Source organism: Acomys russatus, chromosome 32 (genome assembly GCF_903995435.1).
Source record: "Acomys russatus chromosome 32, mAcoRus1.1, whole genome shotgun sequence".
Lineage (NCBI taxonomy): Eukaryota > Metazoa > Chordata > Mammalia > Rodentia > Muridae > Acomys > Acomys russatus.
In genome coordinates, this window is record NC_067168.1 from 44640619 (window position 1) to 44710929 (window position 70311).

The following is a 70311-nucleotide window of genomic DNA, read 5'->3' on the forward strand; positions in this document are numbered from 1 at the left end:
CACACCGCTCACGTCTCATCTAATGTCCCTCTTTTCATGAAGTTCAGGGCCAACTCAAGGACCAGTGCCATATACAGCCAGCGAGTTTTCCCACCTCAGCTAGCCTGATGGAGATAATGCCCTTTAGGCATGCCCAGAGACCTATTCCCACATGAGTCTAGATGATGTCAAGCTGGCAATTAAAACTAAACATCGCAAGGGCTTTTTCTTGTGGTGGTGGTGGTGGTGGTGGTGATGGTGGTGGTGGTGGTGGTGGTGGAGGTGGTGGAGGTGGTGGAGGTGGAAGTCAGAAGTCAACTTTATTGGAGCTATCAGGAGAGCATCTCTCAGGATAAAGCCTGGGATGGGTAACATTTAAAGCCATGCTTATGTGGACTCTCAAGAGGAAGAGTAAGACTGCCCCCAGACAATGAGAGAAATTCTCACTAATCTTCCACATTCCATCTAAACCTTGATAAATTCTGTCCTTGGTCCGGGCTTGAGCTGATGGCTGGGCTAGAAGGGTCCATCACGGGACCACAGAGATATTTCCCATCCCACACCCACTCCATCCAGAGAGCTGTTTTCTGTCCCCAAGGATTTAACCAAAGATCCTGAAAAGCCTTGGTTGCCTGTCTGACCACCACCCCACACCTGTCTAGCCACAGCCTCTGGATTGTCGTGACACAGCCAACCTTGACCTAACCATATCAAGACCAACATGACTGTTTTATTAGAATGAATCACAAGTTAGATCCTCCTTCAGGAGGGACTAGTTTTGGATCCTGAGGGCTAGCCTTAGAGGAGGACAGACTCTTCCCAGATGCCAGACTGGGCCTTAAATCCATGGTCCCACACCCAGCCACTAGACTCCAATCCAAATGCTCCAGGGAACCTGGTCTTTAGGGAGCTGGACTGACCAATTCTTTGTTCTTGGGTTTCTCCAAGTCCATGCTGAAGAAACTTCCTGCTTCTGGTTTTAGAGGCATGGCATTGAGCATGGTGTTCTTTGTCACTTCGTCAGTGCTGTCAACATCAGACATTGACTCCTCAGGCAACACAACTGTGGAAATGTCTATGCTTCTATCCTTGAAGTCAGAAGACTCTCTGTGGATGCTGAGAAAAATCAGGAGACATCTTCAATCATGACTTCTTCTGTGAGAAATGGGGCTTTCTCATTCATCTCGGTCCCTAGCCGAGCTTGGTCATGGGTCCAGGAGGAGCCCTCTATTCAGTATCATGCTGGATCCATCTCCCAAGCCCAACTAGATCTTTCCAGTAACTTCGGAGTATGTCTCACCATCGTTGTCACTAGCTTTCACCAAGTACCTGCCACATGCTGGACCCTGTACAATGTGGGTTTAATTTTCTCAAAAACCCTTTAGGGGAAGACAGTCTGATACCGCATGAATTTATGTCACCTCAGTTTCCTCATCTCCAAGGACAATGCCCTAGTCCAGATAAGCATAAAAGGCAGGGCAATGAGAGGACCTATGGCAAGGAAAGCCAAGCAGAGGGAGAAAGCCAGCAGCCTGAACTGAACCCAGGCAAGTGGCCACATCCAGAAGCTCTGGGGAGATGGCTTTGGACAGGAAAACCCTGGTGCCACCGGCCCTCTTGTCATTGGGATGGATAGTGCCCAGAGCATGAGAAAAGAAGTCACTGCATACCTACCTTGAATAGTCTATGCTATCACGAAGAGTATGGCTTCCTGATTCTGGCATCAGGGAGGAGAAACACAGGGTCAAGATGCAGGAAAGGCAGCAGATGATGATTGGTAGCTGTGACTTGATCTGACTGAACATGGTCAGAGAGGAGATGGCCCCAGCTGCCCAGGCTAGAGACACCATCCCCAGACCTGTCGACCTGGAAGTGAGGTTGAGACTGGTTTAGCAGACTTCTTAGGCTCGGGAGGCTGGGCACAGTGGGAGGGAGAAGCTGCTTAAAACTCACATCCTCTGTGCTTCACCCTGTCTCAGCCCAGAGTGACCTGGGAGAGCCAAGTTCATCATTGACTCGGCAGTTATTTCTCCTGGAGAGTCACAGTATATGCTCCTGTGAGCAAGGGTGGGCCCACACCAGATGCCTAGAGTGTATTTGGGTTGCCCTAAGGTTCTGCCTCTTCCGCCACAGAGATGCTGGTGACAGCAGCCTTATCGATCTGACCCCGGGGCTGCACCTGACACAGCTAGAGTAATTTGAGAAGAGAGAACCCCAATTTAGAAAATGTCTCCCATCAGTTTGGCCTGTGGGGAAGTCTTGGGGCACTGCCTTGATTGATAATGATTGATGTGTGAGGGCCTAACTTGCTGAGCAGTACCACCCCTGGGAAAGCTGTCCTGGGGTGTATAAGAAAGCAAACTGAACAATCCACGAGGGACAGGCCAGTCAGCAGCATTCCACGATGGCTTATCACTTAATTCCTTCGCCCGTGTTCATATCCTGGCTTCCCTTCATGAAGGTAAACTGCAAGGCAAAACAAACCCTCTCCTCCCCAAGCTGCTTTTCGGTCGTGGTGTTTGCTGCAGTGGGGCAGAAAGCAAGCCAGGAGATAGTGCAAGGCAGAGAGACTCGAGTCAGACCCCGTGAGGGTGGCTAATATTTTTGTCAACCTGACGAAATCTAGAATCACCTGGGAGACTGGCCTCTCAGCGTGGTTTTAGGGGGGTCAGGGTAGTCAAGATGGGAAGACTCGCCCACTGTGGGTGGCACCATTCCCTAGGCTAGAGTCCTGGATTGTGCAAGCGGGAAAGGGGAGTGAGAGGCATGTGCATGCATCACCGCGTCCTTACTGTGGGTAATGTGGTCAGCTGCTTCAAGCTCCTTCTACTTGGGCTGCCCCATCACAATGATCTGTGTCCCCCCCCCCCCACACCACCTTGAACTTCGGCAGGCCAGAATAAACTCCTTGTCATCACAATGATGGAAAAAGAAACTAAGACAGCCCTTAGTCCAAACTCCAGCTCTGCTCCTTGCTGTGTGTGACCTAGAACAAGAGCCTTTCATGTCTTTGGTTTTTGTCAACTGAAAGGTCAATGGTGGCATTTCGAGTTGTGTTTTTGTTTGTTTTGTCTTTTGGGTTGGCAATCCATGCAAACCATGTTTAACACAGTAATTAGTCCCCGGCCAATGCTCAGCCTTGTCTGCTACATCAATCTTGTCACTGTCCCATCCTCCCCTGTGCTCCCCACCCCACAACACACCAGACTCCATACCTGAGGACAGTGGGGAGGAGCTCAGCAGTGTAGATGAAGAATATAGTGACAGTGGCAGCCAGGCTAAACTCTCCAAGCATGAGCATCAAGATTATTGTCGACTTCAGCTCTGAGTGAAGACAGCATGGCCTTGAGTCTTGGACCACTCTACCTTTAGGGCCCTACAGCTTTCTCTCAGCCCCTTGTCAAAGGTAGCCAGGTGGTCCACCCCTCCACTTGGATACCTGGCCAGCAGACTCAAACATTCAGCCACAGGAGAGCTGGTCTGCATGGGGCCAGCCAGTCCTGAATGCGGACAAGGCTTGGGGCAGGCCAAACACTTTTTTTTAAGGGTTTCTCACTGATCCAAGAACTCACTGATTCAGCAACACTGACCAGGCAGCAAAACCCAGAGATCCTCCTGTCGCTTTCTCCCCAAGACCCAGATTATGGCATGTGCTGTCCCACTGAGATTGTTAACACGAGCCCAGGATATTCAGAGTCAATATTTTCATGCTTATGTGACAGGCAGTTCACCAGATGAGCCGTGTCACCAACCCTCAGGTTTCTTAGCTCCAGAATTCTAGTCCTAGTGTCTTGCCTACATATGAGATCTGTAAACGTGTCTACTTGATTCAGTGTTCTGCTTAACAGAAGTGATAATGTCAATAATAATAGGAAGAAGAAGAAGAAGAAGAAGAAGAAGAAGAAGAAGAAGAAGAAGAAGAAGAAGAAGAAGAAGAAGAAAAAGAAAGCCGTGGACAGCAATCAGTATCTGCTAGCATCTGGGAGGGCGCTGAGAGGTGCTTCAAGAAAAAGGAAGAGGCTTCTTAGGGAAGACATGCACTGTGGCCACGGGTGGGGCATCACAGCTCTGTGCACTCCAGCCCTACAGACTGACCCATGTTCATTGCCCAGGGGCCTTTGAGATGTTGGAAATAATACTGAATGCCAGGATCCAGACAGTGAGGCCCTGGGAAAGGCCTCTGAGCCTTTTGTCATGGGACCCGGTCACTACTATACCAATTTTCAATGAACAGATTAACACAGATGGCACAGATAACAGTAGGTACTTGCTAACCAAAGGCTGTTGGTACAAGGCAAGGCCTGGGGAGCATCAAAAAAAAAAAAAAAAAAAAAAAAAAAAAGCCTTTTGCCACTGTTTATTCTCATTTGCCCACTCGATCTGCTTCTGGTGAGGGTTGGAATGGGGTCACAGAGGTTGTCTCATCTCACACTCAAGGAAAACCCACTCTGCATGTGGGTACATGGTGTCTTGGGGGCTGGGCTTCCTCAGGGAGAACAGACGAGACAAGCAAGAAGCCAGCTTCTACATGCTTAGCTTAGGAAAAGCTGGAAGAGGTGAGAGGTCTGGAGGCTGCCTTCCTTAAATATTGTACCTTGATGGAGGAAAAGGAGAAACAAACACACGATGGTAATTAGGATGAGACCCAGGTATAGGCTCCACTTCCTCCCAAAATTCTCCAGGAGAAATATGCAACACAGCCGGGCTGGCACCTCCAATATGCTGGGGACCACTTGTCTGAAGTAGATGTCTGCCCCAGAGTCTTTTATCTTGAGGCTCAGTGTAAAATAGATGTAACTGATAGTAAACCTGAAACAAAACCAGAAGTGAGCAAGGAAGAGAGAGAGACAGGGGAAGAGAGACAAAATAAGAGGAAGGAAAAGTGAAGAGGGGGAAGGGAGGGAGGAGGAAGAGGAAGAGGGAGGATTGAGTGCCGGGGATAAGGGCACAGGCAAAGAAAAGAGATGTGGCAATGTAGGAATGACCCAAAGACTGGAAGTCACAGCCCTAGGCCTGGCCAGCCTCCACGCACCCCAGATGCTCACCACGCACAGGACATGGCCAGGACCACCTTGAAGAGATGCTGCTTGGTGTAGAAGTCCAGGATGGAGCCCTTAGTCACCTTTTTTCCCCTCACTTTCAGCTATAAGACAGCAAGACCAGCCAGAGGCAGAGGAGAGGAGACCCAGCTTGCTCTCCACCCCTACACACACACACACACACACACACACACACACACACACACACACACACACACATACACACACACACACAGAGCAGGGCCCTCCCTCTGCCCCTGCCCCAGTGCCAGCTGCTTTCTGGCCTTGCTGGGCTTTGTTGTCATCACTCTGAAGCAGTAGACTGAGGTCCCACCGAAAGGCGAGGGAGGGCAGAGCTCTCCACCATCTCCATCCCTAGCCTCACCCTGGCCCGATGCCTCTTACCTCGTTCAGGAGATTTAAAGGGATGGTTTTCTTGTTCACAGCCGCTGCATAGCACAGCACCTTCCGGGCCTCCTCCACCTTCCCTTTCACCATCAGCCACCGCGGGGATTCTCGGAGAACCCTGTGTGACCCACCTCTGCCTTACCTCAGCATCCCAGGATGCACCCAAGGCCAGTGGCTCTCCAGCTGAGATGCCTCAGCTGTGGCCATCCGCATCAGCACGTGACCAAGGGGCCCTGAAGGCCACCACCAACCTCCATATCTTCTTCTCTGCTGCATGGTGATCAGCCCCTCTCACCTAAGCCCCCAGAGCCCCCACTGCTGCTCAGAGGTAGCACTCGGCTACTTGATCCTTTGCCCTGTAGTCTCTTCAGCTACCCCCAATCAATCACCTCTAAGCTCTCCTTTCCTAAAAGCACAAGAGCATGTCTGAGTATCATCGCTCAAGCCCACTCTCTGAGAACCATAGTGCGGCTGTCTCCTTCAGGCTTGTTGCGGCCATCGCCACCACGAAGCAAGAAAGGCTATGGTGCCCTGTAGCCAATGTTCCTTGGCCCACGGTTGTAGCAACAAAACAAAGAGACTGGTTAGTAGGTTAGTATCTACAGCAGCTGACTCTGCCAGTGGTAATGAGGCTGCTAACACCTCACTCCCTTCTGCCTGTTGCTGTGTGGTAAGCAGGCTCTGACTAAGGGGCTGGGCACCGGGTGAAGCACCTGTCTGTGTGCAGTCTATGAGCGTGTAGAAAACATCAATGAGCTCATACATTCGCCAAACTGGACTTGATAAATCTTTCTCTGGCTTTGCTGGCCTTGTCATTACTCGGGGGTGAATAAATGTGTCTCTTACATCTCTCTAGGAAAAGTATACACTTTAAACCACTGAACCATCTCTGTAGCCCTCTACTGGTTTTGTTGTTGTTATATTGAAGATTGATTTGGAGCAGGGTCTCGAGACAGGGTTTCTCTATGATAGCCTTGGCTGTCCTGGACTTGCTTTGTAGACCAGGCTGGCCTCGAACTCACAGCGATCCACCTGCCTCTACCTCCCGAGTGCTGGGATTAAAGGCGTGCATACTGCTTTTACAGAGGGCTTACTCAGATTCCAGCATCTACATCAGGGAACTCACGATCACTTGCAGCTCCAGCTCCAGAGTATCTGATACACACACACACACACACACACACAATTTATATGAAAAGCATCAGAGATGACTCGGGGTAGAACATTCTTGGAAGAAATGCTGGGATAGCTATCTTGCTCTTTGTCTCCCAAAAAGCTAATGGACTGGAAAACATTGCAGTCCCTGAGAGTAACCGAGTGCCGGAACACTGAGGCACAAGACTAAGCTGCCTGCCTAAAGAAAACTTGCTTATAACAAATGGAGAAGTTACAAAGATGAGAAGGCGTGTGAGCAGTGTCCTCTGTAAAAGACTGTGATTTGGGAGGTAAACAAGAGGGAAGACAGGTGGAAATACTGGCGTGGCATTTTTGTTCTTGCTGTCTTATGTCTTGAGATAGAATAAAAGGATTGCAAATTAGATCTTTACTGAAAAGCCCATTCTGGGATTCAAAGCCTTGAAACTCAAGGGAAGGGTTGGATACTGAAGAGAGAGAACACAGGCAGAAGTGAGATTTTTTTTGTTTTGTTTTGTTTTTTGAGACAGGGTTTCTCTGTGTAGCTTTGGCTGTCCTAGACTTGCTTTGTAGACCAGGCTGGCCTTGAACTCACAGCGATCCGCCTGCCTCTGTCTCCTGAGTGCTGGGATTAAAGGCGTGCGCCACCACTGCCTGGCTAGAAGTGAGATTGTTCCAACCTTGAATACAGAGGGGTGGGCCACTGCTGTGTCCAGGGAGGTCTGTGAAGCCTCATAAACCATAAATGCTTTTACCATTGCCATATGCTTTCCAAAACAAGATGATTAGCCCCTAATGCTGAAGATACCACATAGTTGCAGAAAACAAATTGAGCTAAGTCTGAGTCGTGAGCATTCTCCTTATTGGTGAGTGGTCATAGCATTTGAAGGGGTTGTATAGACTCCTGCAAGAGAATTCTCATCATTAACAGTCTTGCTCTGTTCTGGGCCCTATGTATCAGCATGGCCACTGGTGTAACAGCGGCATAGCAGTTGAAGATGCAACCAGCTACCTCCAGCTTGGACCTGATGTTCACTCCACAGGAAGGAACCCATGTTTCGTACAATAATCAGACAAAAACTGTAGCGTGGGGTGTTGTAAGTCCCAGTAGAGAAGTTAACTACTACTGCTTCATCAAGCCATCTTGCCTGTCAATTTGTTCTGCAGACTTTTGTGACTATCCTGCTGCGGGATGCTACAGTGGAAGGAAAAATTACTTGTACATTAGGTCGTGCTTACTGCAGAGACTCATAAGCAATCAAACTGCTGTAGAGGAATTTTAACCCGGTAACATGGCTGCTCTGACAAGGGATCATATCCAAAGCCCTCCTAGGTCTATGTGATCCAGCTGGGATGTAGAAACACTCTGGATTACAGCACGATCTGGCTGGAATACAGACACACCCTTAGTATACACTTTTAATCCCAAACAATGAAGGGAAAGTTAGCTTATAGAAGGAAGCACCCACGGTTGGAAGTGACATCTAATTGAGGGACAAAGGGATAAATTAGAGAAAGTTGGACAGAATCAGTCAGAGATAGGACACACCCAACCCACAGGAGAACAGACAGGAAAGAGAAGCTACTTAAGAGCAGTACAGTTCAGTTGTCAATATAATAGAGTACAATAAGAGTTCAGGGACTGGAGAGATGGCTCGGTGGTTAAGAGCACTGTCTGTTCTTCCAGAGGTCCTGAGTTCAATTCCCAGCAACTGCATGGTGGCTCACAACATCTATAATGTGATCTAATGTGCACTGTATACATAATAAATAAATCTTTTCCTTTAAAAAATCACATTTTTAAAAAGAGTTCAGTAGAGCCAGGTGGTGGTGGCACATGCCTTTAATCCCAGCACTTGAGAGGCAGAGGAAGGTGGATGGATGTGAGTTCGAGGCCAGCCTGGACTACAAAGTGAGTCCAGGACAGCCAGGGCTACAGAGAAACTCTGTCTCGGAAAAAACAAAACAAACAAATAAACAAAAAAGAGTTCAGTAGATAAGACAGTATAGTGTAGTAGAGTTGAATTTGTTCATGAATTCATGCAGTACAGTGTAGGTCAGTGGGGGGTAAAGCCAAAGAATAAGAAGGATTCAGAACAAATTGCCACACTTAGTTTGAGGCCAAGCAGAGAAGTTCAGGCAGAAGCTGAGAGAAGCCAAATTTAATCAGTCAGCTTGGAGAGGAGTTTGAGCCAGAACAGCTGGGTTGAACCAGTCAGCTAGAGTTCAAAAGGGGCTAGAAAGGGTGAGCTTCTTCAGCAGGAGGCCTCCGAGATGACAATTGCATCAGGTGAGTAAAGGCAACTTTTACAAACTGCTGAGAATATGTCCGCTGCTACAGTCTGTACTGCGGTTGTGGCATATGTGGGCCAATCCTCGGGTTTAAGTGAAGGAAAATATACACACGTCATCTTCTCCAAGGCTCTTGGAACACTGCAGAAGAATGTACAAGCTGGAGAGCATTCAGTGCTATACAGCTAGTTTCTTTGGGCGTGGCATGACCATCGTTATCATAAAGCATAGTGACCTACAGCAGACCATGGCCCACAGTCATGGCAACTAAATCAACAGAGTCTATAGCAGATAGCTAGGTTAATAGCCAAGGGGTGGCCAACATTTTCTCTTAGAGAAAGGGTGGGAGGGTCACAAGATCTTCCCCTAACCTTGACCCGAAACTCTAACATCTGCTCTTTCCCAATTCTGCTATATAATCTTGGGATATTAAAATGTGTAAGCTGTTAGAGGTGAGCAGCAACTTGGAGAGGGACTTCTTAGTGATGCAGCTGCCTCTGAGTTTCCCACATGCTTAGACTTCTTCCTTTTCACACAATCCAGGATTCCAGCCCAGAGAACGATGCTACCCACAGTAGGCTGTCTTTCTATCTTAATAATCAAGGTAATCCTTCAGAAGCATGTCTCCCGGGTGATTCCTGATCTCATCATTGACAGTCTAATCACCACAGCACCCCACAAAGCCACTGGTGTACAATGTATTTAGGGGAATATGGGAGACCAGTTCTCACAGGTGGGGCTGCCACAGCCTGTTGGTAGTTTATACCAGAGCATAAGGAAGCTTAAAGAAGTATGTTGAAGGTTGGTCTTGAGCTCTGTCTGTTCAGATGCTGATGTGTGTCCCCTGAGATCAGGCTTCAGTCAGGATACGGGCACTGTCATGATTGTTGAAGAATCTCCTGTATCAATGTGATGTAAAGAATATGCCCCAGTTATCTCTGATTGGTTAATAAAGAAGTTGAAGAGCCAATGACTGGGCAGAGGAGACCGGAAAGTTTGACTTCCAAGCCAGCCAGGGGTTCAAAAGGAAGGAGAGAAAAAAGAAGGGGACCATGAGGCAGGAGAGGGAGCGCGAGGACACAAAGACAGCCGACTATAGAGAGCGAGCCAATAGGGGAATGAGCACAGCAAGTAATCAGGGTGTGTGGCTGAGAAACAGCCAGATCAGCACAGAATGCTGGACTAGAGGAATACCTGCTTAGTTACTGTGTTTAAGGCTGCTTGAATCAGCAGGCCTCTGTCTCAATTGTTTGGGAGCTAGCTAGATTAGAAAATCTAGCCACTTCTAGAAAAAGGTTTTTCTAAGGAAATGGACCCAAGAAGCAATCTGGAGTAGGCATTTCAGCTTTTCTACTGAAATGAAAGTTTATTTCAACCAAAACTAATCAAAAGAGATGGGGAAGGACACTTCATACTCATCAAAGGAAAAATACACCAGAATGATGCCACAATTCTAAACTTCTACGCCCCAAATGCAAGGACATTTGTAAAAGAAACATTAGTAAAGCTTAAATCACACATCAAACACCACACATTAATAGCAGGAGACTTCAACACCCCACTCTCACCAATGAGACAGAAACTAAACAGAGAAATAATGAAATTAACAGACATTATGAATCAAATGGACCTAACAGAACATTTCACCCAAACACACAAGAATATACCATCTTCTCAGCACCTCACAGAACTTTCTCCAAAATTGACCATACAATTGGACACAAAGAAAATCTCAACAGATAACAAGAAAACTGAAGTAACTCCTTGTATCTTCTCAGACCACCATGGACTAAAGCTGGACTTCAACAACAGAAAGACTACAAACTCATGGAAATTGAACAACCCTCTACACAATGACCGCTGGTTGAGGAACGGAATAAAGAAAAAATTAAAGACTTTCTAGAAGTCAATGAATATGAAGGCACAACATACCAAACTCATGGGACACAATGAAGGCAGTGCCAAGAGGAATGTTTACAGCACTAAGGAAATTGGAGCGATCCCATACTAGCAACTTAACAGCACACCTGAAAGCTCTAGAACAAAAAGAGGCAAACACACCCAAGAGGAGTAGACAGCTGAAAATAATCAAACTTAGGCCTGAAATCAATAAAATAAAAACAAAGAGAACAATACAAAAAGAATCAATAGAACAAAAAGCTGGTTCTTTGAGAAGATAAGCATCTTCAATTGATGGTGCTGGTCTCACTGTCTGTCGGCATGTAGAAGAATGCAAACGAATCCATATTTATCTCCCTGAACAAAACTCGTCTAAGTGGATCAAAGACCTCAACATAAAACCAGATACACTAAATCTACTAGAAGAGAAACTGGGGAATAGCCTTGAACTCATTGGCACAAGAGGCAACTTCCTGAACAGAACACCAACAGCTCAGACACTAAGATCAACAATTAATAAATGGGACCACATGAAACTGAAAACACAAAGGACATCATCAGTAGGACAAAATGGCAGCCTACAGAATAAGAAAAGATCTTCACCAACCCTGCATCTGACTAATATCCAAAATACATAAAGAACTCAAGAAAGTAAACAGCAACAAACCAAATAACTCAATTTAAAAATGGGGTACAGAGCTAAACAGAGAATTCTCAACTGAGCAATCTTTAATGGCTGAGAAGGACTTAAAGAAATGTTCAATGTCCTTAGTCATCAGGGAAATGCAAATCAAATTGACTTTGAAATTTCATCTTACACTTATCAGAATGGCTAAGATTAAAAAAAACTCAATAGATGGTGCACATGATGGCAAAGATGTGGAGCAAGGGGAACACTCTTCAATCTGGTGGTTTTTCAGAAAATTGGGAATAATTCTACTTCAAGGCCCAGCTATACCCCTCCTGGGCATATACCCAAAAGATGCTCCACCAAACAATAAAGACACTTGCTCACCTATGTTCATAGCAGCTTTATTCATAATAGCCAGAATCTGGAAACAACCTAGATGTCCCTCAACCAAAGAATGGATAAAGAAAATGTGGCTCACAATGGAATACTACTTAGCTATTAAAAACCAAGGACATCATGAAATTCTCAGGCAAATGGATGGAACTAGAAAATATCATTCTGAGTGAGGTAACCTAGACCTGGACAGACACATGTGGTATGTACTCACGTATAAGCAGCTATTAGTCACCTAGTACAGGATAACCATACTACAATTCACAGATCCAAAGAAGCTAAGTAACAAGCAGGGCCCAAGGGAGGATGTTTGAATCTCATTCAGAAGGGAAAATAAAATTGACATCTGATGTAGATGGAGGGAGGGAAGTGGGTGGGAGAGGGGGTGCGGGAGGGGAACAGGGGTGCGGATCAAGTGTGAGAGAGTGAGGGCTCAGGAGAGGATTGGAAGAGAGAATGAAAATTGGTGGAGGTATCTCTGGAATGGGGGAGACTCCTGGAAGTCTATGGGGGTGACCCAAACTGAGACTCCTACCAGAGGTAGATATGGAGCCTGAAGTGGGCACCTCCTGTAACCAGGTGGGACTTCCAATGGAGGGAGGGGGACACCAACCTACCCACAAAACCTTCACAATTTGTCCTGTCATCTTCATTTAAGAAACCTACATTTTTATATTTTTGAAACTTAATGTTTTTATTGATAGTTATATTTATTGATGGGTTCAATGTGGTACTCTTTATATATTGTGAAAAGAGCAAATAAGCAATAAATATATGAGCAAATAAAAAATTTGTCCTATCTACAAGAAGTGTAGGCATAAAGATAAAGCAAAGATTGAGGGAAAGCCCAACCAATGACTGGCCAAACTTGAGACCAATCCTATGGGAGAACACCAACAACCCCTGACCCTATTAATGATACTCTGCTATGCTTGCAGACAGGTGCCTAGCTTAACTGAGAGTCTTCTGAGAGGCTTCATCAAGCAGCTGATAGAAACAGATGCCGGGACCCATAGCCAAACAACAGGCAGAGCTCAGGGAGTCTTGTGGGGGCAAAGACTGAGGGAACCAGAGGGGTCAAGTACACAACAGGATAAACTAACACAGGCCCACGGGGGCTCACAGAGACTGAACCACTGACCAAAGAGCTTGCATGGGCTGGACCTACATCCCCTACACATATGTAGCAGATGTGCAGCTTGGTCAACATGTGGGTGCCCTAACAATGGGAGCAGGGACCGTCTCTGACTCTGTTGCCTGCCTTTGGATCCCTTTCCCCTGGCTGGGCTGCCTTCTTTGGCCTCAGTGGGAGAGGATGTGTTTAATCTTGCTGTAACTTGAGGTGCCAGGGTAGGCTGGTACCCATGGTGGTACCTCAGAGAAGAGGACTGGGGAATGAGAGGAGGGGGTGTGAGTGTGTGATTGGGAAGAGAGGCAGGAGGGGGCTGCGATCAATGAAAAAAAAAAAAGTAACACCAGCCACTTACAAATTTCCCTAGGTGATGGGGGGTGGGGGGACACCACCAAACAGAGTTGGTCCCACAGTGTGGCCAGTGATCCAGAATCACCATTGAAAATGTTAGGGGTGCAGATTCTTAGACCCCACCAAGTGCTGCTGATGTAGACAGTTGTTCTCGCGGTGCAGTGATGGAGCTTGGGGTCTTACATGTTCCCAGGCAGAAACTCTCTATGACTGATCTACCTGCTCAGCTCCTAGTCTCAGTTTTTGAAATGAGAGACTGGCTGAAAAGAGATGGAATCTTTACAAGATGTTGTCAGGTATCAGGGAAGGATTAGCTGAGAGGACACATCAGAAGGCAGTGACTGAAGACAGCACAGACTCCCCTCATGCACAAAGGAGCTCCACGAGGAATTCTGGGGAAGGAACCAGAGGCTAAAAGAGATTAAATGCGTGCGGTCCTACACTTGGCTTTTTACAAGGATGCTCAGGGGCCAAATCAGCTCCTCACATCTGTATGGCAGGCAAGTTACCCGGGATCCATCTTCCCAGTCCTATATTAATAACATTTTTTAAAAATCCCTTAAATGCTGGGAGGTGCTGGACCTGGTGACGCATGCCTTTAATCCCAGCACTCAGGAGGCAGAGGCAGGTGGATTGCTGTGAGTTCAAGGCCAGCCTGGTCTACAAAGCCAGTTTAGGACTGCCAAGTCTATACAGAGAAACCTTGTCTCGGGGAAAAATAATGCTGGGAGGTGGCGGTGCACACCTTTATTCCTAGCAGTCAGGGAGGCAGAGGCAGGTGGATCGCTGTGAGTTCCAGGCCAGCCTGGTCTACAAAGTGACTCCAGGACAGCCAAGGCTACACAGAGAAACCTTGTCTCAAAAAACAAAACAAAACAAAACAAAACAAAAACAAAAAGCAAAATAAAATAATAATAAAAATAAAACAGTCCTTAAAGTCAAGCTGTCCTAGACACTTGTCAGACACATGCCACCTGGTATCATCTGCCACCCACACTCACTGGTATCTGGAGGTTGTCAAGGCTGGTCCCTAGCTCCTACAGAAATGGAAAGGTCACCATACCTCCTATGCTTACCCTATGTATGGTAAAGGCGTTGTTATGATCAGGGACTCTGAAGCCAGGCAGGCTGGGATACTGAGCCCAGGTCCCCAGCTTTTTACCAGTGTTCCCTGCGTCTGTTAACTCCACCCTCTGACACCTCATTCCTGCTTCCTGAGGCCCATCAGAGTTGTAAAAGTGAAATGTGACCATGGTGAGATTTTTTTTTTTTTAGTTATGTTTCCCTAGTGCTTCCTCAGCCTTGACTTTTCTCTCCTCAGACACAGCCAGCACATGGCTGTTCCCTCCTTGTCCATCCGAGCCTCGCTGCATGAGTCGCAGTGCCAAAGCTCACACCTTAGCTCCCTACATTAAAAATACCAACTAGCTTGACCATGTCCCAGCTGACCACAAAAGCCCCTTCCTCTTGTTCCTTAAACAGTCGTTTCGGGGGGGGAACCCCATTTGCTCAGCTTCAACTCATGTGTCATGCTTCTGGAGTCTCCTCCAGTGAAGTCACCTCAAGAAGGTGACCAAGGGGACATCCCAAATCTTTAGTCTCACCTCTTCAAGCCTGACCTGTGCCTGTCTTTGGACCTGGGGCACTCCTACCGAAAGCCTTTGGCTCCTTCTCGGGCCATACATCACCCGCCCCGCTTCTGCGCCCCCCCCCCCACCCACCTCACCCCCTCCCACCTGTGAGACCCACCCTGTGCCCGCCCTAAACTGGCTTGCTCACCATACAGTGCACAAGAGGGGGAACATAGGCACGCTGCCCACGAGGAACAGCAGCCTCCAGTGGGAAATCTTGTAAGTTAATCCCGACAGGAGCAGGATGCCCACGGCAAAGAAGCAATGCTGAAGTAGGACGGCTTGGGCTCGGTGCTCACCCACCAGCCACTCCATGACTGCACAAAGAACATGTGAACAAAGCCATGGTCAGTTCACAGTCCCCAGGCTGGCCCTCCATGCAGCCGACTGTCCTCCCCTGCCATCGGCACTGCCGAGTTTCGTCTGCCTGTTCTTCAGATACCTCTCACAGCTAGAATGTCCCCTTGTCCCCAGTGTGCTCCCTACATCCTCATATCCCCAGCCCCCACACACCCTACCTGCTGCTCTACCCTCAGCCACTGCCTCCAAAACTTTGGCCTAACCAGTGCAACTCATAGGAGGGGCCTGGTGCAGGGCATCCTGTATGGTCTGGTGTGTGCCGAGACAAGGAGCCTTGGAGTACATTAGTGCTTTGAGTTCCGTGGCTTGAGGCTGTGCTCTGACAGGTTCTCACTGAGAAGAGGTCCCAGGGAGCTCCGAGAAAATAAGAGATTGCAGGCACTTGGCTCTAGGTATGAGTGTCTGCGGGTTGAAGTGTTAGCACCACACAGGCCTGAGCAGAGCCCCCGACTCCTCCCTGGTGCGTGGCTCTGGACAAGTTGGCTGACTCCTCTGAGGCACAGGATGAAATGAACAAAGCACGGATAGGGATCAAGGCTACACAACGATCATAAAGGGGACTATGCAGGGCCCCCCGAGGAGGCTACAGCGGAGGCTGAGGGTTGCGGCACTGCCTGCTGATTCCGTCACAACTCCAGGCCGCCTCTTACTCCTTCCCCTCTGTGGTCTGTTGCCTCCCCTTGGATAGTGTGAGTCTGTCCATGCCATGTAGATCTGCCTCCTGGTCCACCTTGAACTGTATCTGTTTCCACCCCCCACCTTGCCCCTTGAGATCCAGTTACCTAAAGATACACTGCATATGGTAAAGCCCACAGACACCTGCGCCACAGCAAAGCGGAAGAACAGATACTGGTAAAAGCTGTTCACAAAGGCTGTTCCAAAGCCAAAGACGAGGAGCCCCAGCAGCGAAATCAGGATGGTTGGATAGCGGCCCAACCTGTGGGTGTGAGGAAGAGATGCCACCAAGGGCCACAACCTCCCTGGCCAGCCGTGGTTGTGCACCCAGGCCAGGCTCTGTGTTATCCCGAGGCTTTGGAGCACCCCTATATTTTCTCCCCCAGCCTGGGGAGAAGGGGAGGCAAGGGGTTCCCAGGGATCCGTGGGAACTCTAGGAGACTCACTTGTCACTTAAGATCCCGAAGAGGAGAGACCCCGTCAAGATGCCTGCCAGGAAGATGGTCTGCATGTTTTCCATGTTTGGCTCGTTGCCACACACCAGGTCAAACTGCGGGTCAGACAATGGCTCTGGCTGTAGCCTCCGCACAGAACAGAGACTGAGCTTGTCCCAGAGGGGAACCCTTACACCAGCAGCTGCCAACCTTCCAAATGCTGCGGCCCTGTAATGTAGTTTCCCGTGCAATGGTGACCCCCTCAAGCATGAAATTATTTTGTTATTACTTCATAACAGTAATTTCACTACTGTTATGCCTTGTAACATACATCTTTGATTTGCACGATATCTGACGTGCAACACCTGGGAAAGGGGAGTGACCCACAGGCTGAGAACCCCCGCCTTTAAGCAGACAGCACCTGGGGAAAAGGGAAGGTAGTTCTGGGTCAAGTGTTGCACTCTGTTACCCCAGGACCCTGTCCAACACCTGGTAGACCTTGTAGCAAAACCTGGAGAGAAGAAGTGGAGGTGTCAGGCAGGACAGAGACTGGTAGAGAGGGCTTAATAAGCACAGGCACACACACTGGTCCAGGTATCCATCCTGCACAGATCTGTGCTGAAAAAGGCCCAGGCCTCAACTCAGCCCATGAAGCCCTTGGGAGTGGCCACCACAAGCTCTCTCTTTTCCATCTCTGGCTTCTATGCACTCTGCGTAGCTGCCTTCTGACCCGTTTCCCATGCCCCATGCCTCTGCTGCCTCAGTCCAGGCTTAGATCCAAGGTCTGTAAGATGCCGGACAGAAGACAAGGGTTATGGAGCAGAGACACCCTGCATACAGCTGCCTGTGGGCCCATCCTTAGGTGCCCTCAGCTTAAGGGTCTTCCTCCCTCGATCAGAAGAGCCACAACCTGAGACGCACTTGTCTGGACAGGTGGCAAGCCTGGCCCTAAGCCGAAAGGCACTCCAGCTTCATGACTAAGAAAGGCAGGGTCCTCAGCACTCGGGAGGCAGAAGCAGGCAGATCGCTGTGAGTTCGAGGACAGCCTGGTCTACAAAGCGAGTCTAGGACAGCCAAGGCTACCCAGAGAAGCCCTGTTTCGAAAAACCAAAAAAGAAAGAAAGAAAGAAAGAAGGAAGGAAAATAAAGAAAGGCAGGGCCCAAGGATGGGGAACACAGACCCTAATTTTATCTCCTGGTGCACCTCCACAGAGTGTGCTAAAGGCCAACTGCCACCTGCCTCTGCGACCTCTTCAGGGCAGCTATAGTCCACACACACAAAACAGTAGCATACCTCATTGATCAGAGAGCGCTTCTCAGCATAAGGGTAGATCCACCCGTATTTACATGTCTCTGTATAATTGAGGCCAAAATTAATGATAGAATCTAGATCCCACGGCACAGGTATGTACATGAGGCATGTCAGGAAACTGCCATTCGATGCTCGGGGCAGGGTCAGGTTCAGCTGCTCAGCTTCGGAGAGGTTGGGGCCCACGGCCAGGATCCAGCTGGTGTTACAATAGGGCCGCTGGGCTGTCACCATGAAGAAGTCAGAGAGCATAAAATAGGTTGACAGCATGCTGGGGATGAAGGTGAGGGCCACCAGCCTCCATTGGAATGTGCCAAACTCCCCTATGGCATCCAGAATGCTGGCCAACTTGTCGTCCCTCTTGGCGTCTATGGCGTTCAGTCTGCGTAACAGCATCTCCAAGGACCAGGCATGGGAGTGGAGGGAGGTCTCACGCTGGTGTGAGCTCCTGGGGTTCTGGGATGCGGATGCTGGCCTGGAATCCTGTTCCTGCTCCATCTGTTCAGAGAAAGGACGCAATTCAGTCTTCAGTCACCATTTGCCATCATCAGATCCCAATACGGAGCCAACGGGTCAGTGTGGACTTCATGGGCCCTTCCTTTCCTTCTAAACCGCATTAGTTTGTACAACTCGTTCTTCCTGGCCCAGCCATCCTATTTTCACTGCAGTGGACATTTTGAATGTTTTGGAGATGCCCCCGCCCCCCCCCCCCCCGCCATGAGCGTCAGCGGCTCTCTCTGGCAGCTCCCTTATACACTGAGTCATCCCTGGGATTTCGAAGGGAGCAGAGGACTCCAGGGGACCCCCCCCTCCTTCAAGTAAGTAAGCAAACAATGAAGTGAAACAAACATCTGATTCAGGGGTGGCAAAGGCGTGGGACCGATGGGAGGCTTGAAGCTTCAGCCATAAAGCTTAGAAGCCAGGGCTGGATGTGGAGTCAGTACAGAGCCAAAGTGGTATGTCAGGTGAGGGCAGGAAGCTGTGAGCAGTATCAAGGACATCAGCAGGGACCAGAAACAGCCTAAGGTTGCGTTTTGAGTGGAAACCCCCCTCAGTGGCACTTTAAGGAGGCCACGGGCTGGGAACTCTTTGGGCTACCTTTTCTGTGGAAAGTCTGCAAGCTGAACCTGTGAGATTCACAAAGACCAAACCTCGGTTGTGGTCTGAGCCAACCAGAGAACTTACAGACGTGGGTAGTAAGCTCCTCAGCATAAGAAGGGGTAAAATGTTGTTTGAAATAAAAAAAATGTGAAGAGAAAAATTAAACAAACAGATCCAATAGAGAGAGGTAGTGAGCGGGGCATGGAGCTGCGGCTTGGTAGGTGGGAGGGAGGACAAGTCTGAACAGAAACTCTAAAGAGAAACAGAAAAAGCAACACATATAGAGAAACAACACATTTTCTCAAACTCCAAAACCAAAAATCAATATATCCAAGAAACCCAACACTTCTCTCAAACACGACGGGAGGGACTTGTGGGTGGGCTACACAGAGAACTCCTAACTCCAAAAGCAAAACAAAATCTCTCAGCCTACTAAAAGCCTTCAAATACCAAACACTAACAAGTGGACAGAAGAAAGTAACAGCTCATATACATAATAAAATCTAACTCTTCCGGTCAATGTTTTAATTTTGTTTTGTTTTGGGTTTTTGGTTTTTCGAGACAGGGTTTCTCTGTGTAGCCTTGGATGTCCTGGACTAACTTTGTAGACCAGGCTGGTCTCGAACTCACAGCAATCTGCCTGCCTCTGCCTCTCGAGTGCTGAGATTAAAGGCGTGCGCCACCACTGCCCGGCGATCCGATCAATTTTTAATTCTGTATATGTGCATGCATTTGTGTGGAGATATGTGTCTATGTGTGAGCGCAGGCTCCCTCAGAGGCCAGAGCAGGCGTGAGATGCCCTGAGGTAGACTGTAGGCCTCTCAGTGTAGTGCCAGGAGCAGAACTTGGATCCTCTACCAGCAGCACACACCCTTAGCCATCGAGCTACTGCCACAGGCCCTGTGCAAGCCCTCTACGAGGGAAAACAGACACATACTTAGCAGTGATGTAGACTGACACCACTGGGAGGCTGAGGTGGTCTATGCCTGTCACCCCAAAACTTGGAAGTGGGGAGATCCAAGTTTGAGGCTAACCTTGGCTATACAACAAGAGTCTACCTCAAAACGTGGGGGTGAGGAGGGCAGCACTGGAAAAGCAAGGACTGGCGTTCAGAGCCTGGCACCACATGCCAGGTCAGCAGGAAGGCATGCTTGCACCTCAGGACAAGATAGGAAGATTGCTGGGATTTGCTGCTTTCCAGTCTAGAAAAAAAATGAGAGCCCTAGATGCAGACAGACTCTGACTTAATAATAATAATAATAATAATAATAATAATAATAATAATAATAACAACAACAACAACAGCACTGAGGAGAACATCTGACATCCTCCAGCCTTCACACACACACACACACACACACATGAACACACACCCACTTATGTCACCCGCACACTCACACACACATATGAACACACTTGTACACATACACATACACTCACACGCACACACCTGTACACACACACACATGTGCACACATTTCAAAAGTGTTTTTGTTTTTCAAGACAGGGTTTCTCTATGTTATCTTGGCTATCCTGGACAAGCTTTGTAGACCAGGCTGGCCTTGAACTCACAACGATCCACCTGCCTCTGCACCACCACGCCCAGCTCCTCAAAAGTGTTTTAAAGCTAAGGATCTTTTTATTTTCTTTTTTCTTTTTTGAGACAGCGTCTCTCTATGTAGCCCTACCTGTCCTGGAAGTTACTATGTAGATTATGTAGACCAGGCTAGCCTAGAACTCACAGATCTGCCTTCCAAGTGCTCGGATTAAAGGCATGTGCCACCACATCGGGCTCATGAAGGATCTTTTATCTATTGTCATTTATAAAATTCTGCAACCAGCAACTAGAGAGCATATCTTTTCCTCTTACCTGCTTAGAGGACTGCAAAACATAATCATGTACCAGACCATAAGTGAAGCTTCAGAAAATTTCAAGATATAGACATATAGATTCTTTTTCCTTTTTAAGATGACTGTGTTTAGGGCCTAGAAAGATGGCTCAACAGGTAAGACTATATAGTGCTCTTGTAGAAGACCCAATCTTACGACTCACATCAGGCACTCATAACTGCCAATAATTCCAAATCCAAGGGGTCTCATGCCCTATTCCACCTCCATAGGACCCACTTATATTGTCCATCCATCCATATATAATACTATATTTATTACACAAAATGACAGGTCTCCTTATGACATTTTCACACATTATAATATATATGTGAATATACCTATATATGTATATACGTGTGTGTGTGTATACACACACACACACACACACACACATATATATTATACTTTGCTCAGTCATCATTACCCTCTATCCTTTCTCCCTTGTCTTCTTCTTGTGCCCCCTCCCAGGGGCCCTTCCTCTTCCCCAAATAGTCCCTTATTTTCATTTTACACACACACACACACACACACACACACACACACACACACACACACACAGTCCACATTCAAGAGAAAGCATGCAGTATATACTTTCTAATACTGTGGAAATAAATTAAGAACAATTTAATAGCAGAATTTAAATGCTGACTGTGTATTCATACTGTTTCATTATAAAAAGCAAAAGAAAAATGAAAGAATAAATTCAAAGAAGATAATAAAAATTAAAGCCAAAGTAAGGAAAGGAAGCTGGGCCTGACACTATAGGCCTGTAAGTCCATCTACTTGAGAGGCTGAGGCAGGAGCATCACAAGTTCAAAGCCTGCCTAGGGTACAAGATGATTTCAAGGTCAGCCTGGTTAATTTGGCAGTACTTAAATACCCACAGGGACCGGCAGTCAGCAAGACCCCTGAGCACCCCTCCCTCTGCCGAACTGCAGCACTCCACCTGCATGCAGGAAATCAGCAGCTGCCTCACCGGAGAGCCCACACTTCCTGTGAGGACAGCCAGCTCTTTCCACAGAGTTCTCACAGCTAAACAGGCCCAAGTATGTTCCTGTCCACCTTTGCGCTGAGCATGCAGCTCCGTAATTACCACCTTCTACACACACACACCCAGTCCCTCCTACCTGGGGACAGGACCACAAGCCAAAGGCAGGGCTCACCCGACTGTGGTCCAGACCCAACCATATCCTTGGAAGCAGAACCCTGGGGTTCCATTGGTAGCTGGGGAGATGGTGTCACAATGGGATAGAGAGGATGGGAATGGTAAGGGCCATAAGCCACTCCAGGCACACAAGTGGCCAAAGTCTTAGGGACAGAACTGGTTAAGGCACATATGCAAACCGCCACATGAGGCAACCTTGTACCTTTATACAAAGTGTCTTCAGCTGGGTGTGGTGGTGCTCACCTTTAATCCCAGCACCTGGGAGGCAGAGGCAGGCAGATCGCTGTGAGTTCAAGGCCAGCCTGGTCTACAAAGTGAGTCCAGGACAGCGAAGGCTACACAGAAAAACCCTGTCTCGGAAAACAAAACAAAACTCTCTTCTATCCTGAGAACACATCACTCTGGATGAATCCGCATTCTTTATCAGCTGCCCTTCCAGCCTTCCTGATCCCATACCTGGGATCTGCACTGCACCCTCTTCTGCCTCAGGGATGCTTCCTTGATAGAACAGCCTTGGTCTGACCCACCTTCCTAGGAGCCAGAGCCCTCCCCTGCTAGTGGAAACAGGACCCCAGTGTTTTTGCTTGGAGTAGAGATGGGGGGAATCAACAGGGAACCAGGAGCCAGGCTGACCTGGTTGTGGGGAAGCAGGGGGCTTGAAGGACCCTGACTCTACCCAAAAGACATGCTCAGAGATATCCAGGAAGAAGCCTAATTTCTCCATCAGCAAACAATACTGCTCAGAACATTGGCAAAACTGACTGAGGAAAAATCGGAGGCAGGACTTAGAAGACAACACAGCCGGCCAAGGGCACATGAAAAGCTAGGAGTGATAGCTTGTTTTTGTAATCCCAGCACTGGGGAGCAGAGACAGGTGGACTCCTGAAGCCAGCTGGCCAACCCGCCTCATCTAATTATTATATCTTAGGTCTCAGTGACAGGCCCTATCTCATAAGACAAGATGGAGGGGGTGGAGAGATGGCTCAGTCGGGAACGTGCTTGTCACAGAAGCACGAGGACCTGAGTTCAAATCTAAAAAGCCAGGCACAGCTGCCTGCACCTGCATTCCTGGTGCTGCGTGGGTGGGAGGGAGGCTGCGATGAGGCCAGGTGGGTCCTGATTCCTGGCGCTGCGTGGGTGGGAGGGAGGCTGCGATGAGGCCAGGTGGGTCCTGATTCCTGGTCTGCGTGGGTGGGAGGGAGGCTGCGATGAGGCCAGGTGGGTCCTGATTCCTGGCGCTGCGTGGGTGGGAGGGAGGCTGCGATGAGGCCAGGTGGGTCCTGATTCCTGGTGCTGCGTGGGTGGGAGGGAGGCTGCGATGAGGCCAGGTGGTCCTGGAGTTCCAGTCTGACTCTCTGAAGTGTAAGCACTTCCGACTCAGTGATAGACCACATCTCAAGAAATAAAGTGGAAACAGATTGAGAAAGACATGGGGTGATGACCTCTGGCTCCCACATGTACAGAGAGAGAGAGAGAGTGAGAGAGTGAGAGAGAGATACAAAAGGAGACAGACAGAGAGAGAGATGAAGTGAGAAGGTGCACAGCTCCCAATGACACCCAGGGTTGACCTCTGCCTTTCATGTGCATGCGTGTGCACCTACACATGCGCGCATGTGTGCACACACACACAGAGCGAGAGCAAGAGTGAGCTCATGCACGGGGAGAGAGAGAGAGGAGAGAGAGAGAGAGAGAGAGAGAGAGAGAGAGAGAGAGAGAGAGAGAGAGAGAGAATGTGAATATGCAATGTTAGCTAAAAGCTACCATCTTCTGTTCATGGTAGCTTCAAGTCTCCACTTATGGGGAAGGCACAGCAGTCCTCTTGATGTCTGGTGTCTGGGATACAGACCCTTTCTTCTCCATCAGGCCTCTCGGGTGTTCACAGCTCACCTGTGCAGCTGGTCCAAGGACCCTCAGGCTCCTTTGGGTTCCCAAATCTTAAGAGCAGAAGTGCTAGGGCTGACGGCCTGAGCAAGTGGCACAGTGGGGAGCTCAGCAGTTGGTAAGGACAGTGACGTGGTGAAGAGAATGCTCTGGTCCTGTGTGCCCTGAAGTCTCTAGCCTCATCTCTAGGCACCAGAGATGTCTAGACAGCACATGACAGAGGGATGCTTAACAGAAAGAGAGTAAAGAGGCAACTATACATGTTAATCACACACATGCACACGCACACACACACATACACGATGGGGTGGGAGGTGGTTTAGTGAGTAAAGCATTTGCCATGCGATCATGGGGGCCTGCGTTTGCTATGTAAAGCAAGGACTGGTAGCATACATTTGAAACCCGTCAGTGCTACTGTGAGGTGGGAGCCAGAGCTGGGAATCCCCAGAAGCTTACTCTGGAATACACAGCAAAGAGTCTCTGTCTCAGGCAAGATGGAAGTCAAGGGACAAGATCCAAAGCTGTCTGCTGACCCCACATGCCTCACATCTGCACACATATAATTACACATATGCACCTATATAATTACACACATGCACACATATAATTACACACATGCACACATAGTTACACACATGCACACATATAGTTACACACATGCACACATACAGTTACACATGTGCACACAAAACCATAGAATGCCTAGAGTGTCATCTCTGTCTCCCTTGCAGTATGAAGAAACTAGCAAATAATTAGGGTTTTTCAACTCCAGGGCTGATGGTCACCTTGGCCCTAGTTTATGAGGAACAAAAGCCAGGAGATGGCAACTAGAGAGCAGTGAAGCCATGAGCCTTTCTTGCTCCCTCCCAATACAACGACTGTCAAGTTCTGTCCAAGACTCCTCTGGATTCAAGTGACCTGGGCTGACCACTGGCACAGTGGATGGCCATTGGCTCTCTAGAGAGCTCTGAGGGCAGCAGATGCTCTCTTGATACCATGGAAACATGGAGGCAAATGTGACTTAGAGCCTTCACTGACCTGTCTGATGCCAAAAATCTTTGATCTATGGAAACGGAGGCCGACAGCAGCAGTTAGGTGTGGGGCAAAGGTCATGCAATCACCTCTAGGTCAACATATTTGCTAGTCAGCAGGCTGGAGAGCTGAGCATGGTGGCCTCTGTTTCCCAAGCAAGGGGAAGGGCTGCTGGTTAGGATGTGAGGGTGGGAGGCACGCAGAGTGGAGAGGACAAATGGCCACCAATGGAGATGGAAAAGAAGCCCATTAGAAGCTGGGCTGCTAAGCAACCAGTGAAGGCTGGTCCCTGGATTCGCAGAAAAATGAAATTGTACAGAGACAGCACACACAAAGAGGTGCCTGAGCTTACTCACTACTGTGGCTTTTCTAGTTGGACACAACCAAACAGAACAAGAATTAAAGCGTGAGGTGCCAGTGACAGGGACAGGGCCGATCTGTCTCAGTAGCAGTTGGAAGGACGGCTTCGTCCTCTGACTTGAATAGAGAGATGAGAGAGACTTGGGAAAGAGTCAACAGATCAGAAGGTCCCAGGGGAACAAAGAGCGTTACCCTAGAATGTTTGCATTTCCTCCAATTCATATATTATACCCTTTACCGCCAGTGTCACGGTATGTGGAGGTGAGGTCATGACCATAGTTAGATCATATCTCAGTATGACCATCAGATGGGATTCTCCAGATGGAATTAGTGACCTTGTAGGAAGATGGAGAGAAAAATTTGTCTCCATGTACATGCACCAAGGAAGACCATGCAAGGACCAAGAGAGGTGGCCTTTCATGTTGAGGACGACATACAGAGATGTAAATAGGTATATGGATAGGCTCCTCATTGGAAGCTAGCCACACTGGCATCCTGAACCCAGACTATCTGCCTGCTGTTGTGGCAGACCAAGCCAGATGCAAAGAATGGACAACTGACCTAGAGTGTTAGCACACCGTTAGCATGTGGCTATGAAGTGGTCCCAAGAGTCTCATGGGTTGAATATTTGATACTGAACCTGATGGCCCTGTTTTAGAAGGTTCTAGAAGCTGCAGGAGGTGGGGCTTAGAGAAAGCAGATCACTGGAGGCATGCCTTTGTAAGTTGTACGTGATCCCCAGTCTATTCCTCACTTTCTTTCATAATCATCAGGAGGTGGAGAATCTGCCCTGCCACACACCCCCACCATCAATATGTGAGCTGAGCAGCCATGGATGCAACATTTTGAAACCTTGAGCAGAAATCCTTCCTCCTTGCAAGTTGTTTGTCAGGCTGGAGAGATGACTCAACTGTCAGGAGGTCTTGCTGCTCTTCTGCAGTGCCCCAGTTCCCATCCAGTACCTACTTTGGGCAGCTTACATATTCCGGTAACTCTAGCTCAGGAGATCTGGTGCCCTCTTCAGGCCTATGCAGGTACGGCATCCACATGGCAGATAATACACACACACAAATGAAGTTGTACTCTCATGTTGGTCACAGTTACACAGCATTAACTAGAATAGATGCCGTAGTAAGTGAGCTGTCTGGATGAGACTCGCTCATCTGTTCACTTATATGCCAGATGTTTTTTGAGATTTGGATGACAGTAACTGGAATAGGAGTGACCACGAGGCACATAGAAAAGTCATGGAAGAATGGGGCATGTGATCTGGGGGTGTAGAAGTAGAACAGGGGAAAGAGAGAACACACACACACACACACACAGAGAGAGAGAGAGAGAGAGAGAGAGAGAGAGAGAGCACTTTCCACAGATATGAAGTCCACAAAGGACCACTGAGGAAGACAGCGACCCTTTACCCAGCTCCCCTGCTCTGAGAGCGTTCTTTCACAACCATGTGCCGAGGCAGGGGACAGAGTCCTTGAAAGAAGGGCTGAGAACATGGGCTGTCGACTGGCTTTGGTCAACAGTTCCAAGAACACAGGTTTACCTGTGAGAAGAATCGGATGAGAAAAGGGACATGGGGACCATGTCACAGAAAAGATACAGTAATCTGGGGAGCGTGGGAGCATCTTAGAGCTTCGACATAGAAAAGCTAAGAGTTCAAGGTGTGCAGTATAGGGGTCTTAATCTCAGAAGTCGACTGAGGACAGCAGACTGCCAGACCTCTTCCGCTGTGCATGCCTAGGCAACTTCTGAGGCTTAGTATAAAGTAAAGTACAAAACCACTCATTTTGTGCAAGTATGTAGGTAGGCGAGAGTAATGTGAATTAAACTCATGGCCTCCCTATGCTGGGAAAACCCACTCACTATGGAATGGGAAGTCTGAGGTCCAGATTTGCAAGACCCCTGTCCCCCCCCATTGCTTGAGATCCCAATGCTGAACCAGCCTAACAAAGACAGCCACTGAGTAGCAGGTCCCCGTGTGCCGGCTATTCGCTATTCAACAGCGCCCTCTAGAGGACAGGTGTGGATTGGCACGTGCTAGCCTCTGTTGCCCATAAGATTCCTCCCTTCTAATGAGAAGACAGAGAAGAAGAGATCGGACCTGGGCTCCCAGAACTCTTAGCTTTTGAACTGCTGGTGAGCAACCACTAGCGATAACCTGATTAACAGGCCATAGGACATTTGTAAATACACACACTAGCTTGTCCCCAGACACTCTAACATACTAGCAGACAACACAGAGAACCTCTAAACAACCCGTGAATGCTCCATGGTAGCAGAGCCACTTCTACCAGCCGTCAAGTGCAGACTGCTGATGAACCAGGGCATGCTGGGAATAACAAGCAACAGCTGCTAAGCGAAAGGAGCTCAGCTTCCTTCCTCCGCCTACTTGGGCAGCAGAGCACAGTGGGGTTGAGGAAGAGCTGATCAGTCTCCTCCCCTTACCAGCCTCACACAGGTGAGGCACAGACTGGCCGCTGGCCTGAAAGAAGAAATCTTCAAAGTAAATATGGAATAAAAATTGTCTCTGCTAGCCTGCTCCCACAGTTGCCCTACCTGGCGACCTGCCCTGGGTTTGAGCTGAAGTTGTTTGGGACGGTGTTGATTTTGTTTTGTAGTTGTGAGGGTAGAGTATTCCATGTTGAGGAGAACAGGGAGGCCATAACCTCAGAAGCTGTCAGGGAAGACCAAGAAAGACTCAAGCCCTAACTCAGTCATGGTATTAGGGTGCAGTTTGTGTGCGAGATGTAGAGGGCAGAGGGCAGGGGGACTGTCCCTGATGCATCCACTCAGCTCTGCAGTGTGGAGCTGGGGCCAGGGCCAAGGCTGGCCTGATCTCATGTGCTATGCATCCCAATCAAACAAGAAAATGATGTGGGCAGTTCTGTTTCTGATTGGCTGGTGCTTAGCGACTGTAGTCAGAAGTATGAGCTGCTCACAACAGCCACCCTCACGTTGGAAGTCCGTTCTGTTTTGTTTTTCTGGGGTGCTGTTTTGTGGGACCTGCAGGGAACAGAAGACAATCAGTGGCTGCTCAACAGCCCCGCCCCATGACAGTCCTCCTATCATTCCCTGCTTAGTGTAAGGGAAATGCGCTCTTAAACCAGTCAGATCTGTGGACCCAAGTGGCCACCATGATGCCCAGTAAGCAACGATGGAGTAACAGTGACAGGGAGAGCTGGCCCGAGGGACAGTCAATGCTCACCATGCAGGGGAGCCCAGCTCCAGGTCCTGGAGGGTGTCCTTCAGGGTCTGGCCCCGTGTCTCAGGCAGCAGAGCACACAGTAGGCCTGCTCCGATGGGGAGGCTGCCGAAGATGATCATGGGCAGTGCCCTGTGGTACTGCTCCAGCAACATCAGGAGTGGTGTGAGGATGCCACTGATCCTGGAGAAAATGCTCACCAGCCCCATGCCTGTTTGCCTGGGGAGAGCAGCACAGGTGAGGCTCTGGCCACTGATGAAGCTGCACTCACTCCAGAGATGTGAGGACCCAGGTCTCAGACACCTTTGGCCTGCCTAGGGGGCCTGCTTCCTGGACCAACAAGCCTTCTCTTTTACTCTCTCGTCACCTCTAAAACCCGAACACCTTGACCACTTCTCAGTGCTCTTCTCTTGGGCCATACTTTGCTCTTACTTACATCCATCCCACATGCTGGCCATGACAGGCCAGGGCATGCCTATGTCCACATCTGTCCTCCAACAGCCTGTGGCAGCTTTGTGAGTGGCACTAAACTTCCAGTGGCCTGAGCCCCATAGGCAGCTCAATGGCTGCCTGGGGACTGGTGGCAGAGGAGAAGAGGGGCAGAGGGATTGGGTGATGGAGATCCCGGGCCAAAAATCAAAAGCACGTCAGGCTCTCACCTGATGATGGTGGGGAAGAGCTCAGCAGTGTACACGTAAGAAATGGTGAAGGCAGCAGACGAGGCAAACTTCCCCACCACGGCCAGCACGGTGACCACCGTGGGAAGATCTGGAAGGAAACGCAGGTCAGCCCCACAGAGGGAGGACACACATCACCCCAGCCTGCACACCTCCCTGTCCATTCCAACGCCCCACTCACCCTCAGAACCATGTGCTGGGCAAGCCCTCACTCCTGAAGGTGAGTGGGAGCAATGGGTCAAGCCCTAGCAGGGAGAAAGAGGGCTGGAAACAGCCTGGTACCTCCTGGGATGAAGATAATGATGATGCACATGACACCAGCCAGCATCAGAGCACCTAACAGGCTCCACTTCCGACCCAGCTTCTCCATTATGAGGATGCTAGAAAGGCGGGCAGGCACTTCCACTACTCCAAATATTAGCTGTGTCAGGTAGATGTCCAGGCCAAAGTCCCCCACTTGGAAACTGAGGCCATAATACACCATACTGTCCACAAACCTACAAAGTACCCAAGTATCCTCGTCACTACTGGGTGTACATCAAGTCACACACCAGGAGACACAGGCTCACCTGGAGAGAGACCATCAAAGTCACAGAGCCTCTGTCCACCCCTCCAATGACACAGAGAACACGAGTGGCCCTCTGGCTCTGTCCTCATGGAGGGACAAGGCCCTGACTTACCAGACAGCAATGAGAATCAGGGTCATCTTCCTGAGATGAGGGTGTTTGAAAAGATCCAAAGCATTCCCCGAGGGGCCTGCCTTCTCAGAGACCAGCTAGAAGAAGGGCAGAGTGAGGGGCAGGACACACGCATGAAGGTTGGCCTGAGGCAGGGGTGGGACTGAGCCCACCCACGGGTACCTTGTTCAGGAGTTCTGGAGGAATTGGCCGCCTGTTCACCAAGGCTGCCTTCTGCACCAGTTGTTTGGCTTCCTCTGTCCTTCCTTGGGAGAGGAGCCACCTCGGGGATTCTGGCAGAACCCTGTCAACCAACCAACGCGGCTGTGATGCTGGGGCCTTGAGCTCTGTGTAGCCACCCAGATTTCCAGTGCGCATTGAGCTTCCTGCCCAAGCTCCACAGGCTCTCCTCTGTGCCCTGCTCCTGCCACAGCACCCCCAGCTAGGGTGGCCTGTCACTGGCAGGGGTCTCCTCACCAGAAGTAGAAGACGAGCAGGAATACTGGTGTGGTGCCTATTATCTGAAGGAGTCTCCAGTTGCGGACACCATAGGCCAGTCCTGCTAGCACCATCAGCCCAAGGGCAAAGTTGCTCTGGGCCAGGACCATGGCTTGTGTTCTCCTGGATGGCCCCACCCACTCGGAAACTGAAAACAAAGGCTGAGGTTATCTCTTCCCTCTCTGTTGACATCCAGATGGTATCATGTCAGTGTTGTGCCTCACTCCCAGCACAGGAAGCTCTGCTCTGACCCTCGTAGGTACAGTTGGCTTTCACCACCCCCATCAGCAAGTTCCAGGCTCTGCCCCTGAGGATGAAGGCTCCCAGGCCCAGATACTCACGCAGGACATTGGTGCTTAGTAAATACCCAGCAACAGCAACAGCCAGTACAAAGCGTAGGGTCAGATAGAGCTCAAAAGTGGACACAAAGGCTGTGGCAAGACCTGTGACGCCTGACAGAAGCAGCTGCACTAGAAGAGAGGGTCTGCGACCAATCCTGAGGTAACAGGGAGACAGATCTGTGAAGAGAAGAGCCTTCCCGGGACTGAATCAAAAGATACCCAGGCAAGCCTGTCCCGGGCTCCCTGTCAGAGCCAAGAAAGCTGTGCAGGTCGGGTCTTCCCTGGGAGTCTCATTGGAAGGTAGGCATGAGGACTCATCTTGACGGCCACTAGGAAGACTCCAGCTGGGTTACCGAGCCAGCACCAGGAGCCTAAAAGGAAGATGGACCAGCAGTGCACATACCAGTCACAGATGGGTCCGAAGACGAGGGCCCCAACCAAGAGCCCAGCCATGAACACTGACTGGGAGGTCCTCTTCAGGGTCTTCCGTTCACACACCAGGTCAAACTGAGGCAGAAACATATTCACGTAAGACAAGGTACAGCATCCAGGGAAACCTTCGCTATCTTGGGCCCCACACTTCACACACTGTGTGCCAAGGCACCTCATAGCAGCACAGTGTGCACGTGATAGTTAAAATCTAAACAGAGGGTGTGGTGGCGCATGACTTTAATCCCAGCACTCGGGAGGCAGGCAGAGGCAGGTGGGTTGCTGTGAGTTCGAGGCTAGCCTGGTCTACAAAGTGAATCTAGGAGCGCCAAGGCTACACAGAGAGGCCCTCTCTTGAAAAACAAAATAACAAAAAAAAAAAAAAAAAAAAAAAAAAAAAAAGAAAGAAAGAAAAAAAGAAAAGAAAAAATTTTGAGGGCTGGAGAGATGGCTCAGAGTTTAAGAGCACTACTTGCTCTTCTAAAGGTCCTGAGTTCAATTCCCAGCAACCACATGGTGGCTCACAACCGTCTATAATGAAATCTGGTGCCCTCTTCTGGCTTGCAGGTATACATGCAGACAAAACATTGTATACATAATAAATAAATAAAATCTTTTTTGAAAAAATCTAAACAGAAATATCACAGCAATCTTTAAATTTGGTCTGATATCATGTCTTGCCTAAGGATTAACAATTCAACACCGGGTACATTCTTTTCCCTCCAGCGACATTAAATGTACACACAGTTGCTTTTATAAAAAGCAAATAACATGTACGACTCTACAGAAAGCAAAAGAGAGGACAGCGGCGTGGGAGGACCGTAAAGCTGTCACTTCACAGACACCCTGTTAGTACGGCTCAGTCTAAGGAGAGTGATTTTTTTCTTTCTGTTTGTTCTTATTGCTCTGTTGCTATGATTAAAAACCGAAAAGGGGCCGGGCGGTGGTGGCGCATGCCTTTACTCCCAGCACTCTGGAGGCAGAGGCAGGTCGATCCCTGTGAGTTCGAGGCCAGCCTGGTCTACAAAGCAAGTCCAGGACAGCCAAGGCTACACAGAGAAGCTCTGTCTCGAAAGAAAAAACAAACAAACAAACAAGCAAGCAAACAAAAGAGGGTTCATTTGGTTTACATTTCCAAGTCATAGTCCATCATGGAGGGACAGTGTTACAACTGGGCACTGTGTACCAGAAAAGAGTGGGAGGAGCTGGGATAAAAGTGTGCACCACCATGCCCTGCTATCATTTCCCCTGTAATTAGATTCACAAGAGTGAACTTTGTAGACAATAATGCTTGCATCACAATGACAAAAAGCGAGACGTGCCGGCTAGGTATTTCTTAAGCCCGTCAAATTGGCAATCAAAATTAACCACGTTTGAGCCTGAAGATGCTGAAATGAGCGGCCCTTGGCCTTTTCATTATTGATATCACAAATTATCTAAAAGCACTCTGGCCGGCTGAAAACACATGGTTTAAATGGTAGTAGTAAGGTGTGTCTATTGAGGGCATGGTGGCTCACATCTTTAATTCCAGCACTTGGGAGGCAGAGGCAGGTGGATCTCTGTGAGTTCGAGGCCAGCCTGGTCTACAAAGCAAGGCCAGGAAAGCCAAGGCTACACAGAGAAACTCTATCTTGAAAAAAAATTGTTTTTAAATTTTTTTGAATGTGTCTATTGCCGTATGCATGAAATTAAAGCAAGCGGAGGCTAGGGCAATGTTTACTGAAATGGGTTAATGAGTATGTGAACTAATGCATACACCTAGCCAGTTGGTCAGCATCAGTTAAATAACTTAGCAAGAAATTAACCAATAACAGGAACTGCTGCACACACACTTCTCAAGGACAATAGTTCATTCTGAAGGACTTGCAGGGTGTGTGGGAGGGTGAGCTGACGGCCTCTGCATGAAGCATGGCCAGACAGAGAGCCTCACTCTTGGGCCTCCCCATTCTCCACAACTGGAGGTTGCTGCGAAAGAAGACAGATGGGCCTGCTGCCGCCAGGCTCCACAGTCAGAGCTGAATAGCTTTGTGGGTCCTTAAGCCTCTTAGCCAGTCACCCAAAAATGGGAATAAAGTCAGCCACTCTGTGACCGGATCTGATCGGGCCATCTATGATACTTGTAGACCAGTGGGTGTTACACAGGGCGCTCCCTGTCCGGGTTAGCCAGGGTTACTGTGTGCTGTGCTTATGGCTACAAAGCTTCCAGGGGGCGGCGGGGGCAGGAGGGGGGAGGGGTACAGAGGTTCACACACACTCTTCCAAGTCTGGCAGCCCTGGTCCACAGCGCCATTTGCCACACCCTTTGGTTAGGAACCCTTGCAGCTTCTGTCCTGGGGAAAGCTTACCCCCTGCACTCTCCAGAAGCAGCGCCTAAGACATGCAGGGAGGCCCAGGCACGCTCAGCCTCAGGGGCAGGTCATGGGGCAGACAGCAACGGGTGGTGGGTTTCAACTCGGCATGCCCGTCATCACTCTCTTTGGCTTTTAACAGGAACAGTTCTGCCCTAGATCCGCTGTGGTGGCCGAGAGAATTCCACTCTCATTTCTTGTTTGTTTGGGTTTTGTTTTTGTTTTTTTGTTGGTTGGTTGGTTTTGGTTTTTCGAGACAGGGTTTCTCTCTGTAGCCTTGGCTGTCCTGGACTCACTTTGTAGACCAGGCTGGCCTCGAACTCACAGCACTCCGCCTGCCTCTGCCTCCCGAGTGCTGGGATTAAAGGTGTGCGCCACCACCACCCGGCTCCTCTACGCTCATTTCTTAAAGCACAGCCCACTACATCTCCCTCCCAATTCCCTAACCCTCTAATGGCTCCCTTGGGTTGCTAGGAGAAAGCCTGGACTCCTTGGCACTGCTCCTAAGACCTCTAAGAGGGGCTCTTACCTATTTCCCAGATCCTTTTATGTCAGCACCCTGCCACTGTGCTGGGCATTTCGTGCCTCCAGACCCTTGAGAAAGACTGTTCATTTCTGTCCTTCCCCTCCCCCCAATTCAGATGCCTTTCATCCCTGGACCGACCACACTGCCGTGGTTCATCAACAGTGCATCCATTGCTAGTTATCGGCCCGTGTGGGCAGGAAGGCCAGCATGTTTGCATGTCACTGAGGCCAGGTACCCAGGTGGTGTTGAGAAGGTGCAGGGAGAAGGAGAAACATCTTCAAGGGCACAGGATCTGTGATAAAACATGCTCTCTTCAAGTTAGTGTGGTTTGTGTTTGCGTTCAACCATGATGCCACAGCTCATAGTCAGGAAAGGGTCTGCTCAGAGAGCCCTTGGGTTGCTGTGCAGAACCCTACCCTGTAAACAGGAGCTCACACAGAGAGTCTGAGGGAAGAGGTCACGAGCGAGGGTTAAGTAAATAGGCTACCGAAGGCCTAGCCTACCTAGACTAGGCTAGGCCTCTGAGTGGTCAATACCATGGCGAAGAAGATGAGGTCAATGTCAAATCTGAAGTCTATAAATTGGACAAGACAGGTGCAGTAAAGCAGACTGACCCAGTTTGCGTTCTGTCGCTGTGACAAACAGGGGAGCACAGGGCTTAGTTCAGCTTACAGGCTATAGTCCACTGTTGAGGGAAGCCGAGTGGGGAACTCAGGGCAGCACTTTGAAGCAGAAAAGGAGCAATGCTGTTTACTCACTAGCTCCCAGATGCTCAGCTACTTCTACAATGCCTAAAAGTGACATTGTCAACAGTGGCCTGGGCCCTCCTACATCAATTAGGAAAAAAATGCCCCCACAGACATATCCACAGGCCAGAATGACCTGGGCAAGTCCTCAATTGAGGACCCCTATTTCCCTATGAATCTCATTTCAAGTTGACAGTAAAACTAGCCAGGACATCACCCCTTGTCAACTTAGTGCATAAACACATCACCTGTTAAACTATAACTTTCCCGTCTTGTTTGTACCTAAGATCTTACATCGATATAGTAATATAAAATACAGTGCAACTTTAAAACTCCCACAGTCTTCAAAAGTTGCAGGGTTTTAAAAGTCCAATGTCTCTTTAAAACTCTAAGGTTTCTCAGCTGTAGACTCTTATAAAATTCACACACACACACACACACACACACACACACACACACACACACAATATTATATACTTTCTTACTCCCCAAACTGAACAACAGGAATAATCCAAGAAAGCAAAGCTTAAATCAAACAGTATAAAGAGCCCAATAGCCAACATCTGAAACTCATTCATGAGCTTCTGGGCCCCAAGTAGCTTGGGAATTCCCACCTCTCTGGCTCTATCATCCAAAATATGCACAGCCAACCGTGTAAGCTCAGGCTGCCTCTGCCTCATATATACTGCTATCCTTGGTGGCCATCCCACGCTCCTGACATTGTCAATATTCTGAGATGTCCTCTGCAGCTGAGGGTGTCCCTTCACCAATGGCTTCTCCTTGGCCTTTCTGCCAGGGCTCCAAATGTACCCCCACAGTGCCAAGTGTTTGTTAGCTTCTTTCCAGGACCCTTCAATCCCTGGGTCTCCACTGGAACGGAGGCTGGCCTGCGCTAATGGCTTCTCCTGGACTCCCCTTAGGAAATCCAATTACTGCCACATGGTTCCAGGCTTGAACTGGTTCTCGTGACCCTCCTCAGTCTTGCATCTCTCATGCCTTCAAAGTCAGGACCACATGGGAGACTCTTACATAGCACCAAGTTCAACTACCAGCTTGAGGTGTAGCCAGCGCGCCCCCCACACACCCACCACAAGACTATAGCTTCTGTGTGCTGACTCTGAGGAAATACTTTCCAAAATATTTCACCTCAACAATGATGGTCTCTATTAATCATGGCTGAATTTCCAGTCCCAGCTGACCAGCGTTTTTGTTCTAGTGTGAAGCAAAGGTTTTATCTCTACACATTCCTAAGCCAATGTATGATCCAACACTAAGGGTTTTCCTTTCCCCCTGAAACCTCACAAGCCACACATCATCCACCATCTATAATTCTTTCCACATTCTTATTTTCCAAGATCCCACAGAAGAGTCCGTTAAGCCCTGAACACTCGATTGTTTTTCTACTCAAAGGTCCCGTATCTTCCACAATCCCCAACACAACATGTTAGGGCCCAGCACAGCACCTGGTACCAAGTTTGCCTTTTCTGTCACCGCGAACAACTTATGGAGGAAATGGTTTATTTGGTTTACAGATGACAGTCTGTCATCAAGGGCATCCAAGACAGGCATCTAAAAGCAAGAGCTGAAACAGAGACTACAGAGAAATACTGCTTTTTGGCGGCTTGCTTCCCGGCTACCTTTCTTACACAGCTGAAGCCAACCTGCCTAGAACCGGTTTTCTTCAAAGAGGATTGGGCCCTCTCACATAAATGAGCAATCAAGAAAATGCCTCTGAGACATATCCACAGTCCGACCTAATCTAGACAGCTCTTCAATAAAGGGTTCACTTTTCCAGGTGACCAGGACACAACACAGACCATCAAACAAGTTGTTTTGAGCAATGGCACCACTGTCTCCTGATGTCCACTATAATAATCAAGTCACCTTGTGAGGACAGGCTGTTTACTTTTTTTTTCTTCTCATTTATTTATTTTGTGTGTGTGTGTGTGTGTGTGTGTGTGTGCCTGTGCACGTGTGCACATGTGCACGCACACTCCATAGCATGTATACGGACACCAGAGGACAAGTTACTGGAATCGGTTCTCTCTATCATGTGTGTTACAGGAATTGAATTCAAGTCATCAGGCCCGGCAGCCTCACCTTTCCTGCTGAGCCGTTTGCTGGCCCTGTGGTGACTGCTTTTGACATCTTTACGGGGCAAGGATTGGTGCAGGGTCATGAAATCTTGCACTTTGGAGGAGTGGGGGCTCGAGACAGGTTTCTCTGTGTATCAGAGTTCTGCCTGCCTCTGTCTCTCAAGTGCTGCGATTAAAGGTGTGTGCCACCGTGCCCAGCAGATCTTGCACTTTTTGACACCCTGGGACAAGAGGGTGATGGATTGTGGTGGCAGCGGAGGACCTACAGACAGGTTGTTTCAATGATTTCTTTGTGCTTATTCAAGATTGTAGTAGAAATGGTTTGTGCCACTGTCCAGTTGTTTTCTTGCTTGTGAGGGCCCAGGCTGCTCTTAGGGGTGACATCTCTGGCTGAGAAACAGGTCAGGGAGACACAGAAGGCCATCACATCAGAGGTCCCACAAAGCTGGCCCTTGCCAGGATAGTGTTGAGCACACAGAGACCACTCTGAGGCCCATGAAAAGGCCCAGCAAGTGCATCTATCATAAACGAGCATCCATGCCCTGGAGCCCCTGGTGAGTGCTGTCATTTAGTGATGCACTCCATTGTGACTGTGCCTTTTCTGTCCATCCATGAGCAGATCCAGTGTTTGACGGACTCATTAAAGTAACAGCTCCTACCCTAACCCTCCTCTTTCCCAAGAGGTTCTCTGTGGCTGCCTTTCACGGAAATCTGCTGACTGATGTTGGAAAGAGAAGTTAACTTTAGCTTCTTTCACTGATAAATGAAGAAAAGGATTGAAACTTTTTTAGACACCAAATGGGGTCTGGCAAGATAGCTCAGGGAGCTTCCTACCAGACTTGAAGACCGTGAGTTCAATCCCCAAGACTCATAATAGAATGATAGGCCTGACTTCTTCAAGCTGTTATCTGACCACGCATATGCTGCCTCCACTCGCGCACGAGCAACACACACACACACACACACACACACACACACACACACACACACACACTCACTCACATGCCCAGCCCAGCACCCACGCCATAGCTCAAAACTACCTGTAACTCTGGGTCCAGAGAGTCTGATGTCCTCTTCTGGCCTCTACAGGTACCAGGCACACAAGCAGACAAAACACCCATACATATACAATAAAAACTTTAAAACAAAAACATACCAACTTGGTTGGGCTCATTATTTCAGCAAATGTTACCTTTCAGTTACTTGTCTTCTGTGTTTAGCATAGAGTTGGGACCTGACAGTGAGGATATGGCCTTTCCAGAACCCAGCTGCAGACTGGGGAGAGAGGAATACTGAGGGATGGTGCTAACTGAGAGGTCTATAGGGCACGACTGTGTGCTTTTGGGCGATGGGTAAGCAGGCCTGTCACCTGAAGGGAGATGAAAGGAACTCTAACAGTGTGGAACCAGCCAAGGGAACCCCGGATGTCTGCTTAGCACACGGAGAAGCCTCAGGCACGGGGCTTTCCAGTGTCGTAGAAATCACGGCAGGAGCTGTGCAGAGCCTCTTCTTATTGTTGCAGTTTCCAACTTATAAAAAGATTCAGCGTCATTCTGTGTCTTATCAGCATTGGCGGGATATTGCCGGGAATCCCCAGGTGCTTGCTGAACTGGGCTCCTTATCAGGAAAGGGTTGGGCTTGTAATCTCCCTGAGGGCTATGTGGCCCTCATTTTAGAAGTTCTGGGATTCCCCAAATCAGGCAAAGAGGGAGCCCCACTGAGAAAGTAAGTCCATCATCTTTTTGGTTTTTTTTTTTTTTTTTCGAGACAGGGTTTCTCTGTGTAGCCTTGGCTGTCCTGGACTCACTTTGTAGACCAGACTGGCCTCGAACTCACAGAGATCCGCCTGCCTCTGTACCCAGTTCTCTTGTCAATTTGTTACTTCATATATTATTGTCAAGAGTATTAAAAGGACAAACAAAAAGAGGTCCAGTCTCTGTGTCCTTGGCCCTGTGTTCTCTGAGGCTCCCAGACACACACCTGTTGCCTTCAGTGAAGCTTTCTTCTGTTCTTCTCTGCAAAGGACTTCATATTCTTTGTCAACATTTTGGGGGACATTCTGGTGCCACAAGCATCAATTACTACCTCTTCAAGAAGGTAAAAGCAGCCAGATGTGGTGGCACACACCTGTAATCTAAGCAATCAGGGAGGAAGAGGCAAGCAGATCTCTGTGAGTTCGAGGCCAGCCTGGACTACAAATTGAGTCCAGGACAGCTAAGGCTACACAGAGAAACCCTGCCCCTGCCAAAGAAAATCAAACAACGACAACAAAAAGAAGGTAGAAGTAAATGTCGGGTGTCATGAGTCCATTCACCCCGTATTCTGTACATGGGACCCACATCTTCCCTGACCACTGGGATGCTGGAAGATGAAGAACAGGGTACCACTCTCCTTTGACTATGCCCACACTATTTAGGCTGGATGAAGCTACATAGCAGTCCAGCATAGACTGTGGGCAAGGTTTAGAGTAGGCTCAGAACAACATGGAAGGTTCACTAGGCCTTAGAGATGCTGCTGTTTGGCCAAGTGGACAGAGAAATTCTGTGGTACTATAAATGTTCCCCCAAACTTTTGAGGGATAGTCAAGGTTAGCACCTAGCACAAGGTGATGCCAGGGAGTCAGGGAGAGGCCTAGAGGAGTGGTTCTCAGACCGTGGGTCTCAACCCCTTTAGGGGTCCAGTGACCCTTTCATAGAGGTTGCATGTCAGATATCCTGCATATCAGATGTTTATATTACAATTGATAACAGTAGCAAAATTATTAAAATGTAAACAATTTTATGGTTGAGGGTTACTACAACATGAGGAAGTACATAAAAGGGTCATAGCGTTAGGAAGGCTGAGAACTACTGGCCTAGAGTCTTCCAGGCCAGGCTGGAGAGTCAGTGGTTAGGAGTACCCTTAAGCCACCTAGCTCCCCCAGGTGAGGGTCAGGGTGACAAAGTGAGGAGACTTCCATGCAGGACATGCCCTCAGACTTAGAAAGGTTATAGTCCCATCTAAAAAAGTGAATGTTTCACTTCGGTTAAAACATTGTCTCCAAAGACTTCTAAAAATGGATGGGTTGGTTTTTTTTCCAAATGTGTGGGAGGAGGGGAGTGAATGTTTAATCGGTGTGATCGAGATCTGCAATCAGACACATGACGAGAACGCAGAGCTCCCCGTGAAGAGCCCGCTCCCTCGGGTCTCTGGCTTCTCCATATGTGCTCCTCTGCTGACAAAGAAAGGTAAGGCAGACAGTGGGGGCCCAGCAGACCAGGCCTGGCTCCATGACCTGCTTCCCACACTGCCTGGCCTACGTCATCTCCAGCCACGCCTCAGTATTCCTATTCTAGAAACAGCAATAGCCTGAAAGCAGGGTGCTTTCCGAGGGCCCCCAGGACCTGGAGGTACCTGGAAGAGAAATTGATTTATCTGCTTGAATGTCTAAGGGAATAGAGCTAATAGAAGCAAATATTTGGTTATCCACACCACAATCACAGGGTCTGAAGTATTCTCCAGAATCCTAGAAGCAGATAGAAAAAAACCTAGAGAGAAACTGAAAAGTAGGAAGCCATGTTAAGTATGTAGGAAGGCAGAGGGATGGATGTGGAAGGAGAAGACATTAAACAGGAAGAGAATGCTAGGCATCTAGCTGAATAGGTGCCTTAGAGGTCTTTGAAATAATAGGTTAACTTACAGCCGGACACTCTGAAAGATAAAGGGAGCGGTGGATACAGGTAAGCGGACAGAAGTGGAGGCAAGTGGGGCTGAGCAGACAACATAAACTCTTCTCATGGGTGGTAAGGATCCAAAGCAAGTACTTTACCCACTGAGCCATCACCCAAGCTCTCCTCAATTTGTATTCGTTCGTTATTTTCAAAGGCATTAAACAACAAATAGACGACGACGACAACAACAGAAAGACGTCATGAATCATTGAACACTTCCCGTTTGATTTCCATGGCCCAGGCCCCCCGACAAACCATCTATTGCCTGCAGCCCAGGCCCCCCGACATACCATCTACTGCCTGCAGCCCAGGCCCCCCTGACATACCATCTATTGCCTGTAGCCCAGGCCCCCCAACATACCATCTATTGCCTGCAGCCAGGCTTCCTTCTTTTTTATTTATTTATTTTTCTTCCTTCTCTGTAAAAGAGTTTCTCTTCTCTGTCAACAGTTTATGGGTATCTTAGTGCCACCATGTCCACAAAAGGACAGACCAAAAAAAAAAAAAGAAAGAAAGAAAAGAAAAAGAAAAAACAGAAACACTGGTAGACAACAAGCAAAGCAGTCAGAGAAAATGAGAGAACGCGAGATAGGCCAACAAACAGAGGACAAAGAAAAATACAGGTTGATCAGAAAGTGGGGGAGACAGACAACAGAAAGCTATACGCAAGTATAAAGACAGAGACAGAGCCACAGAAGGTGATCAAAGACACAGGGGCAGACGAATGACAGACCTATGAAAGACAAACAGCAGGCTGTCCTACCTCATTCTTTAAGGACCGAGGCCTGTTCTCAGGATAGTCCCAGCCTGAGTCGCAGGCCTGTGTCTCGTTGAAGCGGTGACTGAGGATGTCTTCCAGGCTGGCGCTGTCAGGAGGTGGCCGGAACATGAGGCAGGACTCAGGCCTGCCTGCCGTGTCGTTGGGTATGCTTACAGCCAGCTGCTCAGCAGCGCTGAGGTTGAAAGTGTGGTTCTTGACCCAGGACACTGAGCAGTGGTGCGCCTCATCAAGGACCATGAAGACCTGACCAAACACGAAGAACGCAGACAGGAAATTGGGGATGCCCATCAGGATGGCCACCTGTACCTGGAAGCGACCAAAGTCGCCCACTTCAGCCATGACCTGTGCAAACTGAGACATGTCTTCTTTTCACTCCTCAGTCTAGGAACACCAGGTAGGTCTGAAACTTGGCTTTGGGGCACTTTCTGCTCTGGGCTGTGGTGACAGCTGCATTAATGTTTAATCCAGCCTTACTGAGCTCTGCCTATCACTGCTGTCACCTGAGAAAGTGCTATAGTTTGACACTAAAACACAACCTTGAGGAGGTGGGGTCTTTCTGGAGAAACTGGGCAATTGAAGGCTTGCATTTGAAGGTGCTATTGCAGCCTCCATCTTCCTTTTATCCTATTTCCAGAAAACCATGAGGTTGGCAGCCTTGCTCCAGCGTGCCCTTCCGTCATACTGACTGCGTCACTATGAGACCACAAAAACCAGAGCCTAGTGGCCAAGAAGCCTCAGAAACTATGAACCAAAATAAATCTTTTGTCCTTTAAATTACGGCTGTCACGTCTATTGTCACAGCACAGAAAGCTGACTAGCAGCAAAAGCCGGCATTGAGAACCAGGATGCTTGCTGTTTGGAATGAAGGTTCATCTTTGTTTGTTTGTCTGTTTGTTTGTTTTGTTTTTTGAGACAGGGTTTCTCTGTGTAGCCTTGACTGTCCTGGCCTTGCTTTGTAGACCAGGCTGGCCTCCCTCAAACTCACAGATATCCTCCTGCCTCTGTCTCCTGAGTGCTGGGATTAAAGGCATGCGCCATCATGCCTGGCCAGTTTGTCTTTTTGTAAGCAGAGCTTCGTGAATGATTCTGGCAAGAGTACCAAAGACCAGCGCACTGGTAACAATACAGAGTAAGGGCTGTGCTCAGGAGGTCCCTGGTAGAAAAGGGGCATCAGGAACCAGAGCAGGATCCATCATGTCACACTCCAGAAAACAAGCACCACCTTGTCTATATTTAATCTGTTTTGTAGTGACTTTGTGATGTTGAGTTCAAAGATGATGGACTGACGAACCTGGTAGAGGAGATCTCATGGCAGTACACATGTTGGCAACGGAATAGGTGTTGCTGGCCGCTCTCAGGAGGTTTACTGTGAGAATCAGGAATAAACACTGAGGTATAAAGATTTAACAAACTTTGGTGAGTAAAGGGGAAGCATTTAATGTTGGGCCACACTTCAAATGGTGCAGTTACTGAAGAGATTGGTGCCATCAAGAGAATCTAAGTTCTTTTCATTGGAGCAATAAGATGTCCTGGGATCAGCTGAAGAATTGGTCTCTCGCACTCCAGGCTCAAGGGTAGAAATGCATGACCTCATTTGAGAGGCTTTGTTTTGAGAAAAGAGTGAGTGCCAGGATACCCTGCACTTGCATCCTAGCACATGCATGCCAGCACATGCACACATGTTTTGTTGTGCTCAGATACTCAAGACCTGAAAGGTCACTTCAGCCACAGTCATCTCTACAGCCAGTGGCAGACCTTGCAATCATCTATATGGGGCTGGTTTTACAGTTACACAGAACTCAGAAGTGATGGGGGGGGGGATCATGGAGCTCGAGGAAAGCCTGTGAATCAGACTATGCCTTTTGGGGTTGAAGTCTGTTCAGGAAGCGGTTGAATAAACAACGTCTTGATGCCAAGGCTGAAAAGGAGAGCCCAAGAATTTTAAATGGCCAGAACGTGAGAGGTCAAGGGAAGTCATGCACACTGAGCAGGTTCATCCTAGAGCAGTGGCCAGGTGGGATGCAGTCAGCAAGGATGCGCAGGTCCTTTGCTGCTCACAGCATGCCACCATGCGCCCCACACTCTGATCATGTGATCCCGCCAGCCCTGTATAAAGGCTCCTTCTCCCACATGGTCACTAACATTTTTTGTGACTTCTTTTCATGATCATAGCTGTTCTGTGGTGAAACATAATCTCAATGTAGTTTCCTTGTGGCTAGAGATACTAAAATTTTCTATATATATTTATTAATTTTTTTCTTTTGAGAAATGTCTATGAATTTGCCCATTCATTGATCTTTCAGAAAAAATTAGTTGGTTGGTTTGGTTTGGTTTTTCTGTTTGGTTAGTTGGTTGGTTGGTGTTTCCAAATAGGGATTCTCTGTGTAGCTGTTCCGGAACTTACTCTGTAGACCAGGCTGGCCTCAAACTCACAGAGATCTGAGTTGCTGGGACTAAAGGCATGTACCTGAAGGAGAGATAAACATGTTTTTTTGTTTAGATCACAAGTGGGGGACGAGAAAAGACTTGTGAAAGAGCAGGTGATGTCTATTCCCTTAGAAGTCAAACCACCATGTGGGGGAGATTGGTTATTAACCAGCTGAAAAACGTCCTTGAACAAATTCTGAGAGGAGGTATAAAATTGAGCCAAAAACAAGAGGTGGGGCCTTTGGAGACTTGGGATAGTTTTGGCTGTTCATTGCTCCGCTTCGAGATGCTCCTAGAGAGAACCACTTGAGGGAAGGCTTCAGGGCTCCGGGCTCCAGCTGAGGTTCCAGGTTCTGGTTGCTCCAGGTTTCAGCAGAAGAAATCCTGCTGATTACGCCAGGAGAATCATTCTTTGGAACTGATATCCTTACAGTTTTGTTATTGTATTCTTTAATCTTCTTTTCCTATTGTTTAGGTTAGTCACGTTATAAGTGAGGTACTCTTGGTTAATAAGTTCGTAGTAAAATATGTTTGCTAAGAAAATTGAGCCTACGTGCACCACCATTCCCAGCGGTTCTGTTCTATTTTGTTTTTAAGTTCTTTACATATGGTGAATAATGACTGTTCAATGTGCACACAGCACAGATTTCTCTCATTGTGCAGGCTGTCTTCTAGTTCTGCTGATCTTTCCCTTTATTACACAGGAGCTTTTTAAGGCCAAACAACCCCATTTGTCAAATCTTATAATCATTTCTTGTACTCATGTAATCCTTTTTGGAAATTCCTTGCCTATAGCTGAGTCTTGTCTGCATTACCCTCTAATAGTTCCATGGCTTTGGTCTTACAAGGCCTTTGATCCATTTTCAGTTAACTTTTGTAGAGTGAGAAATAAAACTTCAATTTATGGTTCCAGATATCTAAGCCAGTTTTCTCAGCACAACTGAAGAGACTTTCTTTCCTCTAATGCACATTTTTGGCACTGACGTCAAGAATCACGTGGCTATGGCTGCATGAGTTTGTCTGAGTCCTTTACATAGGAAACTTCCAGCTTTGCTCTTTCTGCTCAATATTGTGTTAGCCACATTCACTAATCAGTGTCTTTGCTGCTTCCATATGAATTTTAGACAAGAACTGTAGATTGATCTCAGCAGCAATATATCCATTTTCAAAACATTAATCCTGCAGATCCACGTGCATGAGGTATTTTTCCATCTTCTAGTGTCATCTTCAATTTCTTCCTTTAGTGCCTTAAACATTTCATTGTAGCAGTTTTGTTTGTTTGGGGGGTTTTTGTTTGTTTTTCAAGACAGGGTTTCTCTGTATAACCTTGGCTGCTGTGGACTTTCTTTGTAAACCAGAGCTCGGTTCAGCACAGGCAGTTCCACTGAGTTCAGTGAAGGGAATTCAGTGGTAATCGGTGCGTGAAGTGAGGCTAAGCTTGTGAGTTCAGTGCAGGTTCAGTGCAGGTCAGCAGAGGCAGTTGAAGCCAGAGAATAAGGAGGAGCCAGAAGATTAGAACAGATTGCCAGAGTTAGTGTAAGGCAAAGCAGAGCAATTCAGTCAGAAGCTGGGGGAAGCCAGATTGAATCAGTCAGCTAGTAGCATTCGAGCCAGAACAGCTGAGTTGAACTTGCCAGCTAGTTCAGAAAAAGCTAGAAAGGATGAGCTTAATTCAGCAGTAAGCCTCCAAGATGACAATTGCATGAGGTGCATAAAAGTTATTTGTGTGTGTGTGTGTTTCCTTGATTTTCCTGTTTTTTCCTCATGTTTCCTACTGATGTATAGAAAAGCTATGGAATATATTTTTATTTTGCTGTGAGTATTCAACTTGAGAGAACTCAAGACCCACGATATAGCAGGGTAGTAGTGGTCTTAATCTGAGGGGTCAGATTTCTAGACCCTTTTGCTTTTAATGTCTGTTGGGGTGACTTTTTGTGTACTGTCTGAAGGTTGTCCCTGTATATTCAATTGTTGGTTGCTCTACCAGCAGAGAGCTGAGTACTGGTTAGATTTTGGTGTTGTTGTCTTTTTTTCTTTTTCTTTTCTTTTTTTTTTTTCTTTGTAGCTTTGGCTGTCCTGGACTCACTTTGTAGACCAGGCTGGCCTTGAACTCACAGCGATCCACCAGGCTCTGCCTCCCAAGTGCTGGGATTAAAGGCGTGCACCACCACGCTCGGCAGTGTTGTTATCCTTATGGATTATCACCTCATATTTTATAAACACTCTTCCTCCCTCACTTGTTGATTGGTTTAATAAAGATCTGGCAGCCAACAGCTAGGCAAGAAAGGGAAGGTAGGATTTGTGGGCTGAGAAAGGGTCTCTGAGAGAAGAATCAGATGCAGAAAGGTTTGCCAGTGTGACAGACTCACCAGGGCTGTGAGAGAGAGGGAAAGAATGGGCCACATGGGCTGGAGAGATGGCTCAGAGGCTAAGAGCACTGTCTGTTCTTCCAGAGGTCCTGAGTTCAAGTCCCAGCAACCACAAGGTGGCTCACAACCATCTGTAAAGAGATCTGATGCCCTCTTCTGGCCTGCAGGGGTATAAGCAGGCAGAGCACTGTATACATAATACATAAATAAATATCTTAAAAAAAAAAAAAAAAAAAGAATGGGCCACGTGGTGAGATGCAGGCCAGGATTATTCGGGTTAAATTGTATGAGACTGGCTAAGAGTCTACCCAGCTATAGTTTCAAAACATCAGTCAATTATCGCCATGACAGGAAGCCTGGTAGCAGACAGCCAGGGATGGGGCTGAGTGTTTACACTCTGATCTCCAGGAAGGCAGGAAGGCAGGCAGATGGACAGACAGACACTGGGCCTGGCAAGGACTTTTGAAAACCCAAAGCCCAGTAACATCCTCCCCACCCACCCCTGCAAAAAAGGCCATACCTCCTTAATCCTTCTCAAATAGTTCTACTCCCTGAATAAATGAGCCTCTGGAGGCTGTTCTTCTCCAAACTAATTCAAACATACTAGGTAAAAGTGTCCACTCTAATATAGTAAGTTCGTGGTCTGGATTGGGGGATTCCTGCATACTGTGCTTGAGATTTGAACCCTATCCCAGCTTCAACCATGACAACCATAGAGCTGAGAGGGAGGTCCACTACTACCATGTCCCCAGAGTATGGGCAATTCTCTAGTCTATAGCACCCTCCCACATGCTAGCCATATCATTCCTTATAAAGCCCCTTCTGTTGTGCTCATCAAGACAGAGACAAGAGAACCCAGTGGCACTACTTTCCTAGGGAGATTTGAAGAAATATCTATTCACACTGCAGATCGCCATGCCTAGAGCAGAAAAATGATCCACGCAAACCCGCCTTGATAAAGTAAAGAGTTTACCAGGTCTATTGACCAAGTATGTGTAAGGAATTACTTACAGAAGTGTGGATAACCTTCAGCATTTGCACACTGAAAAGTCCAATCCTAGATGAGTGATAACGTGCCCACTTGTGTGACCTTTCCCCCTTCTGTATACTCTAGCACCTGCCAAGGTCACACACATCAGGAACAGATGACATAAAGTTAGAGTGGAGGGAAGAGGCGTGCAGGAGCTGTAATCTCAGGTCAGGGTCTGATGACCTCCCCCAACTCTTTTTATTTGCAAACGTTGCTAGGGCCTATCTTGTGATGGTCTCACCCTGGGAAACATTTCTTTATTTAAGCTGTCTCTGGGTTTCTCCGATTTCAGTGTAGAAATAGCCATGTCATGCTTGGAGAAGATAACTCACAACACAGGCCTGTGTGTCTGGCATGGCCTTCAATTAACTGCTGATAAAGGCAGACCTTTACCTGATAACAGAATAAGGGCTAGGACACTTGGAAGTACACCCAACTGGGCTCCATGGCCTTGGGCAGCCCCACCCACTTGGGTTGCCTGCTCTGCATCTGCCGCTTTCTTCTGTGGATACTGTCCAATATCTGGGGTCTCCACTGCGACTTGGGCTGCACCCTCACAGAGACCTGTAACGATCCCAAAGCCACCTTGCAGGGATTATAACCTCATCACATGCTTCTTGGCCTCAGCAACATCCTGGAACCTTGCTGCAAGCCTCTGTGATCAACCATTCTTGTATCTTTCGTGCTTACAAAAGCCAGCACCATGTAGATCAGCGGTTCACATGCGGGTCACAACCCTTTTGGGGGTTGACAATACTTTCACAAGGGATGCACAACATGAGGAATTGTCCTAAAGGGTGGCAGCCTTAGGAAGGTTAGAACCACCGCTGCATATGATGTTGCCAAGTCCTGCTGCCAGCTTGAGATGTTGCCTGGTCCCCTTGGATGACAGCTGCAGTTTGCAGTGGCCTTTGGGAGAAACATTTCTTTATGGAGTTGTCTCTGAGTAGGGGCAACTTTCAGCACTATTTTCAGTTCAGGCTCTTCCTTTGAATGAACTTGTGTTTTCACCAATGCCAATCTTTCTTTAAGGCTTATCTTTAAGGGCGCCTTTCCTACTAGCTCAGTAAAGAGACAGGGCTTCTTTGTAATGGTGCTAGTTCCTTTAACAGTTATTTATGGTGCTTTGCCTGCACTTTCTTTATCTGCAGCTCAAGTTGCTCACACTACTTTCCCAGCAAGGTTCACGGCTCTTATCTTTTCTGCACTCTCACGCTGTAGACCTGAATGCATACCCAGTAACCCTGTCACGGCCGGAATAGCGTGCAGTTTACCTTCTGCAGCAAGACAAAGCACCTCAGTGCTTCACTCAATTTCCTGGATGCAGCCATTTTTTTTTTCCAGAATGTAACATCAAAGGCTTCCAGCCCAATGCCCAGTAGAGATCTTGTTTCCCTCTGAAATCTCTTAAGCTGAATGAGACAGCCTGTTTTTCTCTTGGCATTCTGGTCTTACAAGCTCCCAATAGAATGGCTAGCTAAGCTCTGCAAACAATGTTTTAAGGATGCACTGGCCCAAAGAGCCAAGCTCACGCACTCCTGCAAACCTTTCCCAAAGACCTAAGAATAACATGATAAGTAGATCACAAACAGCTTCAACCTTCCATACCAATTTTCTCATTGCTGTGACCAATGACAGCAAATAAAGAAAGAAACTTGTATTCTGGTTTACAGGTTAAGGGTACAGTTCTACAGTTTGGCTGCGGCGGCAGGAAGTCAGCACTGAACACTGGTGCAGTTCTACAGTGTGGTCGTGGTGGCAGGAAGTAGGCACTTTGAACACTGGTACTCAGCTTTGTTTCATGGTTTCATTTTATAGTCCAGGACCTTAGTCAATGGCACAGTACTGCCCACACTCAGGAAGGGTCTTCCCTTCTCAGGGAAACTTCTGAAGACACCTTTATAGACACCACCCAGAGATGATCTTCAACAGTGATTCAAATCCACTCGGGTGGACAACAAAATTAAGCATGACAGAGTGAAAATACTTCTTCCCAGACATACACATCCCTACAAAGTGGAAGACAGAATGTCTGCAAAGATTCCAAGGCAGAACTGGGAATACAGCTCATACAACCAAGCAAACAACAAGAGCGATAGGCAAACCCTCAGGACAATACTGTTAACAAAGGGTCCCTTTAAGTCTTTTCCCCAAGGAATCAGCAATCACTGCTGAAGGAGGACACACATATAATCACAGCACTTCAGGCTTCAGCCTTGAAATGCACTTTCCTGTTCTTGTGGGTTCTCTTTGATTAGAGGAACATACAGCATCAAATTCCAGATGGTACTTGTGCGAAGCTAAAGAGCATGTTTCTACCTGATTAAAAAAAAAAAAAAAGAACAGTATGAAATATCCACAGTTGGATGCAGAGCATACAGGTACACCGCTGCTCACGCCTACTCTGAAAAGATAAGGTGACCAAGCGAGAAGGGGGAAGTTTCTGAAGGAATCTGTGATGCCCCAGAAATGGTTTCCCAGTGTTCTTCGGGGGTTTGCATTTTGAACGTTGGGCCCAGGTGTGACGATGTGAAAGCCGGTGAGACGTTTAACAAGTAGGAAAAGGAGACTGTTACTAGCTCTGCAACATGTTCCGGCTTATGAGAGCATTTTCTCACATATGCATGGACTCTTCCTCTGGGATCCTAGTCACCATGACACAGATGGCCACAGAAACAATGGCAGAGGCAAAACCCACGACACACCAGGACCCTAACTCAAAAAAAACCGTACTGGGCAATGACTCAGAGAGAGGGGAGCAGGAGGGTTGGTCTTGTCCAATGACAAGCAGGACCTACTGATGTCCTCTATGTCATCTGCTGCTGTGTATGACCAAGCTCTTAATAACCATTTTCACAGTGAGGAGCACTAGCACTGGCGATAAAACTGCTTTTAGCCTGAATTTCTTTTTCAGGGGACAGTGCCTTGGAGGACCTGCAAGGGAAAAAAGCTGTCAGTAGCTGACCAGGATGCCATCCAATGATAATTTCCTGTGTCATCTGTATGAGGAAAGTGACCTAAAACAATTATCTGTGGCACCAAAGTGGCACAAGGTTGCTGGGTGACCAATGGGTAAGCAATGATGGAGTAACTGTGACAGGGAGAGCTGGCCCGAGGGACAGTCAATGCTCACCGTGCAGGGGAGCCCAGCTCCAGGTCCTGGAGGGTGTCCTTCAGGGTCTGGCCCCGTGTCTCAGGCAGCAGAGCACACAGTAGGCCTGCTCCGATGGGGAGGCTGCCGAAGATGATCATGGGCAGCGCCCTGTGGTACTGCTCCAGCAATATCAGGAGTGGTGTGAGGATGCCACTGATCCTGGAGAAAATGCTCACCAGCCCCATGCCTGTTTGCCTGGGGAGAGCAGCACAGGTGAGGCTCTGGCCACTGATGAAGCTGCACTCACTCCAGAGATGTGAGGACCCAGGTCTCAGACACCTTTGGCCTGCCTAGGGGGCCTGCTTCCTGGACCAACAAGCCTTCTCTTTTACTCTCTCGTCACCTCTAAAACCCGAACTCCTTGGCCACTTCTCAGAGCTCTTCTCTTGGGCCATACTTTGCTCTTACTTACATCCATCCCACATGCTGGCCATGACAGGCCAGGGCATGCCTATGTCCACATCTGTCCTCCAACAGCCTGTGGCAGCTTTGTGAGTGGCACTAAACTTCCAGTGGCCTGAGCCCCATAGGCAGCTCAATGGCTGCCTGGGGGCTGGTGGCAGAGGAGAAGAGGGGCAGAGGGATTGGGTGATGGAGATCCCGGGCCAAAAATCAAAAGCACGTCAGGCTCTCACCTGATGATGGTGGGGAAGAGCTCAGCAGTGTACACGTAAGAAATGGTGAAGGCAGCAGACGAGGCAAACTTCCCCACCACGGCCAGCACAGTGACCACCGTGGGAAGATCTGGAAGGAAACGCAGGTCAGCCCCACAGAGGGAGGACACACATCACCCCAGCCTGCACACCTCCCTGTCCATTCCAATGCCCCACTCACCCTCAGAACCATGTGCTGGGCAAGCCCTCACTCCTGAAGGTGAGTGGGAGCAATGGGTCAAGCCCTAGCAGGGAGAAAGAGGGCTGGAAACAGCCTGGTACCTCCTGGGATGAAGATAATGATGATGCACATGACACCAGCCAGCATCAGAGCACCTAACAGGCTCCACTTCCGACCCAGCTTCTCCATTATGAGGATGCTAGAAAGGCGGGCAGGCACTTCCACTACTCCAAATATTAGCTGTGTCAGGTAGATGTCCAGGCCAAAGTCCCCCACTTGGAAACCGAGGCCATAATACACCATACTGTCCACAAACCTACAAAGTACCCAAGTATCCTCGTCACTACTGGGTGTACATCAAGTCACACACCAGAAGACACAGGCTCCCCTGGAGAGAGACCATCAAAGTCACAGAGCCTCTGTCCACCCCTCCAATGACACAGAGAACACGAGTGGTCCTCTGGCTCTGTCCTCATGGAGGGACAAGGCCCTGACTTACCAGACAGCAATGAGAATCAGGGTGATCTTCCTGAGATGAGGGTGTTTGAAAAGATCCAAAGCATTCCCCGAGGGGCCTGCCTTCTCAGAGACCAGCTAGAAGAAGGGCAGAGTGAGGGGCAGGACACACGCATGGAGGTTGGCCTGAGGCAGGGGTGGGCCTGAGCCCACCCACGGGTACCTTGTTCAGGAGTTCTGGAGGAATTGGCCGCCTGTTCACCAAGGCTGCCTTCCGCACCAGTTGTTTGGCTTCCTCTGTCCTTCCTTGGGAGAGGAGCCACCTCGGGGATTCTGGCAGAACCCTGTCAACCAACCAACGCGGCTGTGATGCTGGGGCCTTGAGCTCTGTGTAGCCACCCAGATTTCCAGTGCGCATTGAGCTTCCCGCCCAAGCTCCACAGGCTCTCCTCTGTGCCCTGCTCCTGCCACAGCACTCCCAGCTAGGGTGGCCTGTCACTGGCAGGGGTCTCCTCACCAGAAGTAGAAGACGAGCAGGAATATTGGTGTGGTGCCTATTATCTGAAGGAGTCTCCAGTTGCGGACACCATAGGCCAGTCCTGCTAGCACCATCAGCCCAAGGGCAAAGTTGCTCTGGGCCAGGACCATGGCTTGTGTTCTCCTGGATGGCCCCACCCACTCGGAAACTGAAAACAAAGACTGAGGTTATCTCTTCCCTCTCTGTTGACATCCAGATGGTATCATGTCAGTGCTGTGCCTCACTCCCAGCACAGGAAGCTCTGCTCTGACCTCCTTTAGGTACAGATGACTGGAGCTATCCCCACAGGCTATTCAGGGGCTCCACCTGAAGGCCCCATGGCTCAGGCACTCACCAAGGATCATCGTGCTCATCATATACCCGGCAACAGCAGAAGCTGAGATGAAGCACAGAACCATGTAGAGCTCGAAGCTGGGCACAAAAGCCGTGGCCAGGCCTGTGATGCCTGACAAAAACAGCTGCACTAGGAGGGAGCGTCTGCGGCCAATCCTGAGGTAACAGAATAGGCTGTGAACTGACGATGCCTCGGGGCAGAATCAAAAGATACACAGGCAAGCCTATCCCGGGCTCCCTGTCAGAGCCAAGAGAGCTGTGCGGGTGGCGTCTTCCCTGGGAGTCTCATTGGAAGGTAGGCATGAGGACTCATCTTGACGGCCACTAGGAAGACTCCAGCTGGGTTACCGAGCCAGCACCAGGAGCCTAAAAGGAAGATGGACCAGCAGTGCACATACCAGTCACAGATGGGTCCGAAGATGAGGGCTCCAACCAGGAGCCCAGCCATGAACACTGACTGGGAGGTCCTCTTCAGGGTCTTCCGTTCACACACCAGGTCAAACTGAGAGGAAAACAGGGTATGTGACTGGGTAGAGCAGCCAGGACCAACTGTATCATTTAAACCCCATAGTTCCACCCTGTGTACCAAGGCAATCCTTGACACCACAAGTGAATCGACAGAATATTTAAAATGCAAAGGGAATATGATACACTCAATGACTTCTGACTGACACCATACAACTTAGCCAGAGGCAAGCATGCAGGTGCATACCTAGAAAGAAGACGAAAAGCAGTAATCCACTGTGGGAGGAGACAGAGCGAGTCAGGACAAAATGGAGGCCATCACATGGATCTTATGAAGTGGACAGTGGGAGCAGCAAGTGGGGAGAAGAATAAAGGCAGGCAGTTCGGCAAACAAGCAGAGGGACAAGCCAGAAGATATAGGCGAGAGAACATCCAAAAGCGAAGAGACACTTGGGCAGCAGAGCACACAGAAAATGACCGTGGCACACATGCAGTCAACTGGCACACCGAGCTCAAGGGTGGGCACAGGGCTGGTAGCCTGGCCTGTGATACCTAACAGGGGACCAGGATGACTGGCAATGGAGCAACAGGCATAGGGACAGAGAGAGGGCAGCAAGTTCCAACCAAAGGCACAGGGTCAAACAAATGACAGACCTATGAAAGACAAACAGCAGGCTTCCTACCTCATTCTTTAAGGACCGAGGCCTGTTCTCAGGATAGTCCCAGCCTGAGTCGCAGGCCTGTGTCTCGTTGAAGCGGTGACTGAGGATGTCTTCCAGGCTGGCGCTGTCAGGAGGTGGCCGGAACATGAGGCAGGACTCAGGCCTGCCTGCCGTGTCGTTGGGTATGCTTACAGCCAGCTGCTCAGCAGCGCTGAGGTTGAAAGTGTGGTTCTTGACCCAGGACACTGAGCAGTGGTGCGCCTCATCAAGGACCATGAAGACCTGACCAAACACGAAGAACGCAGACAGGAAATTGGGGATGCCCATCAGGATGGCCACCTGTACCTGGAAGCGACCAAAGTCGCCCACTTCAGCCATGACCTGTGCAAACTGAGACATGTCTTCTTTTCACTCCGCAGTCTAGGAACACCAGGCAAGTCTGTATCCTGGCTTTGGGGCACTTGCTGCTCTGGGCTGTGGTGACAGCTGCATTAATGTTTAACCCAGCTTTGAACAGCTACACCTGTCAGCTTATACCTTACCTCACGTCCCTAGACTGACAAGAAGGAATATGGAAGAAATAAAAACAGAAACAAAACCACAGTCATCTGAGAATGTTTTATTGGATGTGACAGACACGGGCATCATAATGAGGAAGAACAATTTTCTAGGCTGAAGCTGTCATTATCAGTGACCTCCAAGTATAACATCTTAAAACAACTCTAATGCTCTCCCATCGCCAAGCACTCAACCCCACAGGCTACAGTGCCGTACATAATGTGCCTATTCGGGTAACTGTGGCAAGACTTGCTGTTACCAGGCTGACCAGCCGCTCTCACATGGATCTGAGACCTGTTTCACAGAAGGGAATTTATGCTTGTGACTATAAACATGATCAAAAACGCATGGCTACTAAAGTATTAGGCCCTAAGAGAAGAACCTGTGAATGCTGTTAACCGCCTTCTTGATGTTTACGTGTTTATATTCACAATGTGAGATGCTCTCAGTCTTGGTCACCAGAGCTTCCTGTTGTGGAGGGTAGTGGTTGACTTTGGGACTTAGAAACTGTTCTAATGGTTGAGAGTATGTGACTGTGGGTGATTCGCCAGGGGGAACATCTCTGTCTGCCTTCTGACAAGGCTCTCGGACATCACAGAAGAGAGGGCAGAGAGACTGTACGAGCTGGAGTTTAGTGTGGAGTGCTGTGGAGTGCTGACCTCTGGACATGACACAGCTGCTGCACACATCAGCTCCTAGGAGCTGCAGTTACCTGCACATGACCTATGTAAGATCAAGCCAGCTAAAAATGAGAGCATTTAAGAAATGGAAACACACTCCCTATGTACTCAGGTAATTAATTTTATTCCTTCTCAAGTTTCTGATGGGGTTGAAGACCAGATAGCTTAGTTTTACAATTAAGTTTAGTTTAGGGGTTAAGATGTTTTTGGTCTAGATAGATGTTTTAAGTTGGTAATGATGAGATATGATAGATATTGATTTACATTCTGAATTATAGACTCACCAAGATAGGAAAGATGTTTTCTTCAAGGCTGCCAAATACAAATGGCCAAAACACTATGAATGTAACATTTATATAATTCCTTATTGTTTTGTGGTTCTTCTTGCTGTAGGTAGTTCATTGTATGTATGTGTAATAATATCAATGCATATGTAAAAATATAATAAAACACTTAACAAAAAATGGAAACAACCAAAGTGTCCATAAAGGAAATGTGGCACATATATACAACAGAATATTACTCACCATAAAAAATGAAACTCTTCTTTTGTGACAACATAATTTAAACTGGAGATCATTATAGTAACTGAACACAGACAAGCATAGAAAGGCAAATATCATATCTCATATGTTAAATCTTTCTCTCACAAGAGGTAAGTTTAGAAGAGTGGTTATCAGAGTTCTGGGAGCATTAGGAGGGAAGAGAAAAAGCTGATCAATGTCTGTTATGTAAGATCCATGAAAAAGAATCTCTGGCATATTCCACTCTTTCACCCTAAGCCGAGATGCTGATGGGAGCAGAGGTAGCCTTCTTTGAAGGAGTGGCCACTGACTGGTTGACCACATTTCTTTCTTTCTTTTTTTTTTTTTTTTTAAGATTTATTATTATATATACAGTGTTCTGCCTGCATATACAGATCACATTATAGATGGTTGTGAGCCATCATATGGTTGTTGGAAATTGAACTCAAGACCTCTGGAGGAGCAGTCAGTGCCCTTAACCTCTGAGCCATCTCTCCAGCCCCGACTATGCTTCTTTGGATGAACTTATTTCCAAGCATGTATGGGCTCCTAAGTCTATTCACTATATTTAGTGGGTTACTGGCTTTTTTCTAAGTAAGGGGTGGAGAGATGGCTCAGTGGGTAGGAGCGCTTCTTGTTCTTTCAGAGGACATGGATTTGATTCCCACCCCCTACATGGCAGCTCACAACCATCTGTACTCCAGTCTCAGGCTATCCAGTGTCCCCTCTGACCTCCACAGGACCCAGGCATGCACATGATGCATATAATACACACTTTCAGGCAAAACACTCATACACATAAATACATATTTTAAAACTTTAAAAATGTACAGAAACAAAATGAAGACATGAAGTTGGGAAAATGTGTTAGGGAAAACTGAGAAAGACTTTGTAGAGAAAGAGGGAGTAGAGAGTAGATATGAGATACACACGTATGAACTCTTCAAAGGAAAAAAAAACACCCTGCACTAATTATGCCAAGAGCCCATTCCTGTCTATGACCTTAATATTCTTCTGCTGTTTAAGTTGATTTCTTTTTTTTCTGGTAGTATATGTAATACTAGCTGTTCAACACAGCAGCATCCAAGTCAGGATACACCACACCCTTTCTATTTACTACCAAAGACAAATCAAGAACATTGAGTGATTACAAGGTGTGTGTGTGTGTGTGTGTGTGTGTGTTGCATTTTCAGTTCTAATCAAGGAAGAAACCGTTAGCGCTTGTACTAGATTAAAAACAAATACAGGCTCTCCCAGTGTATTCCAACCTCCCAAAGCACTCAGTGATAGCAAGATACAGGACAAAGTCCCCTCTATCATCTCTCCTACGCATGGACACAAGCATATGCGTATGCAGTGCAGTGAACACCCCTGCTTATCCAGTCACAAGAAGGGCTTTTCATGTTCTGGATTCTAAACCATTTTAAGAGTTAGGTAGCCAGGAGGTGATGGCACACGCCTTTAATCCAGCACGCAGGAGGCAGAGGCAGGCTACACAAAGAAACCCTGCCCTCGGAAAACTAAAAGGAAAAAGAAAGGGGCTGGCTGAGGAACATAAGTAGAATATACAAAACAAGGTAGTATAGGGCAGCTCTTAGGTGAGGTCACTTCCCCAGCCCATCTGGCCCAGCTCAGGACAGTGGCAAAGCCAAATATGGTGCATAGAGAGCACTTCCAGGTTTATTTACCATTCGTTGCCCCCTCCCCAGGAGAAAACAGACTGTGTAACATCACCCTCTGACACGATGTGGTGTAGATAAAAGCACGTGTATGCACACCCATGTACACGTGTGAATGCTCCCTCCCTCCCTCCCTCTCTCTCTCTCACACACACACACACACACACACACACACACACACACACACACACATACACACACAGTTCCTAGTCTCCTTTCCCATTACTGTAAGACCCAGAAAGGAAAGTAATGATTGTTTTCTAACCACCAGCCCAGTTTTATGTGGAATAAATATAGTATCTATTTAGAGTGTCAGGAAAATCGCCAGCAATCGCCTGTCTATAGAGAGAGACAGGGCATGGATGGAAGGTAACATTGAAGTTGTCCTCAGCTTCAACTGAAGCTTCAGACAGATTAAACTTGGCAGCATTTATTTAAATAAGAAAACATTCATGAACCAGGTAACACCTATACCAGCAGAAGTGCTGCCAGGTAGTGTGTATATAAAGAAAAAGGAATTATTATATAAAAGCTTATATTGGACTGTAAACCTAAATATAAAATATAAAACCTTACATTCCAGAAGATGACACTGGGTTAAACTGGAATAATTTTGGGCATACAAATGTTTTTCAAAATAAAACATCTATCACAACCTATAAAATAACTGATGTTAGCCTTAATTGAAACGTAATACTTCTAGTCTAGGAAAGACACTGGTAAAGAGAATGAGATTTTAAGCCACACACTTGAAAAGATTATTTTTTTAAAAATCTTTAAAAAAAAGACAAGATATCACCATGTCTCCAGGCTAGCCTTGGCCTCTTGGTTATTCTGCCTTACTGCAACCCAAGTCCCAAAGTTATAGGCACTTAACAACATGCTCAGCTATAAGTAACTCTTAAAACTTAGTGAAAAACAAGCAACTGGTTAAAAGTAGATAAAAGCCCATCAACCATTTACATAAAAATGGTCTTCTCAAACTAAGAGACATTCTGCAAAGTAACTACCCACTACTTGATTAGAAAGTGTTATGGTCAAAAGGAACAAAGATCAAGTTGAGCCAGGCCAGAGATTAAGGAAGTATGATCGCCGAAGACAATATGGGCTTGTGGACTGAATCCAGAAAAGGCATGATACTCAAGTGCCTGACCTTTTCTCAGTCTGTACAATAGTCAATAGGATCCCATCAAGGCTTATATCCTAGTTTTGATAGATGTATATAGTTATGTATGTAGTTATGTGAGATATTTACATTCAGAGAGGCCAACAGGCTGATATAGGTGAATCTTTGGTATTATTTGCAAATATTTCTGTAAGTCTGACCTTACTTCCAAGTAAGATCTGAATAGCTATGTGTCTGGAACACACATAAAGTAAGTTGACATACATGAAGATGTCCAACAGAACATATTAGGAAGCTACAAATTAAGATAAGGAACTACTGTAGACCTAATAGAACAGCCACACTCAAAATACTGACCTCACCACCACAGGCCAGGACTGTAGAGCAGCAGGATTGTAAAACAGCAGCTATTTAAACGTGTTAGCAATTTACTTTTAAAAACTAAACACACTCTTACCCTAAAGCCGAGAAATTATGCTCACTGGCATTTGTGAAATGAGTTGAAAGCCTATGTCCACACAAAATCCTGCAAAAGGATTTCAGGAGTTCTGCTCTTAACTATCCAAACTCGGAAACATGAATGATATTCCTCAGTGGGTGGGTGGCAAGCTGTGGCAGAGACTGGAATTTAGTGCTAAACAAGCAAGCAAGCCAGCAAATAAGCCAGCTATTATGAAAGACACGAAAGAACTTGAGGTGTTACTAAAAGAAGCCGATCTGAACACACTACATTGTCTGACTGATGGTAACTATAGAAAGACCAATGGATCACGTGGGGATGCGAATCAGTGTCAGAGTGCTTGTTCAGCATCCATTAGGTCCCGGGCTCAACCCTCATGTTAGTGACAGGAAAAGAACAAAAACAAGCCACAGCCAAGGGTCACTGTGGGAAGACATGTGCAGCCCAGGCAGCAGTAGTTTCAGGTGCAGTTTATTTATTTTTTTTTTTAAATATTTTTTATTTATTTAATTTTTAAATTTATGTGTGTTGGTGTGAGCGTGTCAGATCTTGGAATTACAGACAGTTGTGAGCTGCCATGTGGGTGCTGGGAATTGAACCTGGGTCCTTTGGAAGAGCAGGCAGTGCTCTTAACCACTGAGCCATCTCTCCAGCCCCCTCAGATGCAGTTTATTAATATCAAAAATGTAATTCCAGTGTGGAATGTTGGAGGCAGAAAAGGCTGTTCGAGGTTAGGGGACACATCATACTTGATTTTGCGGTGAAACCACTCTACTTTCCTAAAAACTGAAGTCTACTTTAAAAACAAACATGGGATAGATGACCCAAAGGAGGAAGTAAAGGCTAAGGACCTAGATTAGGACACTTCAATCTTCTGGAAGAGGTAAGCAGAGACTGCCATATTCTTGCCTTGCACACAGCATGGGCACATTTGAGAACCTGGCCCCTACTCTGCATGAAACACACAGCTCACTTCTCTACTTTGCTGATCTGGAAAGTAAGCTTTCATGAGCTTCAAGCTATACAGTCCTCTCAACTCAGGCTCCACAGCTCTATGCTCTGAAAGAAATATTGGGGCCTACAGCACTCATATCATGGTTTTGGCTACTTCTGTCAGGAAAGAGTATCATCAGAAAGGTTAACCAAAGAGCAGTGGATGACAAGACATTAAGGAGCTTAGAATCATTTGTGAAACCACAGTTTCAGCATCTAAGCCGGGGGTGGGGTCACAGGTACAGCACTGCTCTACATTGTCAATACAGGAAACCAGGATGTAATGGAGATGGTATAGCCTGGCGTGTCCAGTTTCTTTGGGTAGTCTTCCTTCTTTTGACTTGGGGCATGTGTTACCCCAACTGAAGCACAACAGTTTGTGGGCTTTTGTTTTGGTTTTTTTTGAGACAGGGTTTCTCTGTGTAGCCTTGGCTGTCCTGGACTCGCTTTGTAGACCAGGTTGGCGTTGAACTCACAGCGATCTGCCTGCCTCTGCCTCCTGAGTGCTGAGATTAAAGGCGTGCGCCACCACACCCGGCAAGAACAACAATTTTAAGCTGGTCTACTAAACTTTCAATGTCAGTATGTTCATTTTACTGTTTATATGCACCTTGGCTTCACTCTCTTCATGTGAAAATTACAAGTAGTGACTTCATGCCTACCCCCAGAGCACTTTATCAACCGCTTTACTAAAAAACAGAAGCATTCATACATCACTAAGGACAATTTATTCTTTATTAATTAAAAATGAAGAAAACATGCAGTAAAATACAAAGTCAAGAGAAGAGGGAGAAGGTAGCATTTTACATCTTCCATCATCTAGGATACGTCATAAGGAGGCAGTGACATTAATTGGTGAATCATTGCTCTATCCTCCAGATTACTCATCAGTCTCAGCTGGCTCTAGGATTTGATTCAAAACAGAAATGGAGGTGGGGGCGGGGGGGAGAGACCACAAATAACCCAAACAATTCCTTTAATCATTTAGAAAGAGCACACATTTCACATATTATCTTGGCTATGTTGGCACGTTATCTTGTGCTCTAGTCAGCCCCTCCTCCGGGGACGAGGGCATCTTGAGTACCTAGTGATAGAGGTGCACTGCTCCCGGGAAGGAGGGAGATGGCTCCTGGACCTCTCCATGTCACACCGTGGCAGTTCCCAATGAAAGTTTCTTTTTTATCATCACTGCAGAAGCCAGCAGAAGGAATTCACCACACATCATGTAAAAGTAACCAGTCCCCACCTCCTAGTTCCCAGAAACGCAAACAATGAACTGAAAAAGAGCCCACAGCCACTTTTACTGTTGTGCCTGTCGCACACAGCAGGGCAAAGGAGCTGATGGTCTAGAGCACGTGGCCAGGAGAGGGGCAGTTCCTCACTCCCAGCCCGGCACTGGACCACCTTCAAGTTACACAATCCTTCTTAAGCTCTTAAGTGAATCAAGACAAGTTGTTGAAACCAAAACGGATTCTACAACAAGCCCCTAGTCTTGTGCCAAAGACAACAAACATGGGCCATTTCCATACCTCAATCCCACCTTCTCTGTCTTTGCTTCCTCAAAACCTACCCCTAATAACAGGGTGGAGTGATGGGAAGAAAGAGCCATGTTTTTTTCAGCTAGCTCATCAATCTATTTTCTCCCTCCTGGCTCAGGAGGTTCCTCCTTTTGCCAATCCTGGACCTTGAACTCTGTTATCTAATCTATTCTCCTCCTAACTCCCGCTCAAATCCAGCTTCTCTTCCTCTCCAACATCCCTTTCCCAACATGCCTTTGCACTCAGAACAGGCCAAGAAAGTCCATGACTGAAACTGCAGGCTCAGAATGAATGAAGCATACAGTGACCCAAGTCAGATGTGAGGAAAGCTTTCAGGTATGTTCCAAGAGACCCTGCAGGGGCAATACTGCGGCCTGATCCTCAGACCTGTGAGGGGCTGGGGTGAGGGTGGGAACATACTAGGTACCTAATCTTGTTCATTAGACCAACAATGGCAGGTGCCAAAAATTCTACAAAAGGCAACTAACTAGTCCCTTTCTAGGGGCCCACAGCCCATCTTTGTGCATCTCTTTAAAGCCAGACTGATTATTCCATTCTTATATAAAATTTGGTAACTTGGTAGGCTTCTTAGCAATTACACAAATGCTATTAAACAGTAGGAAAAAAAAAAAAAAAAAAGAGAAACCAGCCCCACTGATTATTCACATATTGCATTGAGTGCTCTTTTTAAAAACCTAAATAATAATTTACATAATTTCTGTAGAAAAACAAATTAACACTGTCTACTCATAAAACCTAGGGTCACGGCACGTGTGGTTCAGCGAATTAAGAACCCCCTCCAAGGAGTCAGTGCAGGAGGAACAGAAGGCACACTCTAGCCTAGTGAGTCTCCTTTATTGCTGTAAAATCTCAGCCGTGTACACCCATTTCCTCATGACCTAGAGGCCAGGCAAATCCGTCTTCACAGGAGGATCAAAGATCAGTTTTTCTTCAGTTTAAAGTTTTAAAAATTGAAAATACTTTCCCAATAATATGACTTACAAGTTCTTTTTCCTGTTCAAAAACTACCTCTGGCAAGATAAGATTTAAAAGCCATTTGGCTTAATGTTTTCTGCACACACAATCTAAAGTTCCATTCTGAAGGAGCAAATGGCTGAAGTCTGACTAGAGTCAGATGTTTTGCACCAGCTGAAGTTAAGGCTAGCAACCCTTTCTGGAGGGAGCAGTGAAGGGGGTGCCTGAGAACAGCTCAGCAAAACACTTTGCAAGAGACACTGTGAGCAGGACAGACAAGAGTTGGGCTGCCTCCATCTGAGGCTGTGCTTTTTCCTAACAAGGTTGCTAGAATTCGCATCACATACAAAGGAAAAAAAAAAAAAAAAAAAACAGTCATTAAATTCTCTGGGCTCCAGCTGAACCATCAACTTTTAATTGCTACTTCAGTGTTAAAGAGATATCCCAAGATGCTCAAATCCTGGCAGGTATGGGAGAACAGGCAAGATGAGGATGCCCAATGCAGCTGCTACTATCCACTTGGGCCATTGCTGTATAAGGCAAGAATGAGCTGAGAGACTTCCATCCTGGGCCTTGAGGCACACCGCTGCTTCTGCTCCTCAGATGGAGGGAGAAAGGGGACATGGGCAGCATGTCTACTAATGGAATCTCTGAGAGGGTGCTGGCCACTGGTGACCCAACTTTTCTCTCCTTGTGGGAAAAAGGGTGTGGCAGAGGGAGGTAAGGAGAGGGATAAGGCGGGGGATGGTGGCAAGAAGAACATAAAGAAAAACTCTACAGCTCCAAGCCAGGAAGTTTGCTGCTGGGTTCTTTGGCAGTTGTAAGTTCAGGCCAACAGGGGCAACAGATGTCCATGTGCGGCGTCTCCTTACTGACCCACCAGGGCTGCAGTTTAGCTGATGCTGAGCTGGGCGAATCCTATCAGCTTGCCATCATCAGGGATATCAGAGCCTTCAACACCAGATGCCTAAGAACCAAACAAAATAACAAGGCGTGGCAATTTTTACACAAAATTTCAGGTAGCAATAAAAATTGGTAAGGGGAGGCAGAAAGGAAGGTGGTAGGTGAAAGGTCCCTGGGGTATAAATAGAAGGCCACTGTGTTTCTTCCAGAAACAACTCGAATGAGAGGTCTGGACTGCCGGCTTCTGGGTGGGAGAGGCAACTCAAATTGAGAGTTCAGCCTGGGGTCTTGGAAGAGTAAACGAACACAGTCAGCACACGCTAACAGTCTCGGCACTCAGGGAACAGAAAAGCTGGTCTGCAGGGGAGTACAGGGGTGAAATTGAGTACCAGTTTGAAAGTGACGGATCGATTTGACTGAGGTTCTTCCACAATTTTCTGCAAATTAGCTGCCACTGTAATCATACAAACAAAGAAAATTAATAAGCAGCTACATAAATACATTTTCAATGATATTTTAAAATCTTAAACAGGTGGTTAAGAATTTTGGCCTTTAATCCCAGCACTTGAAAGTCAGGGGCAGGAGATCTCTATGAGTTTGAGGCCAGCCAAGTCTACAAAGCAAATTCCAGAACAGCCAGGGCTACACAGAGAAATCCTGTCTCAAAAAACCAAAATAAGAATCTTCGATGTACAATCAAAATGGAAGAAAAGGCTAATCATTTCTCAAATCAAAGCTATCACTAATCTTCAGACAGAATAAATAAATCCTGAATCATTGTTAAATAAGCTATCTTTAAAATGTATTAACTACCCTAAAAAGACAGTTGAGTAAAAGGCATGCCTTATGTTAAAAGACCAGAAAGCCTGTGACTAGGAGCCAACCAAGTACAGCCTGTGATCTGTGTTTGTTCTATCTGTAAATAAGGATGATTTTCAAATGACATAATACAAAACCCAAGTGTGAGACACGCTCCTGTGAAACTGTAAGCACTGTGGAGGTGGAGGCAGGAGATGGATGCTAAGTCCCAGGCCTGCCTGGGCGGCAAAGCAAGATTCTACGCCCAAAAAAACAATGAAAAAAGACAGAGACTATACAAAACACACAAAACCTAAAGTATCCATTAGTCAGTGTTTCAGAGGAAAGTGTTGGCATATCCAACCGATGGCTCTGTGGTTAGTACTGGCAACTGTAGCCCGTTTTTACTCTGTTTTTTCTAGGACTCAATTTCCGTTCTCCTCACTTCTGTGTTCTACAAAGATTAGTTATGCCAACCATCAGAAGTGGGAGAGCCACTAATGTACTAACTTACGGCTTTTTCTGTCATTTCTCTTAAGTGTCCCAGAGACATCTACACCACCAAGGGTCTGAGGTAGGACACGCCTCTGTCTGTTTGCTCTGGTAAAAAATTGTTCTCGATGCTGTAACTTTAGGGAAGCTTGGACTATTCAAGAAGCATCAGACCTGCTCACTGGAAGCTGGTTTTATAGGTACTATGTATACAAGATGCTATCAGGGCTAAGGACACAAAGCAATATGCTTACCTATCACTAAATCCCTTCCATCGACCAGGCCAGCAGAAATGAGCTCCTGAGAGACGCCTTCCGCTGTATCTGCAAGGACAAAGAACACGGTGCTGTCTGCTTGTGTACACATGTCACTGTAACTTTCATGATAGGAGCACTGCCAGAATCAAGCTGGACACTAAATCTGTGGAATTAAGAAGCCAGGTGGGGGTTATCCTTGAATTTCAAGTAAAGAATTCTCATAGGTCTGGCTAGGGAGCTTAATCTATATGAACTACATGACAAATATCAGCTCAAAGTGAGAGAGAAACTGCTAAATTGTACAATGCAGAGTTCACAACCAACAGAGCAGCCTACAGGTGATGACAAGACAGTCCTATGTCAAACTGAATTCTGAACTTGAGTTCTCTGAGATGAAGAGACAGGAAATTCAATGAATTTGAGTGCATTTCTCAAATTCAAAACATGAGAAAATGTCTTACAATCTTCCCTGAGAATCCTAAGTTTACTGAAGTCATCACGACTGTTCTGGCCATTTGTCTTCTCATCTACTCATCCTAGGGATACCACGTAAGCAGTGGCTCTAACAGAAACCCAACAGATGAAGCAAACTACCTCGGTGCAGCCTCATCTTTAGGTGCACACCTTTAACCCAAGCACCCTGGAGGTAGAGGAAGGCAGATCTCTATGAGTTCAAGACCAACACTACACAGTGAGACCCTGTCTCAAATAAGCAAACAAAGCAACACATTTCATCTTTAACTGATTAGGTCCCAGAGGCTTTATAGAAGGAACAATAGAACCAATGCAGAGGTGATGTGTGCACATTCACACAGATGACTAATAATGAAAGATTCCTGAAAACATTCCTAAAAAGTAAGGTGCCGGGTGTGGCAGAGGCAGGCGCATCTCTGTGAGTTTGAGGCCAAGGGTCTACAAAGACAGCCAGGGCTGTTACACAGAGAAACCCTATCTCCAGGGGGCAGGGGGGAGTAAGGTGTGTACCCCTCTGTATATTTGCACTCAGAAATTAACTAGCAACAGGCATTTGTTGGCCACTCCTCAAGCTTGAGTTAACAAAGGCAAGAAAAAAAGAAGCCTCATTGCAGGGCAAAGTTCACAATTAGAAACAGTATTGTGACAAGGTTCAGCTTCCACATGAGGAGAAGGGAAGGCTGGAGCCCTGTCTGTTGTTTACTATCAGAGAAGAGGCAATGGCAATGATAAGAGCAAGGACTCTGGACTCTGACAGAACTTCAGCTTAACTCCCACGCCTCTTCTAAGATTAGGAACAAGTTATTTGCCTTCCTTTAAGCCTGGGGATCATCCTCTACTAAATGGGAATCATTTTTCCTTACCTGGCTATCTTAAAGATGGGCTGGAGAGATGGCTCAGTGGTTAAGAGCACCGCCTGCTCTTCTGAAGGTCCTGAATTCAATTCTCACCAACCACATGGTGGTTCACAACCACCTGTAATGTGACCTGATGCCCTCTTCTGACCTACAGGTTTATATGTAGGCAGAATACTGTATACGTAATAATAATAATAAATCTCAAACAACAACAACAACAAAAGACCAAAAACAAAAAACTGAGTGAGATACCGTTTAGCAGAATGCATGCCCGACAGTGGCATTTACCAATAGGCTTGTGATCGTTACCATATGCCTTATTGCCTTCAGGGTTACAAATGAAAGTACTAGTCAGTCCACTGCAGTTTTCTTCAGGAATATTCCCAAAACCTGAGCCAGGAAGTGTTACTATCTTTTAAGATCAAAACATATCTAAATGACAAAAACTTTATACTTAATTAAGCAGCAAATTATTAGTCATTGTGTTTTCAGCCATATTTTTAATACTCACCTCTCCCAGGAGTAAATTCAAATCTAATATCATTTAGTTCTTTTTTGGAATTCCTATGAAAGAAAACAGAATAAGGAAAATAAGAATTTCTGAATTTATGTTTACAGTCTGCATATATATATATACACACACACACACACACACACACACATATAAATATAGAGATGTATGTTTATATGTGTGAATGTACATGTATATGTGGAAAGACTATTCTGCTGCCACACAGTCTTGTCCTGATGTACTTGCTGTACAGGGCTCTGAGCTAACACTGCTGGCATCATCATCAAATTATTCCATCCACCTGTAAGTTTATTACTTCCACTGATCAGTACAAGAATCTCGCATTTGAGGATGCTCATGCCCAGTCCCACCTTTTCCCACTAAGATAACACTGTGATCTGAATGAGTCCCGTAAAGCTGTAGTGTTGGCAAGTGAGTCCTCAGTGTGGTACTAAGAGGCCACTACATTGCTGCGATGAGAAGGCTTGTTATCAGTGAGCCGTGCCGCCCCCTGCATCCTTGTGCCCTCTTGCCCTTCAGAACAAGCAGCATGAAGGTCTTTGTGAGATGGACACACAGACCCTACAACTCTGTGAACTTCTGGCTTCCACTGTAAGAAAACAATCTCTGGATTCTATTGTGGTTCTTGCTGTTGTTGCTGCTATTAAGAGAGGATTTTACTCTCTAGCCTGGTTTGGCTCATCAGACTCTCAGCAATTCTCCTGCCTCAGCCTCCCAAGTGCTGGGATTACAGGTGTGAGCCTCAATCTTTGGTATTCTGTTTTGGTAACAAAAAGTGAACTGAAGCATATAATCATATAAAAGTAAAAGAAAAACGTGTGTGAGCACAAAAGAGTGATTCAAATGCTACACAACCCCTTTACACCCATATTCCCATTTGTCCACTATGACAGACTCATAAAATTGAAATTAAGTACACATTATCCCTTCAAATTCCACAACAATCCAGAGAAAACACGAGGTCAGGGTGAAGAGAAGAGCTTCAGAGGCAGGCTTTTTGTCTGTTTGTGCCTTTTACACATCGCAGTCTGGGCATGCAGTGTGTGCCTAGCGTGCTCAGGGCCGGGAGAGGGTGTCAAATACCCTGGGATTGGAGTTACCGACGGCTGGGAGCCATGTGTAGGTGCTGGGAATAAAACTCTGGTCTTCTACAAAAGGACCCAGTGCTCTTAACTACTGAACTATCTTGTCAGCTGCCAAGATAGTTTTTAAACAGGACTTAAGATGGGCAGGGTTTGAACAGGCAGAGAGGGCAGGAAAAAAAATTGGCCGGTGCTGGTAGCAGTAATATATAAACCCAGAATCTCCAGTGTGACTGGTGAGGTGCAGCTGTGGTCAACATTCGAAATGCTAAGACAGTCCAGGTCCCCGGGAAAGTCTAGCTAAGGCTGAGAAATCAGAATATAATGTCTAACAATACACATGACAGAACACTGTGAATTTAAACCCATTTAATTCAACAGGGACTTCTCACTGAAACTGTGCCGTTTAACTGGCATTCCAATTACAAACAACAACATGGCAACATGGACCACAGGTGTCTTATCATCCCTTCAAAGTCTCCATCAATGGGATAAGAATCCACCTTTCTCCTATTTCCACTCCTCTGAAACAGTGATCATTAAACAATCACTCGCACTGGGCGTGATGGCACACACCTGTAGTCCAGCACTTTGAAGGCAGAGTAAGTGGATCTCTGAGTCTCCATAGTAAGTTCTAGAACAGCCAGAGCTACAAAGTGAGGCCTGGTCTCAAAAACATCAAAAAACAAAATAAAACAAAAACAAGCAAAAAAAAAGTCACCCTCAAGATAAAAGAAACTTTATCACGTACAAGTGCCCTCTCCACTTTCCTGAAGCACGTGCTACTGCTAAGATTTCAAAACAGATCTCTCCGTAGAGAGGTGTGTGCATATCGCTCTGCGCAGTTATGGCAGGCCAGGAGACCGAGGCTTCCTGCTCACCTACAATGTACATTTCTATAAGGAGAGCAGCCAACATTTGTGTCATCATTTCACCGCTCCTAGTAGAAACGGCTCTTGCAGCCTCTATCTCTAACTTTACAGAGAAGATCGCCTAGATTCCTGTGTGTGATTCTAACTACATGGCACTTCAGTGACACATTTAATGCTGAAAGACTACAAAGAGACAATACATCCTCAAAGGTATTCTGATAAAAAAAATTACATATTCTTGATGGAACTACTAGCGGGGATAGAGTTGAAACACAGATCCACTACCAGTGACGCTCCTCACTGAGCAATCTGTCTGGACCTTTCTGTATACCCCACCATGAACCAAGGACAACATATACAATAAAACAGAGAAGCTACAAACAATATTTACAGGTTGTCCAATCACAGCTGTAAAGCACCTACCCCAGAGTTCACATTATCAGACTCATCTTCAGAGAAGCAGCTAGTGGTGCCAGTGTCCCAATGACCTTCCATCACAACCCAAACTGCCGTGCTGCCAAAGTACACCCTGCTCACCTCTAAGCAGTGAGGCACAGCAGCCACAGAACCTGTTAACAGCTGGACTCTCAAACTACTGCTGCTATTTCTAAGGAAATTACCCCTGGGTGGTTATTCTCAGTCCCAAGTATTACAACATCTACAGAATACTCAGAAAACAGCACATGCCTACTTACCTTAATCTTAGCACTAGACTGATAGGAATCTTGGTCTCCTGGGATCGTTCTGAAGACTGAGCCTGAAATGCATTTGAAAGCATAAAGTCACGTTGGGAACATTAGCAAGGATAATGGCCATCTAAGACGATACTTGGCAGCAGTTTCCTTTCTCTCCAGCCCAGGTCGTCATAGTCCCTGAAACAGCCCTTGCTGTAGGAGGGCATCAACTCCCAAAGAGCAACAAAAGACCACTGTCAGCCATGCCAAACAGAATTAGAAAGTTGATCCCAAAAAAGGTCTAAACTAGCTATCTCCCAGGACTCCATTCCACCCAAGGCTCCAGGTCTTTTTGCAGCTAAAGTAAATCTTTCTGAAAATTGGAAAGCTATCTTTTGCTTGCTGGAGGACATACATTCTATTTGTCTATAAAATAAATCCAATCTTTCCATCAATTTTTCTAAGACATTTTTATTTTTCCCATGTGATAAAGGAAGTGGTCAGAGCAGTGGTCTACAGGGACAAAACACAAAATGAAGATTTATTTAAATACAAAAGGAACTTCCATTTCTTTTCTCAGCTAGCACCTCTGATAATAAATAAATGAACTGACACTGAAACTCTTACTTTAGCCAAATGGCATAAGAACACATGATACAAAATTCCAGAGGTTTCCAGATGGAGCCACAGAGGCACATGGCATGCAGGGGCTCACAAGGAAGCCATTACTACCCAGATACTTCCCCCACACTACAATGTAATGACCGTTGTGCATACTTAGTTAAATATTACCTAGTTTAACAAAATCAGTTCTCACAAAATGGACAACAATCTTAAGCAGAATAAATATGAAAACATAGAGCCTAAAAAAAGAAGTATTAATGACGGCTAGCTCTCCAGTCTCAAAATAAACTGCAATCACTGTACTTAGTTTCATTAAACTTAATAATGATCTAATAAACTAACAATATACTAGCAAAAATTTTTGTACTTGGTGCATTTTCATAAGTAACTTATGTTGTTGCTTAAAAAACAGTGTGATCCTTATAGAACTTTTATTTGCACCTGTGAAACTATGAAGACAGAATTTCTCACTTGTTCCAAGGCACAAGCTGTATTAATATTTTTTCATCTACCCTCAAGGTGACAGACCCAGAAAGCATACCCACCCATTTTACCTGTGCTGTTTTTGCTGGCTCTGCAGGAGGCAGGAGAGATACTTGAGCTGGCTGTGCAGTCATCTGGCCAGCTGGCTGAGGTAGATGAGCAGAAATCTGTTCTGGAACTTGGAGCAAAGTACCCATTGGATCAGCTGCTGAGAAGAGCTGCAGTAAACACAGGATGCAGTGCTGTGTAAGTAGGGAGAGAGGCCTGCGCTATCTGAGTGGACTCACAGGGCAACATTCTCAGAGTTATTACCATTTCTCTACACTTGT

The 70311-nt window shown here is 47.1% G+C and overlaps 4 protein-coding genes across 5 annotated transcripts in view; all 4 read right to left on the reverse strand.

Annotated features, from left to right (window-relative positions):
- Nucleotides 1-291: 291 nt before the first annotated feature.
- On the reverse strand, nt 292-19971 carry Slc22a14 (solute carrier family 22 member 14). Its single transcript, XM_051140334.1, has 11 exons — nt 19827-19971; nt 17653-18165; nt 16371-16474; nt 16032-16186; nt 15038-15206; nt 5424-5544; nt 5025-5122; nt 4574-4788; nt 3195-3303; nt 1654-1845; nt 292-1086 (listed from the first exon to the last, which is right to left on the reverse strand). Exons 2-11 carry the CDS (start codon nt 18163-18165, stop codon nt 882-884), a joined length of 1881 nt encoding a protein of 626 aa, XP_050996291.1. The 5' UTR covers nt 19827-19971; the 3' UTR covers nt 292-881.
- A 7956-nt stretch (nt 19972-27927) lies between these two features.
- On the reverse strand, nt 27928-41493 carry LOC127184062 (solute carrier family 22 member 13). Its single transcript, XM_051140282.1, has 10 exons — nt 41116-41493; nt 30901-31004; nt 30498-30652; nt 30136-30304; nt 29842-29962; nt 29662-29756; nt 29264-29478; nt 28964-29072; nt 28308-28523; nt 27928-28105 (listed from the first exon to the last, which is right to left on the reverse strand). Exons 1-10 carry the CDS (start codon nt 41491-41493, stop codon nt 28021-28023), a joined length of 1647 nt encoding a protein of 548 aa, XP_050996239.1. The 3' UTR covers nt 27928-28020.
- Nucleotides 41494-49799: 8306 nt separating this feature from the next.
- Nucleotides 49800-53810, reverse strand: LOC127184156 (solute carrier family 22 member 13-like). The gene is made up of 10 exons (XM_051140402.1): nt 53423-53810; nt 52673-52776; nt 52276-52430; nt 51921-52089; nt 51627-51747; nt 51447-51541; nt 51049-51263; nt 50749-50857; nt 50093-50308; nt 49800-49893 (listed from the first exon to the last, which is right to left on the reverse strand). Exons 1-10 carry the CDS (start codon nt 53798-53800, stop codon nt 49800-49802), a joined length of 1656 nt encoding a protein of 551 aa, XP_050996359.1. The 5' UTR covers nt 53801-53810.
- Nucleotides 53811-62659: 8849 nt separating this feature from the next.
- Oxsr1 (oxidative stress responsive kinase 1) overlaps nt 62660-70311 on the reverse strand; it is an 81805-nt gene continuing 74153 nt past the window's right edge. For both annotated transcript variants that reach the window (XM_051140771.1, XM_051140772.1), the window contains 6 exons: nt 70054-70200; nt 68897-68958; nt 66227-66279; nt 64382-64450; nt 63227-63291; nt 62660-62901 (listed from right to left, as the gene is read on the reverse strand). In XM_051140771.1, the coding sequence (XP_050996728.1) occupies nt 62827-62901; nt 63227-63291; nt 64382-64450; nt 66227-66279; nt 68897-68958; nt 70054-70200 (471 nt within the window). In that variant the 3' untranslated portion in view covers nt 62660-62826. The remainder of the gene's footprint in view (nt 62902-63226; nt 63292-64381; nt 64451-66226; nt 66280-68896; nt 68959-70053; nt 70201-70311) is intronic.

What these genes read in the sequence shown, in the direction of transcription:
- Slc22a14 (XM_051140334.1), bottom strand. Translation starts at nt 18,165, where the DNA reads ATGGAGCAGGAACAGGATTCCAGGCCAGCATCCGCATCCCAGAACCCC. An exon ending in AGCGCTCTCTGATCAATGAG is followed by an intron (nt 16,475 to 17,652) that starts GTATGCTACTGT and finishes TCTGACCCGCAG; the next exon opens with TTTGACCTGGTGTGTGGCAA. An exon ending in CATATGCAGTGTATCTTTAG is followed by an intron (nt 15,207 to 16,031) that starts GTAACTGGATCT and finishes TTCTTTGTGCAG; the next exon opens with TCATGGAGTGGCTGGTGGGT.
- LOC127184156 (XM_051140402.1), bottom strand. Translation starts at nt 53,800, where the DNA reads ATGTCTCAGTTTGCACAGGTCATGGCTGAAGTGGGCGACTTTGGTCGC. An exon ending in CTGCTCGTCTTCTACTTCTG is followed by an intron (nt 51,748 to 51,920) that starts GTGAGGAGACCC and finishes GTTGGTTGACAG; the next exon opens with GGTTCTGCCAGAATCCCCGA. An exon ending in CTCTTCCCCACCATCATCAG is followed by an intron (nt 50,309 to 50,748) that starts GTGAGAGCCTGA and finishes TGCTCTCCCCAG; the next exon opens with GCAAACAGGCATGGGGCTGG.
- LOC127184062 (XM_051140282.1), bottom strand. Translation starts at nt 41,493, where the DNA reads ATGTCTCAGTTTGCACAGGTCATGGCTGAAGTGGGCGACTTTGGTCGC. An exon ending in TTCGGACCCATCTGTGACTG is followed by an intron (nt 30,653 to 30,900) that starts GTATGTGCACTG and finishes CTGTTACCTCAG; the next exon opens with GATTGGTCGCAGACCCTCTC. An exon ending in CTCCAGAACTCCTGAACAAG is followed by an intron (nt 29,757 to 29,841) that starts GTACCCGTGGGT and finishes CCCTTCTTCTAG; the next exon opens with CTGGTCTCTGAGAAGGCAGG.